The sequence below is a fragment of the Cottoperca gobio genome, chromosome 10, assembly GCF_900634415.1.
Source record: "Cottoperca gobio chromosome 10, fCotGob3.1, whole genome shotgun sequence".
Lineage (NCBI taxonomy): Eukaryota > Metazoa > Chordata > Actinopteri > Perciformes > Bovichtidae > Cottoperca > Cottoperca gobio.
This window is the reverse complement of record NC_041364.1, coordinates 10,252,953-10,313,900: the sequence shown is the minus strand read 5'-3', so window position 1 is coordinate 10,313,900 and position 60,948 is coordinate 10,252,953. Positions and strand designations below refer to the sequence as shown.

At 39.6% G+C, this 60,948-nt stretch overlaps 2 protein-coding genes across 2 annotated transcripts; both read left to right on the top strand.

Annotated features, from left to right (window-relative positions):
* The first annotated feature begins 733 nt into the window (after positions 1 to 733).
* Positions 734 to 5,186, top strand: rom1b (retinal outer segment membrane protein 1b). Its single transcript, XM_029441898.1, has 5 exons — positions 734 to 883; positions 1,798 to 2,040; positions 2,518 to 2,705; positions 3,088 to 3,334; positions 4,285 to 5,186. Exons 1-5 carry the CDS (start codon positions 734 to 736, stop codon positions 4,519 to 4,521), a joined length of 1,065 nt encoding a protein of 354 aa, XP_029297758.1. The 3' UTR covers positions 4,522 to 5,186.
* Positions 5,187 to 6,445: 1,259 nt separating this feature from the next.
* Positions 6,446 to 53,865, top strand: ccdc88b (coiled-coil domain containing 88B). The gene is made up of 28 exons (XM_029441998.1): positions 6,446 to 6,648; positions 7,852 to 8,000; positions 9,143 to 9,251; positions 22,130 to 22,199; positions 22,392 to 22,450; positions 22,863 to 22,946; positions 23,814 to 23,954; positions 24,780 to 24,925; positions 25,236 to 25,317; positions 26,049 to 26,207; positions 27,493 to 27,639; positions 27,867 to 28,032; positions 28,251 to 28,366; positions 28,713 to 28,781; positions 29,420 to 30,148; positions 31,242 to 31,421; positions 33,496 to 33,836; positions 34,113 to 34,272; positions 34,478 to 34,876; positions 36,798 to 36,959; positions 37,776 to 38,053; positions 38,272 to 38,415; positions 40,164 to 40,350; positions 43,075 to 43,220; positions 48,414 to 48,521; positions 50,710 to 50,861; positions 52,931 to 53,275; positions 53,672 to 53,865. The coding sequence occupies exons 1-28, from the start codon at positions 6,589 to 6,591 to the stop codon at positions 53,707 to 53,709; spliced, it is 4,926 nt and encodes a 1,641-aa protein (XP_029297858.1). The 5' UTR covers positions 6,446 to 6,588; the 3' UTR covers positions 53,710 to 53,865.
* The last annotated feature ends 7,083 nt before the right edge of the window (positions 53,866 to 60,948 follow it).

Genomic DNA, 60,948 nt, shown 5'->3' with positions numbered 1-60,948 from the left:
TTTGCTGATCAGACACTGGCCTGCTTTCCCATTGGCCCCTGGACTATAATAGGATCCCAGGGACTCTGATGGGGGGATTACGGTTACAAACTCTCGACTTTGGCCAGTTTCTGTGTCCTCTAACCATGGGAACAGCGGTTTAGGGGGTCGCCGCACAGACCCAGATCCAGAGGTGCGCCATCAAAAGACAACATCACGTCAAGAGGAAGAAATCAGCTCGAAGGGGGGGCTACAGCGGTTTAACCAATCAACTTGAGGGGAACACCTGTCATCTCTGCAAAAAGGAATACCTCTTTTCTTCCATACTTCATTATTTGACAATTATCTCACTTTTCCCATGGTTTTGCTGCACTGATTTGGATTATACATACTTTTTTTGGGACAATTTCAGCATCCAAGGGAAAGCTTTTGGATTATCTTCTGAGGTCGACTGTGTCCTTTACCATCGGAGGGATCTACCTGCTTATCCCCTCCGCCTGGAACAACTTAGATGAGCTCAACCTGCTAATAACTCACCAAATAACAAGCGCAAGGCTTGCATTGACCACTGTGTTTCTGCAACTGTGAAAACACCCTTCTCTGTTGGGTTTGTCTCTTTTCATGCGGCTGGCCTCCTCTGGATTGACACTCACTTTTTGACCAGAATTGATTGAACTCCTTCCTCTTCTCTCCTGCTCTCCTTATCTTACTTTGGTCTCCTGTCTTTGAGTTGGTCAGTGCATTGTAGTGAGCCATGGTGCTGTTGAAGATAAAGTTCACCCAGCAGCGGCGGGTGCATCTGGCCCAGGGTCTGTGGCTGTTGTCCTGGATGGCAGTGATGTGGGGGGCCATCATCTTTTGTCTGGGGGTTTACCTTAAGACAGAGCTGCTCCGCAGGGATGAGGTAGAGAGATGGAAATACACTCACATGAACACAAATTAATGCAATGTCACCTTAAAGACTAGAGGGCCACGTTTAAAAACACTGGCATGAATTCATTCAAAGTTACACAAACATAGGTTTATATGCTCAGACCTTTGCCTTTGCTCTTGGCTGTTTACTGAGTCTGCTGTGCCTCCGCTTATCGGTGACTTTTATTTAAACTTAGCTCTACAGTTTAATCCAAAATACAAACAGGCATCACACACAATACTAGTGTAAACACGCACGCTGTGGCACACTGATGCATGCTAAGTCGTGAGGACACTGTGTGTTAAAACGGTGTTATAAAATCACTTTTTTCCCAAAGTCAATGACGTTCAATTCATATTGAAGTTAGGTAACGTGACGAGCAGGTGAAGGTCATGACCTCTACAAGCTATTCATTGGGCTAGATTGATCACTGATTGATCAACATGATAGGTTGCATGCATTGATGTCCTTTGGGCTGCACAGGAGGCTGCAGGCCATGAAAACACATGCGTTCAGATAGTTATTGACCTGTTCAAAAACCTCTTGCAAAGTGTTTGAGTTAGTGTGGAGATGAGTGAAATAGTGTCAGGAACAGAAACAACAATTGGGCGAAGTTGCTTTATGGCAGGCTTCTGAATACTCAGCCAATAATACACTGACCTTTTTGCTGAAGACAAGGCAATTAATCCAAATATGTCATCATATTGCCATATTAGCCTTTGATCACGTATATCAGCAGCTAATTGAATCTCTTGGCTGCCAAGGTCATTTTTAGAATAGATAAGGCTAATTGAATGCAGGATTATTACCTGCTAAAGTGTGCAGAGGAAATGACAAAGTGACCTGCAGTTGGCTGCTGCTCTTGTGGCTGTGATTATCTTTGACTGTGCTCTTCCTTTCTTGAGGTGATGGACAACACAGAGATCCATGTGGTGCCCAACATCCTGATGATGGTGGGCCTGGCCTCCATCGGCACCAACTGGGTTGCTAGTCGTGTGTGTCAAGACTCCATGGACGCAACCCGCTTCCCCCGTTGGAAAGTCCTCCTGCTGGTTTGGTTTGCTGTAGCTGCAGTGCTCTGTTGTCTGCTCATCGCTGTTGTGGTGCTCAGCTTTGCCCTGCAGGGAAGGCTGGAGGAGTCCCTGAAGGTAGGGTCACTAGTAATGATTGGAGGGTGCCTTGTGGTAAAGTCCCAGAACAGGATAGGTGTTTTCTGATCCTCAAGGAAAACACACAATGAAACCTGCTGCTGGGGCTGAAAGATGAAAAAGAAAGATTAAAATAGAAACGTTTAGACTGCAGAGAAAGTCTCATCAGAAAACATGGTCATTTGAAATGTATTCATTTATTAACCAACACTATAGTGAAGGATTAAAGCTCTGGTCGTTCAGACCAGATAAATCAGCCCTTAAAATGTAGTTTCTCAAATCTTTAGAGGTTAATTAATTTACAATGCGAAAGAATTTAACCTACAATACAGACGTAGTTTAATAAAGATAGGTTTCACATTAGATGGAAAATCTCTATCATGTGTTTGTCTTTCCACAGATAGAAAATCAAAACAGCTGCATCTTTGACATACAATACAATACAGTACTTTTTCACTCTTCTCTCTCCACTGTCAGGTCGGCCTGAGGAATGGCATTCGGTTCTACAAGGACACAGACGTACCGGGCCGTTGTTTTCAGAAAGAGACCATCGATCGTCTGCAGATGGAGTTTCGCTGTTGTGGAAACAATAACTTCAAGGATTGGTTTGAAGTTCAGTGGGTCAGCAGCAGATACCTAAACTTCACCTCCAAGGAAGTCAAAGAGTGAGTGAATCACAGGGATCAGCAAGTTATGAGTGATATACAGCAAAGAGACAATAAATCTAGATGAATGACAGATAACTAGACATCACATCCAAAAACGTCAAACACAATGTTATAGAGGGGATGGAGGGAGAAAGAGAATGGTTTAATGGTAGAGGAAGAGTGCATTAAAAACAGATCTGGCCTTTACTTTAGAAGAGAATGACAGAAATGGATGGAAAGGTTGGTCAAAGGTGAAATAAGTGAAAAGGAAAGAGTGACGACACTTGCACTGCTCATTTCTCACCGAGTGTGTATTGAACTTCCTTCCTTCATTTCTTGTCTTTTTCTAATCTGTTTCCATCATCGGTTTTCTTACTGTCCGTCTCTCCTCTGTCTCCAGTCGTATCCGGAGTAACGTCGACGGCCGTTACCTGTTGGATGGCATTCCTTTCAGCTGCTGTAACCCCTCCTCCCCTCGCCCCTGCCTGCTGTACCACCTGACAGATAACAACGCCCACTACAGCTATGACTACCATTCAGAGGAACTCAACGTGTACAGCCGCGGCTGTAGGCAGGCTCTGACCGACTACTACATGCAGCTGATGAACTCAACCGGTCCTGGTGTGCTGTCAGTCATCCTGATACAGGTGGGATAACGATGGCATGAACACAAACACTTCAGTTATTCTGTAATATGTGATAAAATAGAGGAAATATTGAAATATTTTTAAATAATGGACTACCATGACACCCACCAGAAAGAAAACCTCACTGACACACATTGATTTCTGTGTTTTAATAAAACATGTACTTTGCCAAACAACACTATTGGCAGCACTTTCTCTTTAAAGTAATAAACGACGCCTCGGGCTGCAACAGGACATTCCTACACATGTTTAACAGTGCATCATTACACACCGCCTAGCTAACGAGGCCTTGACCTGAGTTGTAGTCTGGTAATGATTTTCAAGCAAAAGCCAAAAGCTGCTTTGAATCATGTAGCCCTGAGATCAAACAAAAGAGGGAAGAGAAAGCATGAGACACAACTGAAAATATGTTGTACAACACTGACTGTGTCACAACTTCTTTATTTTGCTTTAGTTGTACTGCAGCAGTGTTTACTCTTCATCTTGGGGATTTGAACCCATTTTGTTTAAGAGACTGTATGAAAATTCGAGGGGAAAGGACCCTATGTTGCAGACGTTAAGATAGGGTCACCTTAACCTTAACATTGAACCTTAATACGTTGATCAATATGCAAGCGAAGCCTGAAATAAGAATATAAATTGGAAGTGAGAAAAATCTAAAAGTCCTTCTCTCCCAAAAAATGTAAGACTACACACAGAATAATTCTCGTATAGTCCCTAATCCATTATTCCATAAAAGTGTGAATGTTTGTAATACAGTTTCAAATCGACTCTCTATCTCATCCTCATGCGGGCAGTCGTGCAGAAAAACATAATTATAGATAGCATCATGTTGGTTCTTCAGACATCAATGTTTGTGAGTCTATGAAACCACTTCACCATTTCATTAGGTGGCAAACAGCAAATGAGATGAAGTTTTTATGTCATTTTTATTGCTTCTTTCTGTCCAGATATCAGTGCTTCTGAGCATGCGGTATCTGCAGACAGCCATGGAAGGAGCCATGGGTCTGGAGGACCCCGAGGGTGAGAGTGAGGGTTATCTCCTGGAGAAGGGTGTGAAGGAAACCTTTGAGGACCTCAAAGTCAATGCCCTCACCATGCTAAAGTTTGGGCAGGTTGACCCCAACGACACGGAAGGATCCTCTGAGGCTGCTGAGAAAGATGCGTCCCCTACTCCTGCCAGTTAGATGGGAAATGATTTAAATATGAGCTGAGGGGGAAGGGATGCAGTGTTGAGGTTTCTTGGTTGTGTGAGTTGGCAGGTGGCGGCTACAACACCAATGCAGAAGCCGCAGCTCCCTTCGCACATGGCCAGAACAAGGCAACAAATAGGGAATCTTATCAGACCCTGCACAGACAACAAAACAAACATCTCCTCTGTGCTTGACCTCATGAATATGTAACCATGTGTTCAGGAGATGTGTAGTATTTGTTGTTGTAACTAGAAGAGAGTAAATTCAGTTTAAAGGGTTGTAGCGTTCACACACATATTTAACACATTTTAACATTTGGCACAAATTTGGCTAAACTGCAATGAAATGCTTAGAAACCTGTTAAAATGACACATGAATTATATATTAAAGGTAGACGTTTTTAACTGCTTTGTAGTGTCGGCTTCCTTTTGTACATGCAACAATAGAGCAGGGAATTTCTCTGAGTATGGGTTATCTGAGTTCAGCAAGGAGAGTTGGATTAAATATGTGTATGTATTTTGTGCATGAGTAAGTGTGGTGCCCTAGATGAAGCTGTCATCTTGTCTATTCTGGCAGCTCGGCAACAATCTGATAATCCTGGTGTGGTTAATCCAAACACTGCTGTCCAAGCAGTATCAGCAAACACTGCCAGCGCACGTGAACACACTCTGTCATACAGGGACAGCAACAGCACGCTGATACAACATGTTGAAAGTTTTTCATAAAGCAAAACCGTTTTAAAATGCTTTTTATTTGCAAAGAATATATCATTGTGGTTTGTCCTAGCTATCCAATGTGTGCTCCTTCTTCTTAAATAAAACTCTATCACAGAATAAGTTCAATGAATGTTTTATTTAACTCATACAAAGCAGAGAAAGGAGTGAGGATGAAAGTGTGGCTTCAGGCTTAGTCACGTCCTTCCAAAATATTACCTGTAATTATTATTATTATTATTACAGTAGCACAATGGGAGATAGAAGGGTACTTACCATAGGTTTTTTCTTAGATAATTACAAAAAGCAAAGTGAACATATAAAACATAACAATAAATTCAATTAATAAATACACACAAAACACATAGTCAGTTCTTACAAATTCAAGATTCCCAGTAATTATGTGAACACCTATTGTGAGAACATACAAATATACACGTTCCACATTTATAGAAATCTACAGACCACTTGGTTATATATGACATCACAGCCAGAGTGAGTCTCTACAAAATGAAAAATATTGTACTGCAGATACAGAGATAATTTCTTAACATAGTGTTCACTGCACAGGAAGTAGCTTGGTTACACTTCCCCTTTGTGATTTTGTTATGGAAATAATGATGTAATGCATAATCTTAAAATGCTCAATGAGGAACTTTAATTCTCACCACTAGAGTTCACTGTTGCACAGTGCTTGAATCTGGCTAGAATAAGTACTTGTGGGGACAGACATGGAGCAATAATGGCAACACTAGAGCTCTGACAACTTTAAGGTAATAACTCCAATCAAAACCTTCGTCATATTCACCGGAAAACTAATTATTGAGCAGAAATAACACAGTAGAGAACAACATTTACATATAGCCTTTTTACATATAAATGGAAATTATTCTAATTGTATGTCGAGTATAAAAAACAAGGCCTGTTGTTAAAACGCACAAAAGGAAATGAGGCCCAAATGTTCAGCGTTTAAACCAAGATTATCTATCTCTGTACACAAAACCTTTATTTGTAGTATATTTTTTAGGCATATGGTATATTTAAAGATCTCTCTGTGCGTGTTAGGAATGGAGGGCGTGCGAATATGTCGGCTTTAAAAAAAAGAAAAAGAAAAAAAGCAACATGTGCCTTTTGAAAATTCCGGTGTGGTTTTGCAATGAAACTAACTGTCACACAGTCAGAGAGGAAGAGACAGCGACGCAGGGAGGGGAAGGGCCGCACAAATGTCAAACCACTTCACTTGACGCAAGATGGATTTTCCCTCTCTGGTTCATTTTCTACATATTGTTGATAATATTTTTTTTATTTGCTGTCTTCTGTAGTGCCTCACACCTCTCGTAACACAACAATGGACTCAACCATTATGGAGATAATAGAGGAATTCATGGAAAGTGCGTTGGCGCAATGGGTACGTCATTTATCATTTATCACTTCCAGTTAGAGAAAAAGGTCATCGTTTCAAGAGCCAAAGAAAGAGGAGAATAAAACAGGTGGATTGTGTGGAAAATGTTTAGAAATCGGCCTTGGACAATGACCAGCTCTGCAGTAAAACGTTATTTGCAGTCACAAATATTTATGACATTGTATCTTAGAGCAGCCTGCTTTCCATTTCTATTCACCCCAAGAAATATAAAAGTAGGAGTGGAATAAACAGCAAAGAATAGCCTTGATACAGTTTACTGGTTGTTGATAACCAAACAAACACCCTACTTCTCCTTTTGGCAGCTTCCCTTGCCTCTTAATGACCAGCTTTTTATTTTCTCCGAAAGCCGTGACACTTCCTTGTCCATAGGCTTTTTCTGATTTGAAAATAAAACAAAGTTATCTACTGTGTATTCAAGAGAATATAGGCTCACAAAACTCAGTTGAGGACATTTATAACAGACTGGATTTCCAGCTGGGTTTTCCACATGGGAAACCAGCCCAAGGAGATTTTCCCCAATTCCGGTCAATGAAAAGTATTTACGTTATATTGCGAGTACTGTGCTGAACCTTTTAGGAATGTTCTCTTTATTGTTGCCCTCCTCCAAAGAGGGGGTCAGAGGTCAGGTTCAACAGAATGCCTGTAGCTGGGAGAGGTTTAGTATTTGCTCATGGGCACTTTAGCAGCACGGTTATTCACTGACACGAGAGCTTTCACCCTGCTTCATATATGTTGAAGGACATCATCCGCTGTAAATAACCCTGCGCCCTGTCGGTCGCACAGGGTCTCGAGCTGCTCTGCCTCACCTTATCAGCTGAACCAAGTCGAGCTTCTTACTCTGTTTACCGACAGTGCAGTTTTTAGAAGGTGCAGGTGGGAATAAACCTCATTATATTGCAGTTTGTATTGGCACAGCTCTTCTTAGCAGAGAGAGACCTTGGCTGCCGTCCTGCTTGGCTGCCTGTCACTGTGAAGTGCTTCCCTGTGTGAGAGCACAGATCCCACCTGTCCAGACAGGTGCACCGACTCAAGCGGCTTCCTGTTTGAAAATGTTTGCATCTCTCCATCTCCCTCTCTTTCTGTGTCTTCTTTCTGCACCTGATTCCTGTCTTCCTTGCCTATCTACAGGTACACACTCATGCCACACTTCTCTCCACACACAAAATAATCCCTTCCTGTCTGTTGCAGGTTCAGCTGTTTGAGAAGATGGTGGAGAGGGAGGTCGGCGGCCCGCTCTACAGCCAGTACATGGAAGTAAACTCAATTTCCCAGAGTGTTCGGGATCGTTACATGAGGCTGACCAATGGGATTTTTCTCAATGAGATCATGAGGGTCATGTAAGATTGATCAGGATTTGCTTGCTTCATTGCCTTGCAGCCATACAACAGACTATAGACAACGGAAAAATAAGAACTAAATGGATGAACACGTGAGGACCTTCCCTAGTCAGCCTGTAATGCAAGAGGCCCATTTAAAACTGGATTTATAAAATAAAATAAAGTCTAAAGTGTTCATTTTCAGCCATTTGTGGAACATTTTAATGTTGAAAAACAAAATGATAAACCTGGTAACCTTGCAGTGATTTGCAAAAATTGGCCTTGGCTTTTAAGTAAAAAAATTTAGAAATGGGTCCACAATCTATTCTCCAATTAAACTAAAAGCCCATTTTAGATAAGGTTTAAATATCTCAACAACTATTGGATGGATTGCGATGAAATTTTGTAAAGACATTCATGTTCCCCAAAGGAGGAATCCTACAGACTTTTCCTCAAGTGCCAAATTGAGACTAACATTTGTGTTTTTAATGAAAGTGCAACAATTGGGATGACACTTGTTTCACACAGTCAGTAGTCAGGATACTGTAATCACGTTTGTAAACCCCTGATATGAAATCTATCACCATCAACGTTTCCAAATACCTGGCTGCAAAACCAATGACATGCCCTTTGTGTTTATTGCTCATTAGCAAATGTTAGCATGCTAAAACTACGATAGTGAACATAGTAAACTTCCATGTTAGCATTGTCATTGTTAGCATGCTAGAATGAGATCTTAGTTCTGTTCTTTACTTGCACAACATTCATCTTTTGCAACCCCACTTTGTTTTGCAACCTGTGTGAAATGATGGCATAAATCTATGACTTATTCATATTTGCCACAGATTTTCAGCGAATCATGAAATGAGGTTCTGCATACGTGCTACCCTGTTAGTTATCTCAGCTCATTTCCTTATCATTAGCAGAATAAAACCTTCTCTCTCTCAACAGACAAGATCTTAGTCTGTATTTGCCAATCAGCTGATTAATTTGGCCTGACCAGAGCCATGTTATTTCAACAAATAATTGCATGTGGATTCTCACAGCCTGCTTCTCTGGCTCATTAAAATCGTATTCACTCTGCTTAAATGCAGACGTGTTGCTGAGCTGTTTGATCACGCTGTACTAAATACACCGTCGTGTCCTCTCTGTGTTTGTTCCAGAGACCCGAACCCCAAGGTGGAGCGGCTGTACGACAGCGAGAGAGATGACCACATGCTGCGAGTCCAGAACTTTTCTATTTTGAATCGACACATCAGAGCCTTCTACCAGGTAGGAGAGAGACACATGGGGAGGGTGAGATCAAGGTGTTACATCCAATAATCAGGAGCAAAATGAGGTGTGATCTGAAATTAAACACAGAAGAGTTTTAAACATTTCCACTCTCAAAACGAAAAGATCCATTGAATGTTTAATGAACTCTCAGTCCGATTACACACTTGCACTTTTTTTTATTACTGAGATATAATTTGTTTGAGGTTTTGACCACATAACTACAGTTTCTCTTTTCATTTGTATCTCTATTTGACTTTATTTTATTTGCACCTTCTTTTAAACAATATTTTACAAATGAGTTATTTTCATTTTAACCGCATTGTCATACAACTTTGTGGTTCCCATCAGCCCTATAGAGATTTTTAATGTCTTTAAGCTCATTGTTTTGTATCATAGCCTGCAGTCTTACCGTTTTGATTCACCCTCACTGCTCTCATCAACCCGTTTACAGGTATAGCAGGCATCTATTTTCAGCAGAAAAGCTTTTGATAAACCTATTATACGCTACCTGCCCAGCATGAAATGGCAGACAATGTTGACAACTAGCTGGTGAACAAAGTATAGCATGCAACTGCTTCAATGGGAGAAAAACATTTTTCAAAAACAGAGATAAAGGAAGATTGTATATTGGACTTGAAATCATCAGGTAGACAGAAACACGGCTGTCTGCTGCACAAGTAAGCGTTTGCTAACACAGACCATCTGTCTCTGTTTACAACTTGTCCTGCTGACATCAAAATCTATTAATGTTGCTTTAAGGAGGGCCACATATTCTTATTACTTCTAGAAATCACATCAACACTTTCAATCACAACTAGTGCAGTTTTGAATGCATATGTTCTAATCTACACCAAATAGCAAGCCATTTGTCACTGATGCTGAATTTTAAACGTATTAAATCGTATCACTCGTTTCTCTCAGGCTCTATGAATTAGCTTGAAAATGTTGCCATCTAAAATGTTGTTAAAAGTCGGGTACCTTTAATTTGAATTATTTTGTACGCTTAATCGCTTTCTTGAAGACAATTAGATGAGAACATTGATATTACTCTCATGTCTGTCAGTTCAAATTATGAAGCTACATCCACCAGTCGGCTAGCTTAGCTTATCACAAAGACTGGATACAGAGGGAAGAAGTTATCCTGACTCTGACAAAATCCATCTACAAGTAGCATCCTCCTGTGATGTGTACTTTATTTTCTCTGCTGTGACCTCAGCTTCTGTAATATAATATATATAAGAATACAGAGCTCACATATAATACGTTTTTTTTATTCGTAAAAGCAACGTCCTGGAGCCTCTGACTTGAATCTTTGGAAATGGTCGGGTTCTTGATTGAGATCCATCTGGTGTGTTTTTTGAAAAATAATAACCCTAATTTGGAATAGCCCTGTTTACTTTCTCTACCATTTCTAGCAAAAAAAACACTGGTTTAATGGCTTTTTTTGTGGAAGAACTGAAATGACTTGCTCATTATAAATAGAAAAGTTTTGTCAAAAAAACACCCTTCTGAAACATAACTCAGGGCCACACCAAATGGCGAGGGAGAGAGGGTGATGCAGGAGGGCTGGGGAAGCAGTTGTCTAGCTGTAAGGTAGTAAAGACAAGAGGACAAGATGAAGCTCAACCATCAGTCTTAACACACAAATATTTAGCTTAAGGATATCGTAGGATGCTCAGAAGTGTATGCACGGGGTGACTGAGCATTTTCACAAAAGAGAAGATGAAACACAGAACATTTCCACCCTCAGCAGACGTGTCCCTGCTTATTATCGGGCAAATGGGGTGAGAAAAAGTGGAGTGGCGAGCTGAATATTTAGCTACAGTTGTGGTTAGGGGGTTGAGGAAGTGAATAAAAATCAAATATATGTATCATGCATTTCATAATGTGCATTGTAGGCGCCTGGGGCCGTGGGGGGAAATGACACAATTCTTTCCCTGGAGGATGATTCAAAGGCTTCTGTTCTCAGAAAAAGAAAACCTCCCCAAGCACTCGTCAGGTGGACTGAACATGCGCAGCTCAGCTTGTCACACAACACAAGAACACGAGTCTACAAGGTTTCACTTCCTAATTTTCAGTGAATCACTAATGTCCCCTGAAAGCTCAGAGCAGCAAAAGACACCGGCGATAATTGTGAAACTCATATCAATTGGCTTAACACTAGAGTTTCACCTGGTGCACTCAGAATAGGCTCCACTGTGGCTGTGGATGTTTAGTTCCACATCCGTCATGGTTTTACTGTTGAATTGCTGTGCGCGTGTGTGTGTGTGTGTGTGTGTGTGTGTGTGAGAGAGAGAGAGAGAGAGAGAGAGAGAGTCAATGACAAGACTGTGGTGAGTGTAAGCGACAGCAGCAGTCTGCAGCCTGGCAGCACTTTATTTTCTCTGCTGTGACCTCAGCTTCTCAAATATAATACATATAATACAGATTCTGAGCTGTGTGTAAATGATTGAGGCGTGAAGACAGAGCACGTTTACAGTATATGCAGATATATACAGATGTTAAGTGTCATTTGAAAGCTCTCTGTGGAAGTTATTATTGTACTGTATTCTGTTCTGTATGTTGTATTCTATTACTTGCTATTCTGTTCTATTTTATTATATTTTACTCTAATCTGTTGTTTGTTGTCTTCTCTGTGCTATTCTATTTCTGCTACTCTGTTCTATTATTTTATATCTTATCCTGTTTCTTCTTTTCTATTCTCTGCTTATTCTATTCCATGTTTTCTATACAAATAAATTATACTTTATTGTATTCTGTTCTGTTCTGTTTTATTCTGTTCTATTCTATTCTGTTCTGTTCTGTTCTGTTCTGTTCTGTTCTGTTCTGTTCTGTTCTGTTCTGTTCGGTTCTGTTAGATTATGTTCTGTTCTATTCTGTTCGTTCTGTTCTATTCTATTCTATTCTATTCTATTCTGTTCTGTTCTGTTCTATTCTATTCTGTTCTGTTCTGTTCTGTTCTATTCTGTTCTGTTCTGTTCGGTTCTGTTAGATTATGTTCTGTTCTATTCTGTTCGTTCTGTTCTATTCTATTCTATTCTGTTCTGTTCTGTTCTGTTCTATTCTATTCTATTCTGTTCTGTTCTGTTCTGTTCTGTTCTGTTCTGTTTTGTTTTATTCTGTTCTGTTCTATTCTGTTCGTTCTGTTCTATTCTATTCTATTCTATTCTGTTCTGTTCTGTTCTGTTCTGTTCTATTCTATTCTGTTCTGTTCTGTTCTATTCTGTTCTGTTCTGTTCTGTTCTATTCTATTCTGTTCTGTTCTGTTCTATTCTGTTCTGTTCTGTTCTGTTCTGTTCTGTTCTGTTCTGTTTTGTTTTATTCTGTTCTGTTCTGTTCTATTCTGTTCGTTCTGTTCTATTCTATTCTATTCTGTTCTGTTCTGTTCTATTCTGTTCTATTCTGTTCTGTTCTGTTCTGTTCTGTTCTATTCTGTTCTGTTCTATTCTATTCTGTTCTATTCTATTCTGTTCTGTTCTGTTCTGTTCTGTTCTGTTCTATTCTATTCTGTTCTATTCTGTTCTGTTCTACTCTATTATGTTCTATTCTGTTCTGTTCTATTTTATTCTGTTCTATTCTGTTCTGTTCTATTCTGTTCTGTTCTGTTAGATTCTGTTCTGTTCTGTTAGATTCTGTTCTGTTCTGTTCTGTTAGATTCTGTTCTGTATTCTGTTCTGTTCTGTTCTGTTAGATTCTGTTCTGTTCTGTTCTGTTATGTTCTGTTCTGTTCTGTTAGATTCTGTTCTGTTCTGTTAGATTCTGTTCTGTTCTGTTAGATTCTGTTCTGTTCTGTTCTATTCTGTTCTGTTAGATTCTGTTCTGTTCTGTTATGTTCTGTTCTGTTCTGTTAGATTCTGTTCTGTTCTGTTATGTTCTGTTCTGTTCTGTTAGATTCTGTTCTGTTCTGTTAGATTCTGTTCTGTTCTGTTCTATTCTGTTCTGTTCTATTCTGTTCTGTTAGATTATGTTCTGTTAGATTATGTTCTGTTCTGTTCTGTTCTGTTCTGTTCTGTTCTATTCTGTTCTGTTCTATTATGTTCTGTTCTGTTCTGTTCTGTTCTATTCTGTTCTGTTAGATTATGTTCTGTTAGATTATGTTCTGTTCTATTCTATTCTGTTCTGTTCTGTTCTGTTTTGTTTTATTCTGTTCTGTTCTATTCTGTTCGTTCTGTTCTATTCTATTCCATTCTATTCTATTCTATTCTGTTCTGTTCTGTTCTATTCTGTTCTGTTCTGTTCTGTTCTATTCTGTTCTGTTCTGTTCTGTTCTGTTCTGTTCTGTTCTATTCTGTTCTGTTCTATTCTATTCTGTTCTATTCTATTCTGTTCTGTTCTGTTCTGTTCTGTTCTACTCTATTATGTTCTATTCTGTTCTGTTCTGTTCTATTTTATTCTGTTCTGTTCTATTCTGTTCTGTTCTATTCTGTTCTGTTCTGTTAGATTCTGTTCTGTTCTGTTAGATTCTGTTCTGTTCTATTCTGTTCTGTTCTGTTAGATTCTGTTCTGTTCTGTTCTGTTAGATTCTGTTCTGTTCTGTTCTGTTAGATTCTGTTCTGTTCTGTTCTGTTCTGTTCTGTTCTGTTCTATTCTGTTCTGTTCTATTCTGTTCTGTTAGATTATGTTCTGTTAGATTCTGTTCTGTTCTGTTCTGTTCTATTCTGTTCTGTTCTGTTCTGTTCTGTTGTTCTGTTCTGTTCTGTTCTATTCTGTTCTGTTCTATTCTGTTCTGTTAGATTATGTTCTGTTAGATTATGTTCTGTTCTGTTCTGTTCTGTTCTGTTCTATTATGTTCTGTTCTGTTCTGTTCTGTTCTGTTCTGTTCGGTTCTGGTTATGTTCTGTTCTGTTCGATTCTGTTCTGTTAGATTCTGTTCTGTTCTGTTCTATTCTGTTCTGTTCTATTCTGTTCTGTTAGATTCTGTTCTGTTAGATTCTGTTCTGTTCTGTTAGATTCTGTTCTGTTCTGTTAGATTCTGTTCTGTTCTGTTCTATTCTGTTCTGTTAGATTCTGTTCTGTTCTGTTATGTTCTGTTCTGTTCTGTTAGATTCTGTTCTGTTCTGTTATGTTCTGTTCTGTTTCTGTTAGAATTCTGTTCTGTTCTGTTCTGTTCTGTTAGATTCTGTTTCTTCTGTTATGTTCTGTTCTGTTCTGTTGATTCTGTTCTGTTATTCTGTTACTTCTGTTCTGTTCTGTTCTATTCTGTTCTGTTCTATTCTGTTCTGTTAGATTATGTTCTGTTAGATTATGTTCTGTTCTGTTCTGTTCTGTTCTGTTCTATTCTGTTCTGTTCTATTATGTTCTGTTCTGTTCTGTTCTATTCTGTTCTGTTAGATTATGTTCTGTTAGATTATGTTCTGTTCTATTCTATTCTGTTCTGTTCTGTTCTGTTTTGTTTTATTCTGTTCTGTTCTATTCTGTTCGTTCTGTTCTATTCTATTTCCATTCTATTCTATTCTATTCTGTTCTGTTCTGTTCTGTTCTATTCTGTTCTGTTCTGTTCTGTTCTGTTCTATTCTGTTCTGTTCTGTTCTGTTCTGTTCTGTTCTGTTCTGTTCTATTCTGTTCTGTTCTATTCTATTCTATTCTGTTCTATTCTATTCTGTTTCTGTTCTGTTCTGTTCTGTTCTACTCTATTATGTTCTATTCTGTTCTGTTCTGTTCTATTTTATTCTGTTCTGTTCTATTCTGTTCTGTTCTATTCTGTTCTGTTCTGTTCTATTCTGTTCTGTTCTGTTCTGTTCTGTTCTGTTCTGTTCTGTTCTATTCTGTTCTGTTCTATTCTATTCTGTTCTATTCTATTCTGTTCTGTTCTGTTCTGTTCTGTTCTACTCTATTATGTTCTATTCTGTTCTGTTCTGTTCTATTTTATTCTGTTCTGTTCTATTCTGTTCTGTTCTATTCTGTTCTGTTCTGTTAGATTCTGTTCTGTTCTGTTAGATTCTGTTCTGTTCTGTTCTGTTAGATTCTGTTCTGTTCTGTTCTGTTAGATTCTGTTCTGTTCTGTTCTGTTCTGTTCTGTTCTGTTCTATTCTGTTCTGTTCTATTCTGTTCTGTTAGATTATGTTCTGTTAGATTATGTTCTGTTCTGTTCTGTTCTATTCTGTTCTGTTCTATTATGTTCTGTTCTGTTCTGTTCTGTTCTGTTCTGTTCTGTTCTGTTCGGTTCTGTTCTGTTCTGTTATGTTCTGTTCTATTCTGTTCTGTTAGATTCTGTTCTGTTCTGTTCTGTTCTATTCTGTTCTGTTCTGTTCTGTTCTGTTCTGTTCTGTTCTGTTCTATTCTGTTCTGTTCTATTCTGTTCTGTTAGATTATGTTCTGTTAGATTATGTTTCTTGTTCTGTTCTGTTCTGTTTCTGTTCTGTTCTGTTCTGTTCTATTATGTTCTGTTCTGTTCTGTTCTGTTCTGTTCGGTTCTGTTATGTTCTGTTCTGTTCTATTCTGTTCTGTTAGATTCTGTTCTGTTCTGTTCTATTCTGTTCTGTTCTATTCTGTTCTGTTAGATTATGTTCTGTTAGATTATGTTCTGTTCTGTTCTGTTCTGTTCTATTCTATTCTGTTCTGTTAGATTCTGTTCTGTTCTGTTCTGTTCTGTTCTATTCTGTTCTGTTCTATTCTGTTCTGTTAGATTATGTTCTGTTAGATTATGTTCTGGTTCTATTCTATTCTATTCTGTTCTGTTCTGTTCTGTTCTGTTCTGTTAGATTATGTTCTGTTCTGTTCTGTTCTATTCTGTTCTGTTCTATTCTGTTCTGTTAGATTATGTTCTGTTCTGTTCTATTCTGTTCTGTTAGATTATGTTCTGTTCTGTTCTATTCTGTTCTGTTCTGTTAGATTATGTTCTGTTTCTGTTCTAATCTGTTCTGTTCTATTATGTTCTGTTCTGTTCTGTTCTGTTAGATTATGTTCTGTTCTGTTCTATTCTATTCTATTCTGTTCTATTCTGTTCTGTTCTGTTCTGTTCTGTCTGTTCTGTTCTGTTCTGTTCTGTTCTATTCTATTCTATTCTGTTCTGTTCTGTTCTGTTCTGTTCTATTCTGTTCTGTTCTGTTCTGTTAGATTATGTTCTGTTCTGTTCTGTTCTATTCTGTTCTGTTTAGATTATGTTCTGTTCTGTTCTGTTATTTCTATTCTGTTCTATTCTATTCTGTTCTATTCTATTCTGTTCTATTCTATTCTGTTCTGTTCTGTTCTGTTCTGTTCTGTTCTGTTCTGTTAGATTCTGTTCTGTTCTGTTCTGTTCTGTTCTGTTCTGTTCTGTTCCGTTCTGTTCTGTTCTGTTCTGTTCTGTTCTGTTAGATTCTGTTCCGTTCTGTTCTGTTCTGTTCTGTTCTGTTCTGTTCTGTTCTGTTTCTGTTTTGTTCTGTTCTGTTCTGTTCTGTTCTGTTCTGTTTTGTTCTGTTAGATTCTGTTCTGTTCTGTTCTGTTCTGTTCTGTTCTGTTCTGTTAGATTCTGTTCTGTTCTGTTCTGTTCTGTTCTGTTCTGTTCTGTTCTATTCTGTTCTGTTCTATTCTGTTCTGTTAGATTATGTTCTGTTAGATTATGTTCTGTTCTGTTCTGTTCTATTCTGTTCTGTTCTATTATGTTCTGTTCTGTTCTGTTCTGTTCTGTTCGGTTCTGTTCTGTTCTGTTCTGTTCTGTTAGATTCTGTTCTGTTCTGTTCTGTTCTGTTCTGTTCTATTCTGTTCTGTTCTATTCTGTTCTGTTAGATTATGTTCTGTTAGATTATGTTCTGTTCTGTTCTGTTCTGTTCTGTTCTGTTCTATTCTGTTCTGTTCTATTATGTTCTGTTCTGTTCTGTTCTGTTCTGTTCTGTTCGGTTCTGTTATGTTCTGTTCTGTTCTGTTAGATTCTGTTCTGTTCTGTTAGATTCTGTTCTGTTCTGTTCTGTTCTGTTCTGTTCTGTTCTATTCTGTTCTGTTCTATTCTGTTCTGTTAGATTATGTTCTGTTCTGTTCTGTTCTGTTCTGTTCTATTCTGTTCTGTTCTATTCTGTTCTGTTAGATTATGTTCTGTTCTGTTCTGTTCTGTTCTGTTAGATTCTGTTCTGTTCTGTTCTGTTCTGTTCTGTTCTGTTCTATTCTGTTCTGTTCTATTCTGTTCTGTTAGATTATGTTCTGTTCTGTTCTGTTCTGTTCTGTTCTGTTCTATTCTGTTCTGTTCTATTCTGTTCTGTTAGATTATGTTCTGTTAGATTATGTTCTGTTCTGTTCTGTTCTGTTCTGTTCTATTCTGTTCTGTTCTATTATGTTCTGTTCTGTTCTGTTCTGTTCTGTTCTGTTCGGTTCTGTTATGTTCTGTTCTGTTCTATTCTGTTCTGTTAGATTCTGTTCTGTTCTGTTCTGTTCTGTTCTATTCTGTTCTGTTCTATTCTGTTCTGTTAGATTATGTTCTGTTAGATTATGTTCTGTTCTATTCTATTCTATTCTGTTCTGTTCTGTTCTGTTAGATTATGTTCTGTTCTGTTCTGTTCTGTTCTATTCTGTTCTGTTCTATTCTGTTCTGTTAGATTATGTTCTGTTCTGTTCTATTCTGTTCTGTTAGATTATGTTCTGTTCTGTTCTGTTCTATTCTGTTCTGTTCTATTATGTTCTGTTCTGTCTGTTCTGTTCTGTTCTGTTTCTGTTCTTAGATTATGTTCTGTTAGATTATGTTCTGTTAGATATCTGTTCTATTCCTAGTTCTATTCTGTTCTGTCTGTTATGATCTAGGTTCTGTTACTTGTTAGAATTATGGTTCTGTTCTGTTCTTTGTCTAGATTCCTGTATATTTCTGTTCTGTTCTAATCTGTTCGGTTCTATTATGTTCTGTTCTTGTTCTGTTCCTGTTAGATTATGTTCTGTTCTGTTCTATTCTATGCATATTCTGTTCTATTCTATTCTGTTCTATATTCTGTTCTGTCTGTTCTGTTCTGTTTCGGTTCTGGTTCTGTTCTGTTCTGTTCTATTCTATTTCTGTTCTGGTTCGGTTCTGTTCTGTTCTAATTCCTATTCCTGTTCTGTTCTGTTCTGTTCTATTCTGTTCTGTTCTGTTCTGTAGATTATGTTCTTGTTCTGGTTCTGTTCTGTTCTTGGTTCTTGTTCTATTCTGTTCTGTTAGATTAGGTTCTGGTTCTGTTCTGTTTATGTTCTATTCTGTTCTAATTCTAATTCTGTTCTGTTCTTTTTTTTCGGTTCGTTAGATTCTGTTCTGTTCTGTTCTGTTCTGTTCTGTTCTGTTCTGTTCTGTTCTGTTAGATTCTGTTCCGTTCTGTTCTGTTCTGTTCTGTTCTGTTCTGTTCTGTTTTGTTCTGTTTTGTTCTGTTAGATTCTGTTCTGTTCTGTTCTGTTCTGTTCTGTTCTGTTCTGGTTCTGTTAGATTCTGTTCTGTTCTGTTAGATTCTGTTCAGCGCTGCAGCCAGCAGCTTGATGAAAAATGTTTTTCCAGATTCAAGACTACTTTATTTAACAGTGGTTTTCAGAGGCACACTAACTGAGGGATAAGGGCTAATTATCAGAAAGACATATAGTAATTAACCTAGAAATCATATTTTAGCACAGATAAGTGCACCATGTATTACTCAGAATATGAATCTCTTTCTTAAGCGGAGTGTATTATTGTACCAAACGATGATGTAGTTCGGGACAGATTCGAGCAAACACCACCCAGTATGTGTTTTGGCTGTATGATGCGATGACGTTAGCTTGCCAACAACAACAACAACAAGTTTCTATATAATTTCTAGTCTGGTTAATCTCTGGCAGAATTCTGTTTGGCACAATGAACCATGAGCTGTACGATGACCAACTCAGAGCAGCAGTGGCTAATATCTCACATGCCCTGAAGGAGCACAAACTTCAGGTTGGCTGCACATGCCTCTGATGCAAAACTCTCACACGATGTTGCTGAAGGCAGTGACTCTTTGTACATCGCCTCTCTCCCTGTACAGTTTATAAATTACAGTAAGCAACAGAGAGAGCTGTAACTGTGACTTGTTTCTGGGGATTTTGCACTGATGGAGTGCAGGAGGATGTAAACAGGATTTCTGAGCAGTTGGGAAAGGAGCTCGCCAACGCCAGAGTCTTTTTTTTGGCAGATATGAAATACATAATATTAAAAGAGTAAAATATTACTGCAAACAAAACCAGAGTCACTGAGCAAAAGAGAAGCTTTGGCAGCATGTAGGAGACATCTAAAGTGTGTGGCTCTTTGACAGAAACATTTTTAATTAACAGGGAAGATGTTCAGAAGACCAAGTAAAGTAATAAAGTATCAGGCGGATGACTTCGCTGAAATTCTTCTGCCTGATGGGCTACCCTGGAGACTTATTGTAAGTCGACTAAAGCGTCAGCTAAATGAACTGTAATGTAATGTAATGTGTTGCACTATGTGGCAATGTAGGAGGAGGAGCAAAGCACGGCAGGTCCACATGACAAATACTTGTTTTTGCTGCCAGAAAAGCCAGGTTTCTGGACGGGGGATGTCTGAGGCATCTGCCATCCAGTTGGATTAAACACCATTTCGAATCTGCCAGGAGATTTGTCCAAGATCTTTAAGTAGGAAATACAACTCGATGAAACAAGCTGACCACAGTGTTGGTGGACTTTCGGCTAGTCCTAAATCACCCATTTACTGTCTAGCACAGGACCATAGAAACATGCAGATCAAGAGTTTATTTTCATATTAACTTGAGGGGAATTAGAGATTTAATGGCTATAGTAAATGTTTCAATTATATTTTTCATAATGCTCTCTGTTTTATTTAGGAAACACATTTTTCTTTCTGTATTAAACACAAACCCTCAGGTGAGATGATAGAGTGTCAACAATATAACACATAATGTAATGTCGATACTTGACAGTTAAAAGCTGCATTCTTTAGAGTATAGCATGCATGCTTACCATCATCAAAACCCAAATGAAAAAGAAACAACGAACATACGAATAAAAACCTTTCAAAAGAACATAAGGAAAACCATGAGGCAACAAAAGAAAATAAAGCTCCTACCCCCTCCTTTTAAACAGGAACTACATACAAACCAAAGTTAGAGCATAACAGTTTTTAACCATTATTTTAATAGTCCCAACATAGAAATATTAACAATATAAGTAGTTTTGGGTACTTAAAAAAGACTATTTCCTGAAACAATAAAAAGAAAAACCCCTCTATGCTACTCAACATCGTACAGTCTGAGTTCCCCTTTCTATAAAACCATTTGGAAGCTCTCACTTCCTGTTTGGCAGTTTGGACCCATGGCCGGCAGGTATTAAAGATACCTAATATTTTGGTTGATTGAAGTTTCATTTTATTGAACAAATAAATGCATATGAATGGAATGTATTAATAAATGAAATACGTCATTATTTAATGAACAATACTGAAATAACCAGAAAGGACTTATGAATATAGTCTGAATGACCCCAGGTCAGTATTAGATGTTTTACTTTTTCATAACAAATGGACTGTGTTTCTGATAAAGTAAAACGGTTCATGTTGGGTACTGTTGTCTCTCCACTCGGCCTGATGTTAAAACAACAATTAAAACATACAACATATAAAAGTAGAACAGGAGAAAGCAAAACATGAACAGCTGAACAGGATGAAAAGCTTAGAGAACTAAGACGGCGTCATGCAAAGTACGACATTTAAAAAGCAGGCAATTAATACAAAACAATGTTAAGCAGACAATCATCACAACAGTTAAAACATAACAACATAGAATCACATTACATTACAGAAGGCCGGTAAAGCCATGAGGGAAGCAATCCAACAAACAGTCAAACAAACGACAGCAGACGGTGCAAGTATGCAGTGACTCGGTATGTTTATGTGCAAAGAACAGTAAGAGACGCTGTGACGTGTGTGTGTTTGTGTGTGCGCGCGTATATATTATTATTATTATTGTTCTTTTTAAGATTCTTTTTTGCACCTTTTTGCCTCAAAGTACAGCTGACATGACATGCAGCAAAGGGCTGTTGGTTGGATTTAAACCTGGCCGCTGCGGTAAGGACTCTGAGTGCATGGGTCGCCCGCTCTACCAGATGAGCTCTTACCGTAAAAGCTGTCTGGCTGAAATATGTTTTCCTCCTTGGGACAGCTATGTCTACTCTCACTCTTGATCTTGTAAATCTATCAACAAGATGAATGTGGTAAATGGGAGAGGTTAGAATCCATTGGGAACTTTGAATTGGTCAATTCAAGCCTTTTTCAATTTCAAAGTTTTGTGAAACATTTTCCCAGCAAAGGACACCATCTCTAGGAAGTATATTACAGTGATGGTAGCTTTTTACTTTATTTTCCAGGACCTAAAATCAATTGTTTTGAAAAAAAATGACTTTAATTGAATTATTAGAGAATTGTGACCCGTATACGTTCTCAGCTGGAAATGTTACGGTTGAAAAACAAACTCTGTGACAGACAAACACTTTCAATCATACCTTCTGCATTTGTGTTTTGCAATTTCTTGTTACTTGTCAGCCAACAGACCAATATCGATACATATGTGACAACCTAAAATCAGCCATGATAATTTACCAGTCAGTCTTTAGTAAGTAGTTTATTGGCTGTAAGAAATCTTTGGTTTGTTGCTTGGTTGACATCAATTGAGATCTTTGTTACTCTGTACATTGTTAATGTTTTGTGTCTGCATTGCTGTCACTGTGGTGTAATATTGTATATCAACTATGCATGTCCTTTAACCACAATACAAGGGGAACAATGGAATCATGGATTTTGTTGAGAAGTGTCTCTCTCTTTGTTTACACCATAAGCTGCAGGAGGCTGGTGGAAAGTGTTTCTGTTTAGGCTCACTGTGGGCAGATAGACAGGACGGGCCTGCCGATCACTTGAAGTTTTCACTGTCACTTACGTAATCCTTCACATTTATTCTGTTCTTCAGGAAGACCTGCAGCAGTTGATACTGATGCCTCTCCCAAACGTTGCCATTCTAGGGCAGGACCCCCTAACAGGTACAAGATAACCACATGATCCTATCAGTGCCATGTCTCTCAGCAGCAAGAAAGTAATTATACTTTATTCACGAGTCCATATCTCTGCTATCTGTGAAACACATTAAGGTGATAATGATAGGGAGGATGGCGGTGGGGGGGTAGAGATGATGGTGATAATGATGATGATGGCAGTTATTTCTGTGTCCTCAGAGGCAGCCGTGGAAGAGCTCAGGCGACTGCTGCTGCTCTTATTAGGATGTGCTGTGCAGGTGATCACGCACTCACATGACCAGCACGCATTCGGAAGGACGATAATGTCGCCATGTTTTATATAACCTACAGTAATTTGTACTAAATGTTCAGTATTTTTAGCCATGTTAGCGGTCAGTCTGTCCATTTTTTGACCCAGCACTTTGATAAAGAGTAAAATAATTATATTATATTATCCTTGGTCCCCATGAATCCACTAATGAACCTAATGACTGAGGTGATCCCCAGACTTTGTATCCTCTGTAGGCCCAGTTTTCTACTAAAGGATTTACAATTTAAAGGAGACATATTATGCTCATGTTCGGGTACATACTTGTATTTTGGGTTTCTAATAGAATATGTTTACGTGCTTTAATATAAAAAAACCACATTATCCTTCTCACACTCCATTTCATCCCTCTGTGTCTGCAGTGTGAGGAGAAGGAGACGTTCATTCAGCAGATCCAGTCTCTGGACATTGAGACCCAGGCTGACATCGCCAGCTGTATCCAGCAGGTACGTTTAAGTGCAGAATTAATCAAATCAAGCGTCCCCCTAAATATAAAAGGCATTCAGTGACCGACCGTCAGTATGAGGAGATTTTATCCAGGGGAGACACTTTTAAGAGGATTTTGGTTCTGAAATATGATTTGGCGAAGGATTTGTGCACTGTCTGACCTGTGGGCAGAGAGAGTGAAACTATAATACCTTCTCCTGGCGCTTCAGTAAATGTGAAAATGAGCTGCTTGTTATTCTGCTGGCAGCCTTTTAAGGACCTCTGGGTGCCCCTTGCTGCCACCGTTGGATGGATCCTCCACCCCTCATGTCCACCTCTCCACCTCCACCTCTGTCACATCATCCTCTCTCTCCTTCATCTTTTTTCTGTCATTCTCCACTGTCCTCTCCAATACAGACTAAATGCCAAATTGTATATATAAAAAATACCCCCCATGAATAATTGTCGGCATTACAAAAACAGCATGTTGCATACCAGCGTGACTGAATTACAGTACCAGCATGTTGCCCACCAGCTTTTTTTGTGCCAGGTTTCTTAGCCTCATAAATCATAGAAGAGAGAGGTGCTCTCCCTGTGTGGATGGATGCAGCCTCTGCTTGCTGATCAACTGCCTTCCACCCGAGGACATTTCAAACCTGTCTACATAATCATTAGTTTTGCATGTATTAGGCAAACATTTTAGGACATGCTTCCCTAGCAGATACATTCCCAAAGAAATGTGACAAATATTTGTTTCCTCTCTGCTTGGTATTCACACAGCCTTCACATCGCCTGGATTGTTTTTTCCCATATCTCTTATTTAATGTCAGGTTTCCCGGACGCATATTGATCATATCATGTGACCTGAGAAACTATCCTTGCTGCAGGTGACTCAGGATCCTCGCATGGTGCTGCCGCTGAGGTGGGAAGAGCTGGTAGAGTTTGAAGGTGCAGACTTACAGCTGGTGTTCAGCTCCATGGCCAAACAGATCCAAAGCCTGCTGACACAGAGAGACACACACCTGGAGGTATACATACACACACTTCAAGGAATAGTTTGGAGAATATGCTTTTTCTCTTTGTTGATGAGAGAAATGAGAGCTTAATTTAGCATAAAGACTAGGAACTGGGGTAAAGAGCTAGCGTGGCTCTGTCCAAAGGTAACAAAATCTGCCTACCAGCACCCTGAAGCTATTCCTTGGCACATAGCCTCCACATACACACACACACACACACACACACACACACACACACACACACACACACACACACACACACACACACACACTCCTTCCTTGAGACATTGTACACATTCATATAATCTCGTTCAGTTAAAGTCTAATTAACTGAAAATGAGGACATGCATAAGTAAGTACTTGTTTCATCAGGGCCTAATTGTGTCACATAATTGATCAAAATGTTCTATATTATGCTGCTCAGACTATACTGACTATTGTCTGACTATACTTTGGAGGTTAGACAAATGAAAAATAAAATGCATTTCAGTACACTCTCTGAAAAACATAGGAAATAGTATTTTAAGATATGCAATGAGGTCATGTTTTCAAATTTAAATGGTGAAGCTAATAATTGTATTACCCCATACGGTATATGAGTTTGTTTTCCTAATTTGACTAAAACCCAAGAGGTGTATAAACATGATAATGACACTATGTCTGCAATCAGTACAAAATGAACAGACATTATTACTCACTATCAAAGGCTTTTTGAATATTCAACACTTGTTCCTTTCTGTTTCTAATCACTTCTTAGTTTATCTCGCATGTCTCTAATTTTCTCTCCAAATCTTTCTTTTCCCTCCGTCCACATCTCTCTCTCCCTCCCTCTCCCAGAGGACGGCAGAGCTGTGTCGGGAGCGGGAGGCCCAGTCTGACTCAACCACGGCGCCCCTGGGTGGTCACAGCGAGGAGCCACCCCAAGGTCTGGCACTCCAGCTGGCACACAGCAAGGCCAAACTCCGCCGTCTTAAACAACAACTGTGAGTGTGTGTGCGTGATCAAAATATTCAAGAGGACCTTTATGCTTTTAAAAGTTGCGATAAAGGTCAACATGAAAAATGTGCAAATGATTTTGTCACACGAAACTAAGTTGTTACCCGGCAACGAGTCAGGAACAAATCAGGTACTCACTGCTATGACTGTATCACAAAGTTCACTGTTGGCCAATTCAAATGTCTATTTCTAGCATATATAATCTCCTCTAATCTTATTCTTCATCAGACAAGAAAAAAACCATCTGCAATATACTGTTTTGAAAAATGGTGTAATGGTGTTTTTCTTGTCTTGTAGGGAAGATAAAGGTGATCAGATATTGGATTACAACCTGGAGATACAAACCATGGAGGAACAGCTCAAGAAATTTCAGAAAGAGGTACAAAAAGACATATTTCAAACTGAAACTCTGTCAAAGAGGTACACAGAAAGACTTTATCACACACACAAAACAAAACTAGTTTGGCAGCAGCTATAAAAACAAACAATACAGATCAGCCAACAGCACAAAGCACAGCTGGCTTTTATTAGCCATTAAGTAAATTCCTCTTAGTTTATGTATTTATCAGCAGTTAGACTACACACGTTGCAAACTAAAAGTTTGTCCAGAAGAACATTCTTGTTGTTTTTCAGCAGAACTTGACAGTTCATACTCCCTAGCACAACAGTAAATCCTTTCCTTGTATTTCTTCATTTCTGTAGTGCTACATTTACTTACAATAGCCTCAAACAATGTTAAACTTATGTTCCCAAATCACAAAACGTATGGATTTGTGGACACTATTTGTTGAGGGTATCTTCATTTGAATTACTTGAATATTTGGTCCATCACTGCATAACACCTAATATTATCCTAATATTCACTTTATACTAAGATCTTGGAGAAAAGAAGGTAGCAAAATGTATTTTTCTTACTATCCTTGTAAGTACTGCACACACATCCACACACAAACAAACACACACACATAACGTTCCTTCTTCCTGTATTAGACTTTGTCAACATTTGCTGTACTGCACATCCCAGATCTGTTCACAACCTTCTTTGACCTCATCCCCACTGGCATATGAATGTGTGTGTGTGTGTGTGTGTGTGTGTGTGTGTGTCTGCAGAACCGTTCTCTGCAGGGAGAGGTGAGGGGCATGCGTGCACTGCGGGATGAGCTGGACTGCGCCCGAGAGCGAGCTGCACGGACCGAGCAGCTCCAGACTGAGCTTCAAAGCTGTAAACACAGATTGCGCAGCCTGGAGCTTACACGCACTCAGCTGAAGGTACGCACACACTCACACACAAACACACGTGCACTGCGCATGCACAACTCACTACAACATTCTTCTGAATAAGTCATTTGCACCAGAAAGAAAACAATCAGCACGGCAACATCGACACCATGAAATACATTCAAATTGCTTTGGCAGTAAGTTACACATTTCAATCTCCCATACACAAACCAAATCAAACATACTCACAATGCCTTTATACAAATGTACACACAAACACACACGCTTTTCCCAAAGTGAGGGCCTTTTAATGAACATTACCAGCGAAGGTCAAGAAGATCCCCTTTTTAACCTTTCTCTGAGTAAGCAATTTAAAAAAAACTAAGTACCACTTTATCTCAAAAGCCATAAATTCCCCCTCTCGGCCCTGAGCATTTCAATCAAGACTGAGTATGAACAACTTTGAAGCTCAAAGACAGCGAATGAGATTATATTGTGTGATGTCATCAGGATTTACAGCCTGGAGCTGCTTCATTGACAAAGAGCAGGAGTACGTCTTCAGTTATTTGAGCTTTTACACCCAAATGAGATTTATTCTGAGGTAGTATAACTGTTCTGAGGCAGAGAATGTGCTCGTATCCTTGTAAAACACCTCACAGTGTCCCCACTGTCACCTTCTCAGTCTTTTTTGATGTATTCATGCCGCATCTATGTGACAGCCCACATTAGCTGGCAGCATGATTCTTTTCTCGCGTTTTGGTTTATAATTAATTTTCACAATTTCACAGTAAATTCTTGCGTGGTTGTTAAAACTAGAGGAGCTAATGTTGAGAGAATGTAGAGTATTTTCATCTTATTTGCATAGTTATAATCAAATAACCATCATCAAAGCCATCATTCCTGTCTATAACAACAAAGTTGTACATACCAGGTAAATTGCAGAGATGTGAGAATGCGGGGATATCGCTATGAAGAAGACTTAAGGGGACAATCAGTCGGGTTATTACCAACATTTTGAGTGTGCTCACTTTTGCTTTAAAAACTAAGTGTTTTAGATGAACTGGCTAAAGTGTTGGCTTGTTCTCAACCCGTCTGACTTGTTGTAGAACTGTTGCTGTGTTTCCTGAACTCAGTGTGCTATAAAAGGTTATTATAACTGCTAGAAATGATAGTCCAAACTATTAAAAAAAGACCCACATTGCCCTTTACTGCCACTAAGGAGGACAGCCAATGTGATTCTCTCAGCAATATATGTAATCTATATACTGTATCACAAAAACGTTTATACTTTTAAGTTTCATGTTTCCTGTCTGTCTGTGCACGGCGCCCCCTGCAGGAGCAGCAGCAGCTATGTGCAGCGCTGCAGGAGACCAAAGTTCTTCACGAAGAACAGCTGGCAGACGCACGGGTGCGCTGCTCCTCGCTAAGAGAGCTTGAGAGGGAACATGTTCTTCTGCGTCAGAGGATCATCGATGTGGAAGCGGTGGGTTGTAATTTAATATTTGAGTGTTTGTGTACATGTATGTCTAAATATGTGTGTTATTTTCTATGTTTGTATGTGTGTACATGTGTCTGTATGTGAGGAAATGCCAATCTTCCTTAAGATGTAGCTATGAGTTTGCTCATGTGCTTTCATGGCATTGGAGTAGCACTTCATGATGAATGAATGACCGTGTGTGTGTGTGTGTGTGTGTGTGTGTGTGTGTGTAGGAGCGAGACTCCGAGAGGCAGCAAGTTGATGAGCTGCTGGAGATGAACATGAGCCTCGAGGCGGACCTGAGGCACAGCAGCAGCGGCGGTGGCGTTCCCCCTCCGGTTCACCAACGTTTCCTTCAAACACAACTGGACTCTGACGAGGAGCTGAGCGACCTGATTGGTCAGAGCACCTGCCTCTTCGCACCTTGTCATTTAAGACATTTTAATTATCTGATAAGAGAAAATATGTTGAGGTAATACTAGCCCACAGGTTATCAATCGACAATAACCGGTAGAATCTCTTCATATATCCATTTCTCTTTTCCTTCATTTCTTTTTTTTCTACCTATCTGCTTCTCTCTCCTGCTTTATTTGTATTTATTTCTCCCTCCGTCTCAGATCAGAAGCCGCTGAGTGTGGAGGTGGATGAGGCTTCGACGCTGATGCTCTTGGGAGCCGAGCAGGAGAACGCAGAGCTGAGGAGACGACTGGAGGAGCTGCAGACCCAGCAGGAGGTCAGGGGTCAGGGGTCAGGGGTTCAAGGGTTATGACTCGCAGAAATAATCAATCACAGTTTACGCTTCACTCCACTTCAGAAGCACATGTCCAACTCCATGATATGTAAAATAAATAATGTAGCTTCCACATGCCCATAGTGCACTTTATAATTGATATGATCATCAGGTGGAAAGAACTATTTCAGGCTAGAATCTTTAATGAAAATACCATTAGATCCACCTTTCAAATCGACTAAGCATCACTAAAGTCAGACATGAAGTTCCTTACTGTCTAGGTAAGTGAAACAGAAAAAGCAGGAACCAACAGTTGGTGGTGTTAAATATCTATCTCCTCTTGCTGCAGGCTGATTCTCCAGATGCAAAGGATGAGCTGGCTTGCCTTGAGACAGAGCATCAGAGCACACTCAGAGAGGTGAGCTGAGATGGGACTGAAGGGGGGGCTATAGATCTAGATCCGACAGATATGACTTGTCAGACAGTGTTGAGCCCCATTAGGCTCTTACGTGTAATACTATGCAGAAAGCAATCCTAAAAGTAAGAAAATAAAAACATATATCATCTTTGATATATCTTTGAAATGTATAATTTGTGATATTGGGCTATACAAATAAATTTGATTTGATTTGACACATCTATTCTGTCATCATATGTTAATTCGTTTTTTTAATTGTATTACACACATTCTATGGATTGTATTAATATGTCTGATGGCTGGTGCTCGTCCTTTTCAGGCAGAGAAGTGCTTTTGTATACTGTTTTTGTAAACAACCAAAAAAATCAATCTCTAATTTTCCTATCGGCTTTTATGCTTCTTTCTTTTTTTCTTACTTCTTTTTTACTTCTTTGTATTGAACTTGGAGACATTTTAAGTAAGAACAAGATGTGGACTTTCAGTCTTTTTATTCACAATGCATTCATGCTCAGTCATGTTCAATACATGGAAGGACCAAAAGAAAAGACACAAGGACAAAAAAATAAAAATGCAGGAGATTGCAAGCTTTGAAAAGCATCAAAATGTTACTTCCATTATTCTTCTATTATATTTTTCAGTTTCAAAACTTGATGAATGAAAATACCACTTTGAAGCAGCGCCTTGGACAACTGGTGACTAAACTGCAACAACTAGAAGACAAGAGGAAGGAGGAAGTAGTGAAGAAGCCAGACAGAGAGGAGGAGGAGGAGGAGGAGGAGGAGGAGGAGGAGGAGGTGGAGAGAGGAGTCCACGGCTCTGAATCCTGTAGGGGAGAGGGGGAAGGAAGGGTGAGGATGACGGGGGTGAGGGAGAGAAGAGGGGAAATCATTGGGAGTCAGAGGGAAGCAGGAGTTGGGGAAGAGGTTCTTCATGTTGAAGGGGGAAAAGAAGAACCATGCGATGAGGAGGATGAGTCCAAAAGGAGAGGAGAGGCAGAGGGAGGGCAGAAAGACAAAGAGAAAAGGGAAAAAGAAAGACAAAGAGAGAAAGAACAGACTGCGGCAACAACAAGTTCAGATATCCTAAATCACCAAAAAAGTGTAGAAGATAACGCAGAGACAACAGCTGTAGACCAGGCTGTTTGTCCCCTGTCTGCTCCTGATGTGGAGCTTCTGACAAACCAGCTCCAGGAGGCTCAGGAGGAGGTGGACAGGCAGGCGATGGTGGCCCAGGACCTGCGCTCCAAGCTGGGAGAGCAGAGCAGGAAAACCTGGGGGGCTGAGCAAAGGCTGGTGGTCCTGGAGGCCGAGCTGCAGCGTCTGAAGAGAGCTGCCGAGAGTCTAATAGACGCTCGCAGGCAGATAGAGGTATGTATGGATTGAGGGAAGAAAAATGTGCTGATAGAAATATTAAGATCATAGATGTTTGCTTGGTTGGATGGATGACATATTGTGTTCAATAATATTAAAGCAAATGTTGACATTTAAACTGAAATTGAAATTGATTTTGACAGAAATGTACTGAATAAATATGTTTAGGTAATAATTCACAGAACAATTAAATGCTTGGCTTCATTATGCCACAAAATGTACATCGTAGCAAGTTGTATCATTCTATTGTATGGGTCTGTATTTTGTAATATATATATGTCTCCTAGGATGAATTAGAAATGACAAAGTACCATATTACACACAGGCAGTCCTCGACTAGGACTATGTCATTTGATATTAATCATAGAGAAAATAGAGGCAGAGTGCTGACAGTTATTTAGTTAGAAGTGTTGCGTTTATAAGGTTGTTAATTTACAGAGGAATGTCCTTGTTTTTAGCCATGCTAGTGACATTGCTCTACAGATGGTAATGTTGGTCTGTTGATCTGCATCACAACAACTATTGGATGGATTGCCGTAACATTTGGCCATGAGAACTGATTTTGGTGATCCTCTGCCTTTTCCTCTATCATCACTTATCCACTGAAATAGTTCAAATACCGAATAAGATTCGTGGTTTCCAAACAATGAGTGACTTTGGTGAACCTCTGACTTTTCTTCTAGCGTTACCATTAGTTTTTATTTTATGACCAAATTCCTTCAAAACTGACATCATTCCCATCACCCTCAGCTGTACTTTGTGTTAATTAGCAAATGTTAGCATGCTAACAATGCATGCTAACAATGCATGCTAACAATGCTAAAGTGAGATGGCAAACATGGTAAACATTATACCTGTTACACATTGGCATGTCAGCAGTGTCTTTGTGAACATCAAACCACTGCTGAGCCGACTGTAAACTTACATGTTGTGCACTGACTAAAGACTCTTTAGGTAATTTATTGAAAGTTAATTAATTAATTGGAAGTTTAGCAATTGAAACCTCTAAATTCAGTTCATAGGAAACTATGAGACCCATGGAAATAGACCTTCAGTTCCCCAGCTCAATATTGTCCTGTTGTTCTCTCAGGTTCTTCAGTCGGACGGTCTTGTTATTGATGAGGAACTGTGTCGCCTGCGGAGCCAAGCGGAGCTTCACAGCATGCAGACCACAGTCATCGCCACGCTGGAGGGAGAGCGGGCCGCACTGGAGAGAGACAGGGACACACTACGCAGCAACATGGACGCCCTGCGCACCGCCCATCGCAAGGTTGAAGAGTACAGCTACACACACACACACACACACATACACACACACACACACACACACACACACACACACACACACCTACACACACACACACACACACACACGATGCAGCTGTGACACCAAACATTTTCATGACCACGGCCGATGTCATTTTACTTCAGGGAAGATGGACGAGAGGCATGGAAATAGAAATGTAGAAAGCAAATGAAAGGGAGAAGAGATGTTGTGATGTATCACAAACCCCCAGTAACAAATTCATTTTTAATAGCTGATGTCATTATTCTGTCATCTCTTTAGATAATTACTTGGTGACATTAAATACATTACATTTGATTAGGTCTCTGCTTGCCAAATAAATGGATTTTGTCTTGCATTTATAAACTAATTATAGTATTGCACGGAGAAATTGTTCAGCAGGAGGTGGATTTGACTTTGTGAAGTGAAAAGGATGATTCAAGCTGAGAATGAAACAACATGTTTTTATACACCCAGTATTGCGAGAGCAAGAGTCTGTTTTGAACTGCGATATTCACATGAAGACAAGAAACTCCTCCACACTCCTCCAGGAGAGATCACAGGTTTTTGTACAACTTATTTAGTGCACCTCCCTACATGTGGGTTCAAGGAAAAGCCAAACTACAAATCACCTTTTTCAGAAAAGTCTTTAGATTTTCTAAAGAAAGAAAAAAAGTGATGCAGAATAAAGTGTTTAATGTGCTATTTGCTGTAAAATTGCAAGACATCAGAGAAATTGCAAGCTAAGGAGAAGAGCAGTGCTAAGTCAGCATTAAAGAAATACCATAAAAGGGATTCATGAATACCTCCCATTCAGAGAGTCGTACATAATCCTCTTTCTGATGCTGAAATATTCGACTGTATTACCCGCCCTCTTTTCGTAAAGAGGAGATCCAGTCTTTATTGTGGATGTTGTACCTGAACATCTCCTAACCCAAACAATACTCTGCTTTTACTAAATACACTCAGTAGTTGCTGAGAATGTATTTACTTTTGCAAATGAGCATTTTGAAAATGTTCTGCTATTACGCTGTATGATCCGATATAATCCAGTCATGTAGATATAAAGTGTTTTTAAATTTAAAAACACTAAAACAACAATCCCTTCTCTGAATGCTAAAACATGAAGAAGTAATGGGCTATCATTTTGGTTAATGAATAAAAAAACTTACATCAGCACCGGATTAAAATAGTTCATTTCAATGCTGGATGATTTACGTGATAAAACTGAAGAGTTTCCAGTTATGTTTGAGGTAGACTTTGTATTCTGACTACCAGAATGAGAAGCAAAGACTCAGAATTAATGGAGACTATAACATTGAATGTTAAATGAAACATGAAATGCATTCTGCTTCTTTCAGCTGTAGGGGTGAATAAAACCTGAATACTCATCTACATTCTCTCTCTCCTCCTTTTCTTCCTTGTTGTTAAGTGGTTTTAATGAAATACTTTGTATTGAAACATAACTAACTATGTTTATTGATTCTTTCATTTGGTCAATTTATTCAGAAAAAGGTTGCAACGGTTGATTGAATTTATGTTAATTAATATGATGTTATTCAAAATCTGGAGGAAACTGCTCCTGAAAGGAGGATTAAAGGTTCCCTCTGGAGTTTACATTTAGTGTTACTCACCAAACACTTGAGCTCTAACTACTGTGTTTAATTTGGAGGTGGAGCCACGTAGTATATATCTGAGTAGCTCTAGAGAAGCTTCATAAAATACAAGTACTTCAGCTACCCATCTTGTCTGTGTGTGTGTGTGTGTGTGTGTGTGTGTGTGTGTGTGTGTGTGTGTGTGTGTGTGTGTGTGTGTGTGTGGGGTACGGAGGGTACTTTTCCTGTTAACATATCATTTCCGACCAAAAATGTCCATAAATTACAAAAGGATAGACGGAGAGCCAAACCATACTTCAGTTTGAAAAGTCTTCACGGATGCAAAGATGCTCCATCAAAAGCAATTTAGTACTTTCAGTAGCAAAAGTACTTTCCCTTCTGCGCATTGATAAATGGATCCAGTTTAAAGTAAAAATAATCCTCCTATTTGTTTCTTTTGCCAGAGTGACCAGTTAGAGCTCACCATTCAGACTCTCAGGGCAGAGGTGGAACGACAAGGTCGGAGTTTGGAGACTTCTCGTCGCCGGGAGGAGGAGCTGGAGTCAGAGCTCCGTGAGGCCACCGTGGAGGCTGAATCTCTGGTGCGGGCTCGAGACCAGGCGTTGCTGGAGGCGTCGAGGCTGGAGCAGGAGAAGGAGGCGTGTCAGTCGGAGCTGGACGGCCATCGGAAGGAGGGGAGGCAGAGAGAGAGGGAGGCAGCAAGGCTGAGGCAGCAGCTGGAGAGCACGACCCTCGCCCTGGAGCACAGCAACCAGAGAGCTCGGGCTCTGGATGCGGAACACAGGTACACACAATCCTGTTCACACACTTAACCCCGATCACAAGCAGAGGTATGCAATTAACTTTACAAGGCATCAGAGAGAGCTTCTTGGCTGCACCATGCATTTTTCTTTAATGTCAACTCTATCTTTATTCAACCTGTGTCTGACCTGTGCTGCTGCTGCGTGTGTGTGTGTGTGTGTGTGTGTGTGTGTGGATGTGGGTGTGGGTGGGTGTGGGTGTGGGTGTGTGTGTGTGTGTGTGTGTGTGTGTGTGTGTGTGTGTGTGTGTGTGTGTGCAGACGTGTGTGTCAGCAGATATCTGAATCCAAGGAGCTCTGTACTCGGCTGCAGGACCTGGAGAAGGAGCTCAGCACTCGATTAACCAGCATGGAGGAGGGTAAACAGCAGATGCAGGAGCAGTACGCAGATGCTCATGCCAAGATTAGTTCACTATCCCAGGTGTGTGTGTGGTAGTTTAGTCATTGACTGCGGGGGATGTAGTGGAGGGATCAACTCGCCCACACTCATCTAGAAATAACAGCAGAAATTCCCTTTATGAACTGAGATCTTTTCTTACATAAACTCAGAGTAATAATAGTCCATTCTATCATATAGATTCCTGTTTTATTTTCCACAGATTATAATCTTATCTCTCTCTTATCAGGACCTATCCAATGAGCAGGCGGGTTCACAGAAACTGTCCACTGAAGTCGAACGTCTGAGCCAGAAAGTTCAAAAAGCCGAGGCTGAACTAAAGACGACAACAGGTTCTTTCAACCAATCACAGGAGAGAATAGAGTCGCTCTCCCAGTGCCTTAAGAAAAGTGAATCTCTTCTCCAGTTGGAAAAGAGAAGAGGAAGTGCGGAGTTGGACTCTATCTCTAATTCAAATTCAGACTCCTTAAACAAAACACACACTTGTCAGACTCACACCCAGGACACGTCACATCTGGATCAATCCCCTGCAGCTGACAAAGGTTATGACCTTTCCATGACCCATGATTACTCTACAGGAGAGACAGAGAGACAACTGAGTGAGAGGCTGATAGAGCTGGAAAGAGAGGTGCGTATCTGTGTTTGAATGTATTTCTGTGAATTATGTGTGTAGGAGCCTTTGAATCTCATTTGCAGTATGTCTGTGTAGTTCGGTGCAACTCCCGTGTGATGGAGATGATCTATGTTATGTTGAAATTCTTGCTCTAGGGATGCTTGACGACTATCAACTCACAGTAGGCCGCCACTTCCACGAGTGCAGCACTTTCTTTCCAGGACTATCGCTTTATCTCTGCTCATCAGTTTTTATAATGTCACTTCGGCTACTGTTAATCTTCCTTATCTCGTCTGCTGCTCTCTTGCTCTATAGCTGTTACCTTTTCTCCCTCTCAAACACACACACAGACAGACACACAGAAACTCTAACATCAAGCTGTTAGGGGCAGCTCCAGCGCCGCCAAGGTCGGGAATTTCATTCAATACATTTCTCAGTAGGTATTGTGCTGCATTAACGCGGTCAGATGATGACGTTTTAGATTATGATGGCTGAAGTAGGGCAGGAAAACCTGTGGTACCAGTACAACATTGTAAAAAATACTCTATTACAGAGAAAAAAAACATTTTAGAAGTATGATCGGAGAAATGTACTTAGTAAAAGTACATTCTGTCAGTGATCTTAGATTATTAATACTGCTGCATTAATGTGTAAACTTCTACTGGTGTAGCTGCTGGAGGTGGAACTGGGTTTCACCACTTTGTTTAAAGCTCGGTAGTTTAGTCCAGTGGTTCACAAGGGTCACAATACAAATCTGAAGGGTCTTGAGATGATTAATGAGAGGAGGAAGAAGAAAAAAGAAAGTTCTGCTAAACACAGTTATATTCATGTTTTTGCTTTTTTTGAAATATTATAAAATATTGAATATTTTGTGGATACTTTCCCCTCTTTCGGTCTCAAACTGTTATTTAAATCAAACCATCTTTAAAGAAACCGCTAACAACTAATTTGCAATATGCTTTTTGTAAAAAGGTCAAAAGCCAAAAATGTTGGCAACCACTGGTTTATTCTTAAACAATGTACTATATTTTATAAGCTCATATGTTTTTCAATGTAAAATCTTGAACTGAAACTTAACTCATAACTATATCTTCCAAATAACATTAGAGCAGTAAAAACTGAAATGTTATGGATTAGAAGTAGGAAGTGATTCAAAGTTATACTGTGGTACAATACTGGAGCACATTTACATAATGACGTTCCACTACTGACATTGGCAGGGGATACGGTGAAGTGAAAGGTAGGATGTCTAAAAGAGCCAGTGAAAACAGGGGCAATCCCTGGTAGGAAATGCGAAAGAATCCAAAACGAACTAATTATTTTTTGTTGCACACCAAAACTGAGCTCCAGACCCTCCAGATGACTCACACATGAAGTGTGTGTGTTGTCGCTGCGCCTGTACTTGCAAAAATGTTCACATTGTTACGTGGGTGTCGAGCTTTGGTGTGCGGTGAACTCATTTGAATTTTGATTCAAAACACCAGATTTTATGCCTTCAGCTATTTTACAGAATTATCTGTTAATTTTTCATTCACCCGTCATCGTGATGCCCAATCAGCACACGGCTTTCTTTATCGGAGCAGATTTCACTGTCAAGAATCACAAATAAGTGTGCAGATATTCTGATTGGATTATAAACGCCCACTGAAATCTTGCAGTAATATAAAGTATAAACAACAGATGTGGACTTCTAGTATATATGTTATATATTATACGTTTCTGCAAACTCAGTTACACACAGGATGAATTTCATCTCTGTGGTTAAAGATTAACACAAATGTCACATAAAGCTGTTATACCTGACTGGGAGCGCTTTAAAAGGTCAGCTGCAGATGAGGTCGAAGTTGAAATAATATGGATATTTTCAGGCGTGTCGGAGGCAGCTGACTGTACACGGCTGGGGACGCTCTCACAATGTGAAATTTCTCTCCCTCAGAGAGCGGTGGCGGTTGCAGGACAGGAGGCTTTGTTGTCACGGCTGTCTCAGTCCCAGGAGGCGTGTGAGCACCTGAAGGAGCAGCTGGAGGCTCTGCGCCGGCACTCCCTCAGCCTGCAGGACTCCTGCACCAGACTACAGACACTCAACACACAGCTACAGGTGACCTAACACAGAGAGAGAGCATAGGATAAGATACACTTGTATTGATCCCAATACATTTGCTATGACTTGAAAACAATTAACTCTACTTTCACATTATTTTCTAACCATTTGGTACGACTAAATGAAAGCAAATGGACACGTTTTGATCATTAGACCCTTGCAATACATTTTGACATTCTATGTTTAAGGATGTATTACATCCCAGACATACCAGACTGCTTTAATGTAGGGAGGCAGCATATTTCTAGCTATTTTTGTTGGTTTGTTGGTCTGGACATAAAATGTTGATTCAGATTTTCATGAAACTTGGTCTAGACATTCATGTCCCCCTTCATTTACTAAATACCTGCAAAACTAACAATATTCCCATCAGCTGTACTTCATGTTTAATTAGCAAATTTTAGCATGCCAACACGCTAAACTACAATGATGAACATCATGAAAATGATATCTGCTAAACATGTTAACGTTGTCATTATGAGGATGTGTATACTGAAGCATGCTGACGTTAGAATTTAGCTCAAAGCACTGCTGTGTTCACCTCAGTTGTACTCCACATTGTACCTGGATTTTGTTTTTGACAAATGCTTCCTTCTTGAAAATGACCACAATGACCAAAAAGACGAGAGTTTAATCTATGGACACATACTGTACTGTATATGTCATGTTCATATTAATGTGAGTTTTCGTACAAGCAGTTTGAGAAAGTTCTACATAGTGCTAAGCGTACTGCTGGTGGGCCACTGGGATGTAAACTTCACATTTTTGGGTTGTTTGCTTTTTGTTGATCTCTCTGTTTTATAACACACACAGGTAGAGCAAGCATCCCTCAGCTCCCAGCATGCAGCAGTGCTGGCACGCTGCAGTGACAGCGAGGCCCGGTGTGCGTCTCTGGAGGCTGAGTCCAAGGTGTGGGCACGGGAGCGGGAGGAGTCGGTGGCCAGGATGGAGGCTCTGAGGCGGGACCACGAACGCATGACGGCTCTGCAGCAGCGGCAGGAGGTGGAGCTGGAAGAGCTGCTGGAAAAACAGTCTCAGCTGAGGAGCAACAACCGCAGCCTGGAGGTCCAGCACAGGGAGCTGGAGGCCAGGTACAAACACACAGACTGCATTACATCAGAACCTTTTATAAACTGAAAATCATAAAATAATGACTGCAGAGTTTTTTTCTATCCATGTGAGGACTTTTAGTTCTCCCAAGAACACAAATATACACACCAGTACACAACACTACCTTTAAAGACACACACTCTCTCTTACTGCCGTAATTTGTTTTTGTTGGTGTGAATATTGTTATTGCCATCTCAAGGCACAAGGAGCTCCTGGACGGTAAAACCCAGCTGGAGGAGAGAGAGCGGGAGATGAAGATGGAGAGGGAGGAGATGGAAGCAAAGGCCCAGAGGAGACTGGAGAGAGAACGAGAGCTGGAGAGGCTGAAAGAAGACAACGAGAGGTAGCATCAGCATCATGTTACTAAGATCTTATCATCCTTTCACTCCTCTCCCCTTACTGCAAGCATGTTGCCTTGACTATAGGGAGCGGCAGCATTAATTTCTCTATATTAAGCGCAGGGAGCAACACAAGAATTGGTTTGAATGCAAATGTACTACAGGAATGCACATAATGCATTTTTTGTTCCTGATTAAAAGCCTTTGGGCACAAAACAGCGGCACATATTTATGAGGCACATCAAAACACAGGATTTCAGAGCAAAGGCAAAAATGTACTGTAGGTTTTTTGGGATATTTTACACCTCAGTGCCAAAGACATCCACAAGCAGAAAATGTAATGCTTTTGGACTCAAAAAATGTATTCATCTGGGATGTTGACTTTACCCAAGATCTTTATTTTCTTGATCACATCTGTGTGTACTTAAGCCACCGTCCGGTCTTACTAAGAACTGAGGCTGAAAATAGTTCTGAGTGCATTTGATTACATTTTATCTTGTGGGTTGGTGGGTATATAATGATGACGATCATCATCATATGATACTTATGTACCATAATTAGTCAATCAAGCAGGTTTTCATCATCACCATATTGATGTGATTGATTACTCTCGACTTATCTTGTCTCACGTGATGGCTTGTCAAGCTGGAAACCGGATGAGAAAGTTTATATAAGATATAAAATATATATGCAAGTATTTCCATGCATTTAAAATGCTTCTTAGCGATGTAATGTTTTAACTAACTAGCTAAATAACATAATATTGGATTATTCAATCACAAAATGTTCAGCAACAGTTTTGATTATCGATTAATAATTTAAAATTTAAATAATTTCTTTGAAACGGCTTAATCGATATTTTCAATTCTTAATAACAATTTAATAAATGACAATGTGACAATATTAGAGCTAAAAGAAAGACTTACATTCACCAGGTGGTCAGAAACATGATGACATGAAGGATCATGTTGCTCCATAACTGCAGGATATGTAAATAAACACATTCACCGTATCAATTAAAAGGTGATGACGTGTCAGTGTTGTGTTCACGTGTTTCTACTGCAGAAAATCAGTTTCTCAAATTAATATTTTCGTGTGTTTTTTGTATTCGATTATTGTAACCTTATTATCTTTGGGTTTTGAATTCTCACTAGGACAAAACAAAGACTGATTATCAATGTTTTACTGTTTGCAGACATTTTATAGAACATGGGTTACTCAGGAAAACTTGTAGATTAATCAAGAATGAATACAATCATAGGCTGATTTGTTTAGTGATGAGCCACGCTTGTACACTGGCTCAATTTTAACTTGCATAAAAGGTTTTATTCCAAAACAATTTGAATCCACATTGGGAACATAAAATGTTGGATGTTTATTACTGAATATTACCATATTACAATTATCCCCACAGTGACAATTCAGAGTTTCATCTAATCTCATTGCAGTTCTCATTACAAAATGAAACAAAGATTATATTTTGTAAGCAATGATCTAAAACCTCAGAGTGACCCTCTAACGTGTTTTTTTTGTCAGATTTATCTGTTAGTTGTTTTGTATCTTTGTGAAGACTCATCATGTTGTGTAATAATATAATAATGAGCTTATAAGATAAGAGCACCTACCAAACAAATGATACACAACACTGTTCAGGACACAGAACAGTGACAACGATGAGTAAAGCCTGTGTGTGTGTGTGTGTGTGTGTGTGTGTGCGTGTGCGTGTGCGTGCCTGTGCGTGCACGCGTTTCAGGCTACAGGCCCAGCAGAAGGAGGGGTTGGCGTCACAGGCGGAGCTGCTGGCTCAGGGCTCGGTGCTGAGGGGGGAGCTGAGCGCCTCCCAGCTGGAGCGGACGCGACTGGAGGGGGAACTCAGCGGCCTGAGGGAAACCAACCAGAGCCTCGACCTCACCAGCGCCCGCCTCACCAGCCAGTACCAGGTATTACACACACACACACACACACACACACAAATACAAATGTATCTACACACTTGAAGGTGTTTTGTATTCAAGCTGTCAGCCGACCATTGACATACAAAAAAATGGATTTAGTGCTTCACAGCGGAGAAGCTCAGATACATTACCCTCTTCAAATAAAAAAATTGAATTTATTTAAAGCATTTTTGGGTAGTTACACAAAATGTATTAGGAATTCATTGCAGGTTTAAAAGAGTATTTCACTTAGTTGTGGTGAGGGAGGAACAGCTATCATTTCATCAGTGGGGAACAGCGAGAGCCTGAATACTTGCTATAAAGCAAATTTCAACTTGACATTTCAGAAAAAAAATATATATTGGTCCAAACAGAAATTGAATACCAAGTAGCTAATAAGGAGTATAGGAATCTTTGCCTCCTAAACATCTCTTCCGTGTAATGCTGTCAAACAAGCGCTGAATATTGAAAACGTTCTTCAAGCAGCGAAGTTTCCAGTCGTTCAAGGGACAAAACAGGTGGAAATTGACTTCCTGTAAAGGATTTAAGCAACCACCAGAGACTCCAGGATGTTACTGCACCTAACAAAGAAATTATTTTGCACATAACCGTCCATAAAACAACAATTAAAAGAAAATATAGTGTTAGTTAGTAAACTTTAGAGGTGCTAGAAGGTGGATTTTGCTTTCTTTGGCCAGGCTAGCTTCTTTCATCTGCTTTCATTCTTCGTGCTAAGCTAATTGCTAATCACTAGCTTGCAGTAGCTTCATATGTACCGTACCTTTCGAGAGGGACAGTAGGCAATTTGAGGGGGGACTCTATCCCCTTTGTTAGCAAAAAGACCATAATGCAACCCTTTTGTTAACCTGCCATCCTCCTCTTCATCCCCTAGTACTAGTACAGGGGCAGAGGGTTGTTTAGTAGAATATGCTAGTCTAGTCTGCCTGACTCATTGATCCTTTATCTTACTGAGGTTTGTGAAGTTAGAATCTATGGCCCCCGACCAGGCTCTGTAATATCAGGAGCCTAACTGTGCTGTGTATTAATAAATCCATGGAGCTGTCCGTGGTGCTGAAGTGAAAGATGGATTTGTAATTGGGACTTTTTCTCTGAGGCAAATGAATTAACTAGAAGCAGTTTAATGCAAAAAATAAATCAACATGCAGAATCGGCATCCCTTGTCGAGTCCGATGAGTCAAATCGTCATAATTTCTCGACCTATCCAGGGACTAGAAATAGAGAATTAGCTAGTAGCTAAATTCAACGTATCTCTTCTCATTATATGAGATTAATGTTGCTGTATATGGTCCCTGACAAATTAAAAAAACACCAATTATATTATCTCTAGGTTAATTTTGTGTTATTTCTTTCCACATCATTTCTCAGTCCAAGTCCTCTAATTCAAAACACTACTACACAATCTTTAACTACCAGCATTCCCATATGACTCACTGGAGGCTTTATTAATATTTAGCCCTCCACAATGTTATACTGTAGGCATAGTTTAGATCCTGGGAGTCAGACACCAAGGCTTCTCGTTATACTGTTTCGTAGAGAAGTGAAGAGGCGGCAATTCTTCTCTTTGATCAAAAGGAAAAGTTGAGTTTGCAGCCTGTCTGGTCTCACGATTGACTTGTTGCAGCAGCTGTGCTAACTGATAGCGCTACAGTAGATTGGACAGGACTGCAGCTAAGAAGGTGAAAATAATTGGAAACAGATATGCAATTGAGAGAGATGTACAAGTAAATGTGTGGCAATACATTGTAAGTTCTTTTTGTAAAGAAATGTATTCAGATGCATAAAAAGATGAACTATGATACTTCTTTCATGCGTAGTGATTCCATACACTAAGTGATGTGGTTTAGTGAGTTAGCCTTGGATGATAACTCTGCCTTAAACAGCATCTTTATGAAACTCTCACAGCTCAGGTTTTGTTCAGACAGCTTTGTAGAGCAGCTGAATGAGTTCTTTGGTCATTTTTAAGGCGGCACTTTGTGGTTATGAGCCTTTCAGTCAATCAGTGCAGGTGAGTTCTGACCTCTGGCTTCACACTTTTGTCAGGTTTTATTAAACAAGTTTGCAGATTTTTAGACCAATGTTCTAGCAATTCAGTCACCGGTTATTTTTCCAGTTGTCTTTGATAACTTTACACATTCTCAAAGTCTTTCAGACATTTCCCACAGCTAACACATTAAATACTGAATACTGATACTGAAATATATGAATGAACCTGTACAAATGTTTCTGCAGATCCGTTGTGTGTTGTCTATCTTTTACATTAGCTTTTATTGTCTACTTTGACGTCTACCTGTAAAGTAGGGCTGCACAATAAGCATAATCGTGTTTTTTTTCATCGCATTGTCTACTTGTATGATAAACACATCGAAAGACTGCAATTCTGCACATTGGGATATTTTGAGTTAGTCGAAAGAGAGTATCAGTATAAAACAGTACTTTAAAATGTAACATCATTTTTGGTCCCTTTTCGTTTTATTTTTGTTATGTTCAGCAAGCAATTTGATGTATTTTAGCAGTATGCTGAAAGCAACAGAAAGGCAGAACTGACTTATGAACTGATAACTGTTTATTTATCTCAAGTAATATTATTATCACAATATTCAACAAAGTAATCGCATATTGCTTTTCCCCTCAGCATGCTGCTTCAACAACAACTTCTTACCAAACCATTTATTTTATTTTTCATTGACATTTACTGTTTTATGTGTGTAGCTGTTGACCCAGTTGAAGGGAAATATGGAAGAGGAGAACCGACATATAGCGGAGCAGAACCAGAGTCTGCTGAAGGAGAACCGGGCCTTACTGGAGCAGAGCCTGGAGCGCCGTGACGAGCACTACTCACAACAGAGGGAGTACCAGTGAGTACACACGCACACACACACACACACACACACACACACACACACACACACACACACACACACACACACACACACACACACAGTCCAGATTAAGGCTGTCAGGTTATCAGATTTTCGTTACACGATTATCGTGGGCAAAATGACATTTGTGTGTGGGGTGTTGGAGGAGGGAGAAAAAGCGAGAATGGAAAGAAATGCAAATGATTAAACAGGCCCTGGATTATTTGAACGATATTATCATATGTGTATAATTACCATAATATCAATATTTAATGTAAATATCACGGTTATCGTCAATACCGGTATATCGCGACACCCCTAGTCAAGATAATTAGCTTGGTTTGAATTACTGACAAGAAAACATATTGACAAAGCCCCCTGACACTTTTGTTCAAATGAAACTTTATGTAATGTGTGTTTGAGTCATCTCTTAACATTTCTAACTTTGTAGGCAGTGACGCAGTCTCTATTAATATCCAGGACACAAAAGCACTTATGTAAAGGTTTAAGACTGTGAGACAACAATTTCACAGTCCAGCAGCACTCAGCAGTTGTCCTTTTAAATGATTTGTAGCAGATTAATCCAGAAATAATATCGAGGTTGCCGAGCTGGCTTCACCCTTTCAGTTTAATGAGCCATATTTCTCACATATTACATCTTTTTGTAGCTTAATTTTAAACTTTTATACCAGAAAAGATTATTTTTATTCTCCAAGGTTTCACTTTGTTCCCCTTAAATTAGTGAGAAAATTGTCACTTGCACATTTCAGTTGAGAACCACGCCATGTCTATCTGCTCACACCTGTAACACCGGTGCACATCAATTATACATGCATTTTAAACAGCCACATTAAGACCCACAGGCAATCATTTTATCTTTGAGTCTATATCAGCACAGTTATCATCATTAAAAAAATAAATAAATCACACTGAGTTAAAACAAATCCCCAGTGCATGCTGGGATTAACAGGATAATCAAGTATTCAAGAGTGAAGCTTGGGTTTAATTAACAAGAGGTTATATATATTGTAGCATGATATCACTTCAGTGAATCTTCGGAACAAACTGATTTTGCAGATGTCATACAGATGATTTACAATGGAAAATAGAGTTATATCTGATTTTTAAAGGTAGTTAAGAAGAATTGTTGGGTACCATATAAGGTGCTAAAGGTTAAAGGCACCCTGTGGGGTTTAGTAGTGCTGCGGAAATACTTTGTTGAGTGGGTTGACATTTTGTTTCTATCTTATTCATGTGCAAGAGGACAAAACGTCACGATACATACTGAATAAAACAATGCAAATATGAAAAAGATAATATGCTTTTTGAATGTTTAATGAGTACGGAATCAGAGTTAAGAATTGTTTCGGTGAGAAACATTAAATGTAAACACAACTTTGTTTACAAGAAAACTCCACAGCATACTTTTAACTGTAAGGTTACTGAGAATCCAACATCATAAGCTACACTTATAATGCACTACAATATTTTATATTAACACCTGAACATCGGCCACACTGATCGCTCTAATCGATACTTTTACATTAACAATATATAAAATGAGTGTGTGTGAAAGGCGTTGTTTGTCATCACCCAGCTCTGCAGCTCCCATAGCTCTACAATTAAAACAATTATAATTAGCTGGAAGCACACAATCGGTAAGGGGTCGCTAGTATCAAGCACTTTTGATGTAATGTTTGATGTAGACAGGACTGGCTGTTGGATCACTGTGGGGACGACCTTCAAAGGGCCAATCCCAATCTCCACACAGGCGTGTTCCTGCTAAGTGCATGTGGGCTCTGATGGGGGCTTTTCAACGCCAGTATACGCCGTTTCTGTGAGTCCGCAATACTGCAAACTTTCCTGAGGGACTTGCCCATAGTACACAGTGAAATTGGTGAGGTCTCAAACGGGGTTGTCCTGCTCCTCCGCAAAATGTACACAAACCGAGCATGGATGGCGTAGGGAAGAAATCCACTAGGACTGGGACATTAATATTTAACCTTTTATAATATTCCTAAAGCAATAAAGAAACATAAGATCAAATAGTGAACGATTGTAGCCACGGTCATATGCTGCTTGAGGGATGCTTTAAGATTTATTGAACCAATATATGCTATATTATTATATGTTGAACTTTTAATTATTCATCAACTATTCAGAAAATAGAAAATACAATTCACGGGACATTAAGGCCCTGTCACACATATCCGTATGACAAAAACGTCTGCCGGCGCATACGAAATATCGGCAATAGGTTGATATAAATTAAGCGTATGTTGTGATCGTTTGAAGGACGCAGACGACACGCCGAACACGCCAGACATACACAGTTCCGTATGGCAGAAACACCTTTACCTTATATCAACTTAAACCAGCGTGTTGCCGATATTTAGTATACGCCATATTTTTGTATATCTTATGCATTCGTTGGGTATTCGTCTGATACATTTTGTATTAGGAAGTGATGCGCTATCAATAGGTTAGACATGCGTATCTGTATATGTTCACTTTTCCGATCCGACTCTGACAAATTTTCGTATGCGCCAGCGTACGTTTCTGTCATACGGATATGTGTGACAGGGCCTTAAGACCTGTTATTGCTTATAGTTTGTAAATTCATGATGAAGAACAAAGCAATACGTTTATCCGTAAGAGCCTGGATGATGTTGAGATCTGGCGTTCATAAGAATCTTGGTCCTCTTGACATTAATAGATGCAAAATAAAAAGTCCTAAAGCAGCGATTGTCAAATACACACAGGAGGCATGGCTTTAACTGTGAAACAGCGACACGTTGTTTCCAAAGCAGTTAGTAATGTCATGATAACGTGTCCCATTCTTCCTTTTTATACCATTTCAAGCCCTCCTGAACTCACGCACTTAAGCGCTACAGCTGCGCACACAGGTGATGTCAATTAAGCCCGTTATGATCAGTGTTTAGTGATCAGGCGTTATGGTGTAGAGTGAGACTCTGCCAGCGTGACTTGACTCTTACCAAACCAGACTTGAACCAGTATCACCCTCTCCAGTCCAGCTGCTACCGAATGCAAAAAAGGTTTAATATAAAACATATTTGAGTAGAGTGCTGTTTTGTAGAAGTTAATTGGTATTCAGAGTAATGGTACTTCTATAGGGTGCTTGAAACCACTTCTGAGTACAAAAAAGGTTTTGCGCTTGTTTTAAAAGCTGTAACTGGAACATCAGAAGACTCCCTTTCCTTCTGAATTATTTGATATTGTTATCTCAATGTCTGAAGTTCAGAACCGAAGGTGCATTTTTAGAGCAGTTTATTTAAACTGCAGTTCAGGTTATTTGAGCATGAATTGCAGGTCTCTGTCCTGAGCCAAGTAAACTTGTGGGGTGGTTAATTAGGAATGAGAATATAATCTAAACTAACACCAGGATACAAATCCAAATAGGGTTGATGTTATAATCTTATAGCCAGCAGTTTCTCAGCATTACAAACTGAGATGAAGGCAAACTGAGTCTGACTGAGGCTTATATTAAGCTTTTTCTTTGTGTTCCTTTGTGGAATGAACAGCAAAGAAAAGTTCAACATGAAAAGATAAAAATCACAAACAGGATGGTATAGGAGTCCAATGACTGTGCTTTTTTAAAGACTCCATACACTTCACAGACATCTAGGCCTCTCAGCTCTGTCTGGCCAAAATATATTCAAGACCTTGGAAAGTGCAAAAGACAGTTTAGATTGTTTGATTTACAAAATCACTTTTGTTGTGAGTGACGCAGAGCAAATGATGCAGTGACTTTGCCCTTCCAAACTTAATGTTGCAGGAAATGTTGGGAATTCAGTGAGCAAACATGTGAGGAGGCCTCATAAGATTTCATAAAATGAATCGAACTGTCCTTCAAGAGTGCGTCATCAAGCTCTAATCTTATAATACGTTTTATCCTGATCTGCTGCTGATGCTTTGGTCTGTAGTTGACGCACATATGGAGGATTTTCAAGAGGTAATACAGAACCAGAGCCAATGATCACATAATTAAATTGAAAGAAATCCAATAAAAACAAAATTAAGCGTCTACCATGTTAATGTCTAGCAGGTATAATGTTTACCATGTTCACCATCTTAGTTTAGGGATGTGCTAACAATTGCTAATTAGCAATAAATGTCATTAATTTTGCGGTGTTTATCCATAAAACAAAGTCAGGAGATCACCAAAGTTTTCACAATTCATCCTGAGAGCAACATGTCCGTATTACAGTTCATGTCAATTCATCCAATAGTTGACATTCACCAAAGTCTTTGTCCTCTGGGGATCATGCATGTCTGGCTTGGCTAAAAACCACAAATACAAGGGTTTCTGTGTTTAATAAATAAATAAGGTGATACAGTCACCTGTGTGTTACATAAATGTGCACTGAATATGTGTTTGAGTGACCGAACGACAGACCAACTGACATTCCTAGATTCATACCGCTAGCATGGCTAAAAATGTACACAGGACTCGATACTGACCGTTGCTCAGCTCGAATAACCTTCCTGATCTTTTCCGCTCACAGCTGTGTGTCAGTAACCAGCGGTCAGCTCATACTGTCAGCCACTTTGTGTTCAGTATTTCTGTTCTGAACTGTCTTTGATGCAGGCTATTTTTCATCAATGCCCTGCTTTATGTTTGTCCACACGCCACAGCCTGAACCCTCTGCTCACCAGCAGCACATGAACATTTTCAATGTCCTTTTATTGCTTTTTTCTTTTTCTTTGTATTTATTTGATTGACGTGTTTTTTTATTGTTTTTATCTATACAGTTTTATCTTTCATCATCGTTTGTCTTCTCTCCACTATGTCTTTGCGTCTTTTGTCTTCCTTTAGTTTTATCTTAATTTTGTCTTGCTTTTGTTTGGCCCCACTGTCTTTTTGTTGTTATAATGACTTGTATACTGCTTTTGCTTTATCTGACAAAGCACTTTGTAAACTGTTTTTATAGGTGCTATATAAATAATGTTATTATTATTAACATCCACACACATCTCTCTTCTGATCTGCTGGTTTAAAAAGACTCCAGTTCAAACAGCACAGCATTTCTCAGTAATGAGTTTACAGGAACAGACTGTTTCGAACACATCAGAATAATCTACTCACACTGATAATGAATGCGTGAAATGAATCAAGCAGACCTTCCTATTCAGCTGCTTTCTTATGATGCTTCATGTGTTTTCCTTCAGGGAGAAGCTGAGCGAGCTCCGTCGGGAGAAGCAGAAATTGGTGGAGAAGATTATGGATCAGTATAGAGTCCTCGAGCCGAGCATGCAACCTCCAACCAGCAAAGCCAAGTACTGTATATTAATATATATATATTACCTATACACCGTTTATTAGTAAACTACATCTGTGCATCCCAATACAACACGAGATAGATACTTTATTGATCTAGAGGGAAATTAAGGCAGCCGGTAGCTTATACGACACATACAAAACATATGCACACAGAAAAAAGGTTTAGAACTATATTAATAAAAACACAGCAGTGAAGTGAGAGTCCAGCCGCCAGAACTTCTACAGAGAGCCGTCACTGTGTATTTGAGTGTGTGCTAATAAAGGTGGTATTGCAATTGTAAGGTGCTTAAAAAGTAATTTGAAAAGTAGAAACAACTCTTTTTACAGCACATTTCATTTTACACAAAGTGTAAGTGAATGACACAATGAAAAGGAAATACAGCATAAGACATTAAAACATGAATGGATACAAAAATCTTCCGAGTGTACAAATAACTTAGTTCAGGAAATAGGTGCAAGGTTGATAATGTTGATATTTTTCCGTCAAACACATAACATAACAACATAACGGTTTTACTGCTTTAGATTGTTAATAATCAGTTTTTGTGTCAGAGGAGATGAATCAACCCTGTGCTTTTTAATTTTATTGTATTGTATTGAAAATGTTATCATGTATTTTGTCCACTCCATTAGGTAGCACAGATTGAGTCAACACGTTTTAAATGGTGCCAACAAAAACTAAACATTGTAAACTTCACAAACAGGATTCACTGCAGGGCTGTTTTATTGAATTGTACCATTTTACAGATGCACCTGATGAACTGGTCACTCTGTATGTACATGCACCTTGGGCAGCGTTTGTCGACTTTTATCACAAAATACATTTAGTTTGAAAATGATTTGGAATTCGTACAATGTGAAAACTGTTGCCATATTAATATCATTGCTACTCTGATGACAGTTGGCTTGAGATAGCTATATACTTTGGGCTTCAGTTTCCAATTTACGTTTTGAGAGAAATGCCCCAAGTGACCAGCTGAATACAACCCAACCATTTGGATTAAATGAGGATTTTTAATTTGAATAATGACCTTGTTTTTTGGGTTGGTTTGTTAGCTTGTTTGTCATCATGATTACGGAAAAACTACTGTCCCGGTTTTTTCTTGATGTACGCCTGGTGGAAGGGTTTAGCATGGGCCAAGGAAGAATCCATTTTTAAATAGATCCGAATCTGAATGCCGTTCTAGTTTTTGTTGTAATGAAGGCTGTTCTTACAGACTGTTTGAGGGACACAGAATATGTTATTTCCCCGTTTTGGTTTTGTTTAGTGTTCAAGCTTACCTTGTAGTCAGAAAAAACTGTTTCTGAAAAACTGTATTTGTGTTCACAAGTCATTGTTAAGTAGGTTCTCAAACTGAGTGACGGTTGTATGCTTGTATGTTTGTATAATCCTTTTGATGAAAAGCTTCTATTATATATTATCGTTCAATATGGTAACAAAAGTTAGTACCTCCCGCGCACACTGGGGACGATTTCTTATTCTCTATATCAGGAGGAGAATATTTTCCCTTTTGATATACAGTTTTTGCCCCCATTTAATTGTGTTTTCTATCATCTCTATTAACCTTGGCTTCTTGCGTGTGCATCATGATCAAATCTGGGAGGACGGTCTCTTTCTGTTCCTAGTGTGGTACCACACTATTAAAGGAGGAAGATACCAGTCTGGTGGTGCTCTCATGAGGGCTTGTTTCCAGAAATGCGTCAGAATAAGAAGATAAATTGGTAACTTGGGGTGCAGCTATCTCAGTGCATAAGTTGTTGTCACTTTAGCAAAACTCCCAATTCATTCAGACGAAGCGTACTCCTCTTTTGGTGGACAGCTGGCAAGTATTTTCATTCCTTTTTAATGAAAATATAATAATTAGTATTGTTTACAAATTGCCCAAGTGTCATGCATTGTGTGCCTAATGCTACAAATTAATATGGTAATGACATTTTAATTATAACATTTCCAAATAGATTTTCTTGTCATCATGCTATAAAGTGCTTTTTTTGGCATAATAAATGACAGTTGGCACCTTCAGGGACATTTTATTCTCATTTTTAAACCATGCAGCCCTTGTTACACTTGGCATCCTCCAAGTGTTTTCTGGTAAATCAAGGCATTTTGTGCGAGCGTGCACACGCACACTCTCCTAGCTCATCCGTCTTTGTAAATGGTCCCTGTCCTCTATGTCCTCGTAGGAAATCTAACTGGATTGCAGACAGGATGAAGAAGCTAATCAAACCCCGGGGAGGAGGAAGAGAGGGACGCGCCCTCTTCACCGCCGCGGGCAGCGTGGAAAACCTGGCCGACAGCACTGAATTTACATCAGATGCACACACACCTCACCCTGGTGAGACCACACACACACACACACACACACACACACACACACACACACACACACACACACACACACACACACACACACACACACACACACACACACAGCCCAGCACACTACCTCTCTTTCTCTCACACACACAAACACCAGCCGACTGGTTTTCACAAAGATATGCTCACATACTCACCCCATCAAGCGAGGCTACAGGCATGCATACAAATCATCTCATGACTACCAAGTGTGGTCTGCATTGATACCACTCTCTTCTCCTTAGATCTCTCCCTGTAGAGTGCCAAGACTTACTGAGGCCAGCTTTCTCTGCTAACCACATGTTGAAAGGAAAAGATTCACGAGGCTTCATCCTCTTTTTATACACCTTGACTGTGGAATGCATTTTACTGGCTGAGAGAGGGTGAAAAAAACTCTCTGCTGACATTTTCAAAGCCAAGATTTAAGCCCAAACCTGCATTCATGATATTTCTTTCTCTCTTTTTGACATACTGTTGTTGTCTCTATTTTATGTTATTTTTCCTCACATTGTGTTTATATAATCCCACCTAAAACCTTGCTTTCTTAGACTGTGTCAGGACCAACACTGGGAGGCCCAACACTGGGAGGCCTTTCTGTTTCGCAACAAGAGAACTGTTCGTTTTTATTGAGCCTGTTTCCCAGAGAGAGGCTCGATCGCTCAGCTACACTTCAAGTGAAAGAAAATGCAAATCTCTCCAAAATATATTTGAATTGTTGTATTTTAAAAATGATGCATGTAGCAAACACTGAAACATATTCAAAACCCAGTTTATTTGCTCAAAGGCTTTTAAGACTTTTCTGACTTCCAAGCTTGAGTCTATGTGTTTGAGGTGACATTTCCTACAACACCAACATTTAACCCCGAAACTAACCCACTTTATGGCAGGTTAACTTGACCTTAACCTCTGGTCTCTGGTCAGTTTCCAGGCTGCAGCCGGGGTAATAATTGTCTGAACAGACTGGGGGTCTGCCACTGCAGCTCTTTATTTAATGAAATTTAAGTCAGAATTTATGAATAATTTAAATTATTTCAATTTGAAATAATCTACTGTTAAATAGGTTACGATTGCCTGTTTGAATAAAAAGGTCAGGCTTCTATCCATGTTAAGCTGTTAAGTTAACTGTGTGTTTATTCAAATTTTCGAGAGTTTTTTTTATTACATTATTTATATATTTTAAGATAGATGTAATTAGAATAAAATTTTTAGCGGCACTCAAAACCAATTTAGATTTTGGAAAGTAGCATATGTTTATAAACTGACAGCATATATGAGACGTACAGTGGAGACCAGCAAACACCTATAAATATAAATAAAAATAAATACTCAACATATGTGCTTAACTAAACTACATTTACAAAGCATGGGCATTAAATTGTTTATATAATTCTTATAATTGTAAAATAAAGGGTTGAATTAGATTGGAAAGCTTTATTAATCCCTAAGAAACTCATTTGCCACAAAATCAATTCATACTGACAACAAACTGGCCTCATGACATTACGTTCACAGTACACAACAAATAAATAAGAGCACTTACTTTACAGTGCTTTTCTGCTTCAGCAGAACTAAGAGCTTCACAATGCTTTTCATTCACACACTCACATACTGATGGTTGGCAGAACTGTTCGGCTATCAGGAGCTATTTTCAGGCTTCAATGTTTTCAGGGGTGTTGCTCAAGGACACCTCGAAATGTGGACAGGAGGGGCTCAACCAGTAACCCTGTGATCAATGACAGACCAACTCTACCACCACCGCCATTGTCAGAGTCCCTGAAATGGCATTTGCACTGGAAGAAAAGTTGTTATGTACCTTCCTGGTTTATGCTGACAAGCAGTCCGCAGATTTGTCTCACCTGGTGGCACACAGTGAAAGATTTAGCATAAAAAAAGTTGTGGGTTTTGTACATCATTTATAATCATATTTCATCATGAAATGAGCCAATGATTTACTGATTCAAAATGTTATCACCTATAAAATAACTACCATGGCCTTTGTATAAATATGGGATTTAAGTAATAAATACATTTCATGTCATACTGTTTCAGACCCCCGCAGTGCTCCAGTCTCTCCCTCTCCCTTGAGGAAAGCTCTGTCCCAGACAGAGCCGGACATCTCAGCTCCCGGGACTCCAACCATGCGCACCGGCTCCGGGGGGCGTCGTAAACTGGGATCCCGTCACGGCTGGGGGCTTGGGTTGACCAGAGGAGGCTCTGGAGTCTCCCAATCCTTCAGTCCTGGTGACCTCAAAACAGCGCCCCGCCTGCGGCTGAGCTCCAGCCAGATCCCCTCCACTGTCCTCTGGGAGGGACAAAGAGGCGAAGCAAGCACACCCCAGGCAGCAGACGCACCGCTGAGCAGTCAGGAGAGTGTCGAGGCAGATGAAGGCAGAGGTGAGGTGTAAAGTAGAATGAGGAGGATGTGTGTCCACGTCTGTACACTTTCATAAACTTCCACCCGAACAAGTCATTTATTCTATTTTAGTCAGATTTTCTTTCTTCTTTTTGAAAGAAAATAAGAAAAGGCCAAGATTGTTTCTGAAAGAACTGCACATTTATTAGAAAAAGGAAATAAATAAATGACTTGCTCAGATGGATATGCTATGTGCACAGGATTGCGAAAGCTCTATGAGATAACAAGTTAAATGTCAAGCTGAATAAAAATTGGACTGTAAAGTAAAACCATGCCCAGAGTAGCCATAACATTTACAGGCTCTCAAAATACAGCTAATATTCTTTTTAATAAAACATGCATGCGCCTATTAGATTTTGATCTGTTCTGCCTTCCAGATAATCAACACTCCAGTGACGAGACCACAACGACCTGAGACAGATCTACAGTTGACTCTCAATTTTAAAGAACTAATGTTTTATATTATGTGATCCTGGCTAAATGTATTGATGCAGCTTTTTGTATAATTGACATTTTAAAATATGATATCCTTTTAGTATTTTTTAATAAATAAATGAATGAATGAATGAAACCTTCTGTCAATGATTTCCAGTGTGGCTGAGTTGTGAAGGAATGAACCACCTCTTTGTTATGTAATCCAAAAACTGACAAAATGACGTAAAGCGTTATTAGTCAAGTCACTAAAAAAACGTAATAGCCTACATTAATTAATAATATTGGTATTTTTCCCCTTACCACGAATCAGTTGATAAGTTTCATTGAAACCTCATAAATCTTAATATATTCATCTTTCACAAGCTCATTTTATTTTTCAAATCCTTACTCTTACTTTTCTTTTTTCTCGGTCTTGGCACAAATTAAATTGTTTATGTATTCCTTGTTTTCCTCACGCAACATTTGCATCAACACGCTCTGCGCTTAATATTTCCTCCCAAAAGTCAACTTTGGTTTCTTTGAACTATTGCCACAATCATCCCCTAACCTAAACAAATATGTGTTTTTTTAAATGTTTTTTTTTGTTGTAGCCTATTTGGATGACTTGTTGCAAGTCAAGAGGACTGTGTTGCTTGCTAGCTTAACTTAAAACACTGTTAGCTTAACGGACTGAGCACCAGCCTTTTCAGCTAATGTTAGCCACCTAGTTAAAGCTAATTTTCATAAAAGCAGCCAGTTCATATAATATTTATAATACTTAACTACATTCAGCTTTAGCATCGCTCTATAAACTCTTGTAATAGCAGCTAACATGTTGTAGCTAACAAGCTAACATTAAACAGTTAGCTGCATAGCGCTACTTGGAAGTTCACAAACACTGTGCTTCTAACCATATAAAGCTTTATTTTTCCTTTTTACACTCCATGTTAATTATTGACTAACAATATTATTGATGTTTTCAGCTATATTTTTGACAAACTTTTACTACATTTTGTCAGTTTCAGGGCTTAATACTCCCTCAGCAGAGACCAGCAGCTCTGCAGTGTGTATGAGACCGCTCTTATACAGATGCTTAGTAGAGACATCAGGAATATCAAAGTATATTTCATTAGGGACACCATATATTTCAGTTTGAAGATTTAGTGCTAGTCCTTCATCTTGTCTTCTATAAACCTTGATAGGATTAACTAAAAATGCTTGATGTTCCTTCTGATCACCTCCTCTCTACGTTGGCTCACTCAAAGTGAAAACAGTTTCACTTTTAACGGCTGATCACATATCTTGTAAGACATGATTCAAGTTAAAAAATAAGAACTGTTAGATACCAGGTACTCATAAAATGTTGAATATTAGCACTGAACGGTGAATCGAAAGCATAAAAATCTCTGGAATTGACATACCTAATAAAACATTTATTTAACATTAAGTAGAAAGCAAAAGTCATCTGCAGTCCAGTTTGAGGCATCACTCTCGAGGTCCGATTTATGCAGGAAGCACAATAAATACATAACGATTAAGCTTCTTGTAACCCCTAAATCTGATCTGTGCACAGCGAGATCAACATGGAAGAACCCCGCCATCTGGCTCACTTATGGCTGAAAATCGCATTTCATTTTAGGGTTCCTGTGTAAATCCATTGATCTAATAGCAAATAATCTGTACGAGTGCTTTATTGAGAATCCTCTTTAACTCCTTTCACTGTTGCACCAAATGGTATCAGTGGAGAGCCAACCAGGCCTCTCCCGACAGCATAACAGACAGATGAAGAGAAGAGAATTAGCATGCAGCTTTCCAAATGAGCAGACCTGAGAGTTCATCATAAAGCTAAAAGGGCCCTCGTATACAGGTAGCTTTCAAACAGCTCCCTGTCGCCCAAATTACAATGAGGATACATTAGCATTTCCGTTTTTTTTTTTGGGTGTTTGTGAGTGCAGAAGACAACAGTAAATATAATGGCAGGCTGAAGCTAGTTCTCTGAAGCCAGCCCTCCCCAAACACACATCCTGAATTATGATTTGCAAATGACAAATGGGTCGCTAATACAATTCATGAATTATGTAGTTGTCATGGTGACATTAATCAAAAAGCAGGCACCCTTCTTTCGGCTCCGAACATTGTGTTTGTGGAATTGAGATGCATGACGGGGGCTGCACACTGAGCCGCCTGAGTGAGCGCAGGGCAAAGCGATAGCAAGATATTGGTTCTGCCAGTCACTCAGAGGCTTATTATGAGTGCAATGCAACAATCACACGCCTTCAGGCACACAGACAGACACTGCCCACAGACACAAAAGTAAAAGGTAAGGCTTTAAATTCTCAACAGAGGAGCCTTGTGAATACGCACATAGTGAGAGTGCCTACAGGTTATTTTTTGTCATTTATAAACCCTGCATTATCAAGACCTTATTAAAGAGGGGCATTGAAAAGGAGAAAAAAAAAAGAAAACGGAAGACGATTCATTTGCAATTTGACCCTTGTTTATTCAGCAGAATTTCTCAATTTAATGAAATAAGTATTTTTCAAAGGAATACTTTGTTTGTCCCTGAAAGTATAACAAGCAGCAGCAACACAAATCTGTCAAAAAAAGCCTTAGAGAAAGAAAGAAAGGAGTGAAAGAAAAGTCTTGGCACAAAATGAGTGATTATGTGCCATCCGTGATTCCTAAAGGGATGAATGATGGATGGTTGCCTTGGTTGACATCATGGTTGGATCTCAAGAGTCTGCTCAGCTGCTTAATTATTGAGCGCTTGAGGGGTGTGACACTATCAGCGAATATCACTTTTCCAACCCTCCTTTTCAATGTTTTTGGCCTTCCTCGCCTCTTAAAGACCTCCTCTCTGTATTTCCTCTTTCTTTTTTTCTAAGAAAACCCTACACCTCAGCAGCCCACGTATCTTTCCGCATCCACCCATTTACCTTCAGTCCTTGCCTGAGCTATCAAATTTTAATGCGTCTTTCTAAAGAGCCTCCAGTGACCAAAAACATCACTTAAACCACTTAGTCCACTAACAGGCTAGGCATCCTAAATACTTATAGGTGCATCTGATTTTTGTTAAGCCTCGGTGCTTGCCTCCAAGATGAATCTGTGCAACTGAATCCAAATCAAGCTGTTTTCCAACTCTTCCCAGGCTGGTTTCTGCAGTCTGGCTGATTTAGAATCACCGCACACCACAGAAACTTCACTTCGGCTTAATAAAAGGTTGTGAGTCATAGATTGTTGTTAGGCATTTTCTCCCAGCAGAGGCGTCCAGTAGGGCAGGCAACGAGACAAGAGAGCGGCGAGGTGATCTTTGATTGAGAAGTGGTGGTGTAATTCAATTAATTATATTTTGCTCCAGGCAACAGAAGTCGGGGAGGGGATCTCTGAGAGGGAACACAATACTGCGAGGTGGAAAAATAACAAGTACGTAGAGTGTGTGCGCACACACACACACACACACACTGGCTGACCCTGCATCCTCGCCTCCTCACAAAACTGTCAAAATCTCCATGCTCTCACCGGGCTTTTACTCAATGAGGTTAGCCCAAAGGTGAGTCTGTTCATCTATAACTTCCCTCCCTCTGCCTCCGTCCATCCCCCCCATCCCTTTACCCCACTCTCCCCCCTCTCTTCTATTTCATCCTCCTCCTCTCTCTCCACTGGGTCCGGGATCGTTCCTCCTCTCCTAACAGTTTGTCCCTCCCTCCTCCTCCTCCTCCTCCTCCTCCTCCTCCTCATGCACTCCCTTTCTCTCCCCTAGTGTATTAAGGGGCTTTGACGCTCTCAGTAAAAGCTGATTTATTCTCTTGGTTGTATCGATCGGTTTCTGCATTAAAGATTATAATTCATTACCCCGGCCCCTTTTAATACATTAAACACTCAAAATAAAAATAAAACACCCCCCCCCATCCCACCACCCAGACTCCCTGTGTCCCGAGGGTGCGGGAAAACACTCTTGTCGAGACGTCCGGCCTGTCTTCCTGTCTTCCCGGGCCCCAGAGGTCCACCTGTGTGTGTATGCGTGCGTGTCACCGACTCAGAAGTAGAGATAGGGGCACACTCCTCGCTTAACGCACACACTTATGCAGTCTTGCATACTTTAGATAATCGAAGGCAAGAACAACATTGTCACAAACACACAATGACATCATTAGTCAAAACAGTAAAAAAGGAAGATAGATAGATAGAGAGAGAGAGAGAGAGAGAGAGAGAGAGAGAGAGAGAGAGAGAGAGAGAGGAGAGAGAGAGAGATAGAGAGAGAGAGAGAGAGATAGAGAGATAGAGAGAGAGATAGATAGATAGATAGATAGATAGATAGATAATAGATAGATAGATAGATAGATAGATAGATAGATAGAGAGTAGATAGGTAGATAGGTAGGTAGATAGATAGATAGGTAGGTAGGTAGATAGGTAGGATAGATAGATAGATAGATAGATAGATAGGTAGGTAGGTAGATAGGTAGGTAGGTAGGTAGGTAGGTAGGTAGGTAGATAGGTAGATAGGTAGGTAGATAGGTAGATAGTTAAATAGGTAGATTGATTGGTCGATCACCACCTTCTGCTTTGGCCACCAACAGAATACAGATTATTTCCAGACAGGTCAAGTTAAAGATTTGTGTACTGCTACGTACGTGCCCCTGTTAGTCAATATGGCTGGCCTCAGTGGCACGGTAAGGATTTAAGAAGCGCCATGTGTCCCCTATTGATTTTACCCCGAATGGCCACACCAATTCTCTGGACAAAACAAGATTGCCCTTCCCCATCGCCTTGACAGATTGATTTTGTATCTCGTCCGTGAGGACTTGAGGAGCAATCCCTCTGATTCTGCCTCCTCGCAGTGTCACTCTGATGGACAATTTCCCTCTCCATCCTTACCATTCCTTGTCTCTCCTCTTTCTCCTTCCATTAAAGGACTCTTATACCTCTACACTCTAACTTCTCTCTGTCCGTCCTCCGCCTTCCTACGTCCCCCCCCGCCTCTCTTTTTCTCTGACAGGCTTTCAGACAGTAAATCAGAGACATTGATCCAGCGCAGCGCCCAAGTGTCCTGGATTCTGCTAAAGAGCCATTTTCATTTCACAAGCAGTTTACTGGCCTCGCTACCCCGCACCCGTAAACATCGCCCTCCTCCCTCTTCTCTCGCTCTCTCCATCCTGGCCTCATCCATACACATCACCCATCTCACCTAACTGCCGGATCCTCATCCTCTCTGAGTGCCGGCCGCTGTTTTCCTCCCACTTTTTGCTGCTGATTCACAATTTTTGTAGAAGAAAAATACCTTGAAAGGCCTGAAACATTTCACTAATACATACTGATTGCTCACACACACGCATATGCATTTGTATATTCTACACTCTTCCACAATCAGGGTCCAGAGCTTGGCCGGGTTTCTTGAATTGGTTCCCAGAGTTCTGACTCCAGCAACATCAGGACTAATTTAACTTTCCTGTAATTTTTTTGACATCAGCACAATTAATAACTAATATAAGATATATTATAAGACTTACACTTTCATACGCATGTACTAAAAGAAATGACAAAACCAGGTAGAAAGAGCAAACTACGCGTTTCACATGAGCTTCATCAGATTCACTTTGGGTTTAATTGCCTTCAGGTGTACCTTATATCATCTGGAAAGAAAAGACCCCCCCACCCCACCACTACAGCTTCACTTCAAAACTTTCCTTTACTCTGACCTGGGAGTGTTCATCCGTTATTCCAAGATGGTTATCCCCAATGCTAGCCTTGTAGACCTATCAGTCAAAAAAATCTAAATGAGCTACTTTTGCCATATTAAGTATTTTTTTATAATTAATTAAAACCAGATCCAAACACAAACAAGCGTCTTTTAAATAAGAATAATCTATTGTATAGACGGAATCGGAGTTTCGGGCTTCCGGTGGAATCGCAATGCATGCTGGGGTGGCAAGACTAGAAAAGTGAGCACCAACTCCACAAGGGCCACCATATTGGATTTCTTCTCTACGTGTTTACATTGTAACAGTTAACAGTCTAAATGTTTGCCTTCTTTGTATTCGTTCAAAGTTCGTTTATGAAACTCGACATCGTTCCCTGGGTGGTCAGACATGAAAAATAATGTTATATCGCTGAGGTATATCTGCGGCCAAGAAGTCATGCTGTTGTTTTCATTGACCCAGCCATCCTGTAATGTCAAGGGATCAGGGCACTGAAACGCCACTCGGCATGACTAAAAGCTTAGTCTAAAAGCTTCTTCTGTGATTTCAAGTCTTTCGTTAGCTGTTGATTGCTCCTCAATGCCCATCTCTGATGCAGCAAACACCCTGGCAATAAGCTCGAGTTTTGTTCCTGAAACCTTTAAATTCCGCTTGTGGCAAAATACTATCAAAGCTTCGACTTTCCACATCTGAACCTCATCATAAGAAAGGAGTTCAGAACTCATTGTAGAGTAGTAGGTTTGTTTACAACACGCTTGAAGAATAAGCTAAATACAATGTAAACACGTAGAGAAGAAATCCAATATGGCGGCCCTTGTGGAGTTGGTGCTCACTTTTCTAGTCTTGCCACCCCAGCATGCATTGCGATTCCACCGGAAGCCCGAAACTCCGATTCCGTCTATAAGAGTTCATAATGGGTTTTATTCAGCTGTAACTGCTTTGCCAATTGTTTGTTGACACTACAGTATCATCACTGTCCCGATATCTCCAAATTAAAAATACATTTAGGAAGCTATGGTGAAAAGTTATTTGCATCATACCTGTTGGCTGTAGATTCACATAACTATATTTTTTGCGGCAGTAAAATGCACACATTGTGGGATTGTTAGCAGAAAGTGGAATACGTGTCATGAAGACTGTTTCGTTCAACAGTGGGGATTTTTGAGGTCACGTTATAGAGCAGGGATGTCAAACATACAGCCCGCGCCAAAACCGGCCCGCCAAAGGGTCCAATCCGGCCCGCGGGATGATTTTGCAAAGTGTAAAAAAAACAATTAAATCTAAAGACATTGAACATTGTGCAATATGTCAGTAAACCGCTTTAGTACAAAATAGTTTGGTTTGGTGGAACGCTATTGTTCATTCACTGCCACATATTTAATGTATACATTTTATACACTTACAAGGTGGGAGATAACGTAACCTTCTTCCTTAATAGTTCCCACTTTAGTTTGTATGGTGTGGTGTGGTGTGTCAGGATTACTACACAGATGTGGAAATGAACTTGCATTTTTGAAAGTTGTTTTTATCATAAAGTAAAAT

Coding starts and splice junctions, on each gene's coding strand:
- ccdc88b (XM_029441998.1), top strand. CDS start 6,589: ATGGACTCAACCATTATGGAGATAATAGAGGAATTCATGGAAAGTGCG. Junction 27,640..27,866: donor GGATCATCGATGTGGAAGCG/GTGGGTTGTAAT, acceptor GTGTGTGTGTAG/GAGCGAGACTCCGAGAGGCA. Junction 40,351..43,074: donor GCCTCACCAGCCAGTACCAG/GTATTACACACA, acceptor TTATGTGTGTAG/CTGTTGACCCAGTTGAAGGG.
- rom1b (XM_029441898.1), top strand. CDS start 734: ATGGTGCTGTTGAAGATAAAGTTCACCCAGCAGCGGCGGGTGCATCTG. Junction 2,706..3,087: donor ACCTCCAAGGAAGTCAAAGA/GTGAGTGAATCA, acceptor CTCTGTCTCCAG/TCGTATCCGGAGTAACGTCG. Junction 3,335..4,284: donor TGTCAGTCATCCTGATACAG/GTGGGATAACGA, acceptor CTTTCTGTCCAG/ATATCAGTGCTTCTGAGCAT.